The following is a 70728-nucleotide window of genomic DNA, read 5'->3' on the forward strand; positions in this document are numbered from 1 at the left end:
GCTCTGGTTTCTGGGTTTAGACTGGTTGGGTTTGAGGACAGAGGAGGTGACCAGCAGTGGAGGTGCCAAACGTTTCAGGAAAGCAGAGAGACTGAGGCACTGCTCAGAAGCCTTTGCCAGTCAGCAGCCCATCCTTAGTAAAACTAGCTGAAGCCAGGAGTGTGGGGGATGCCGCGATGGAGACCTTTGGGCACCTGACCACGTCTCGTGGGACAAGAGGAGAGGTTTTTGGACAGAAATGTGGACAGTTCCTGACATCAGGCTCAGTCTCCTCTGTGGGGTGGGCTGAAGGGCTTTCCAGGGAGCACCGGTGCCTGCCACGCACAGACATTTTAGGGAGCAAGACGTTGACCAGCATCTTCCAGCTGCTTCATAGGAGGACATGCCCATGGCCCCACCAGACCTGTTCCAGGGCAGGCCCGGGGCAGGTAAGCACGTGCGGGCAGGTGGAGGTGTAGCTCACCGCCTCTGCTGGGAGCCAGGTCAAATCAACCCACTCTGCTGCTGAGAGGTACAAATGCAGGGTGGGAAGAGATAATTAAAAAAAAAAAAAGGGAAAAACCTTGACTCATCTGAAGGCTGGAAAAATGTGTATCTGTTTTAGTGAGATTAAGCATCTTTTCATTTAAGAGCCATTTATATTTCCTTTCTTGGGAAGTGCTCATAAACTTTTTCTAATTTTTCTATTGGGCTATTAGTCTTTTTCTTGATTGATTTATATAAAGGAAATTATATAATGACTTTTTACGTGAAGGAAATTAGCCCTTTGTCATGAATTGCCACCACTTCTTCCCCAGTTTGCCATGTCTTCTAATTTTCCTTGATAGTAGTTTGTGATACACATAACTTTTTATTTTTATGTAATCAATACCAATTTTCATAATTATTTCAATTTCCAGATTCTCAATCTAGTACTCTCTATCCAAATGTATCCAAAACCCAACGTTGGTCTTAATCGTTGGGAAAGCTCAGGGGCTGCCCTGGGGGCTGAGCTCCTGGTGACTTCTCCAGGCAGCCCCGAGCAGGGAGAAGGGGCCTTGGCTGAGCCGTGCAGCCTCCCCCTCCCCGGGCTTCCTTGTGGGTGTCGGGAATCTGTTCTCGGTGTTACAAGGTGCCAAGGAGGGGCTCCCTGGCCTGGCGCCCGCAGCCAGGGCAGTAGCCTCACCAGCTGGCCTCTTGTTGGACTCTGATCGCTTCCCACTGAGTTTATGCTTTGTACCTCATAAATTGTCATCCTATAAAACAAAAAGGAGATTTCTGGTTGTTTTCTTCTCTGCAGTTTCCCGGTGCCGAGAAGAGCACCTGGCACACCGTCAGTGTTCAATAAATGCTTGTTGGTGAACGACTGCCCCATCCTCGGCCCTGCGCCTGCCCCTCGGCACCGGGTGAGGACGCTGAAGCAGGAGGCCGGGGCTGACGGGCGCCTCCTCTCGTGCCCCGACCCAGAAGGGTGGGTTCGTTTGAAAGCAGAGTGTGGAGACCCTCCTGGGCAGGGTGTCTGGGCACCCCATGAGAGCATCAGGCTAGCAGGGAATGTCCAGGCCCCAGGCCGGGTGCTGGCAGAACGTGGCGCTGCCCAGCTCCGATGGGAGGCTGCAGGGCACCCCACGGATGCCGGGGCCAGCGCGCCTGTTGCCCGGGCCAGGGCGCGCTCGCTTCCAGCAGAGGTGACTTTTATCGAGCACAGCCCCGATGTGCGTGCTCCAGGCTGGGACGACAGGGGACTTGCTCTTGGGTCCCTCTCTCAAGGGCCAGCATGTGGCCGTTGCCCTGGACCTCCCGTCTGCCTCCAGGCACTCAAGGGACCCGTCAGTGGGGCGCTGGGGAGCAGGGGAGCTGCCGGGAGCAGGGCTGCGTGGGAGCCTGCCTGGCAGCTAAAAGGAGGCCCCATGAGGGAGGAAGTGCTGGGGACAGGTATGGGGGTGTGTGTTCATTTGTGTGCAATTTATCAGATGTGCACACAGGCATTTCTGTGCTCATGTGTCCTGTATGTGCAAATGAGCATGGCCTGGTGTGAAGGTTACAGGCTGCGGTCACCAATGGGTGACACTAGGAATATGTAACACCCAGCCCTGCCCAGATGCCGGCTCATCAGAATGGACCCTGGAGGGGTGGGAGGCCCACAGGGTCCTATGGGAGGGGCTAGGACACCTGGGTGGGGGGAGGTGATTTGGGGAGCTTGGGGCAACATACCAATGGGGACAGATGCTTTTGATAGTTTAATAGCTGGGTTGGCCTTCCTTGTGCTAATGGGTGGGCATCAGTTCTGCTGTCACCAAAAATAAACATGGGCGAGTAATTAGGAAAATTCATTCTGAATAAGGTAGGTTCCATTTTCTTCAACAAAGGGATGACAGGACCATTTACAGGCTGGAAAGCACATTCTCTTGGCTCTAGACAAGTTACTTTAACCCCCTGGAAAATGGGGATGATTAGACCACCTTTATGTAAGGTTAGTGTCAAGATTAAGTAACCCAACAGAGCAGGCCTGGCATGTGGAAGTTATTATTATCATTTTTATTATAAAAAACGGCACTGTGTGTGTGTTTAGACATGGGTTTTGGAGATTGCACACATCTGGATTTTCAGCCCAGTTTGTTGTTTATAAATTGTAAAAGTGAAGCAACTTGACCCTTTGAGCCTCAGTTTCCCCAATAGTACATCACAACCGGTGTGTTGTAGCAACATCATGAACAGAGCCTTGCACAAAGTAAGTGATCAAGAGGTGAGTCCTATTATTACTGATGATGATGATGATGACAAAGATGATGGCATAAACAGAAGGGAACCCCCAGCAGTCTGTCAGAACCTGGTGATGATGATGATGAAGATGATGATGATGAAGGTAAACAGGAGGGGGCCCTAGGCAGTCGAAAGAACTGAAGGTCCAACTGCTTCATTGTCAGGTGGTCTGGAGAGGTACAGCTGGGGCTGAGCACATGCGTCCCTGGGGCTGTGGCCAGAGGGGCTCCCCGCAGCATGAACCCACTGCAGGGTCCACCTTGCCCACTGAGCCGAGGCCTAGCTCCGTGGCCACCTTCAGGACTGGGCGAGATGGGCTTGCTGGATGCGCCTTTCATTACCATGGACTAACTCGTACGTCATCGCCCTGCGCTGGTCACTTACTCCCCAGTCCTCGTCCATGCGTTTGAGCAGGCACCCTCCAGGGAGCCTGGGCACCTAGTGACTTGGGCGAGGGGAGGAGAGGAGAGGGCCTCGCTCGCTCCCTGCAGACGGAGCAGCGTCTCGGTGGGCCTGGTCCCGAGAACCCTCCTCTGCACAGGGCGAGGTCTGCCCTTTAGCTGGTGGCAGAGGCAGCAACCCAAACGAGCCCCACCGCAAGGAGCGAGCGTTCCAGACCCCTCTGCAACTGCTAGGGATGGTGAGGGAGAGGCGGGGCCAAGAGGGTCGCCGTGCTCAGAGAACGCAGGTTTCTGGGGCCCACCTTCAGATAATAAAAATAGCAAAGGCAGTATTGCTCCCGACACCACTCTAAGCGATGTGCGCATGTCATCTTCTGTAATCCTCACAGGAACCCCAGAGGAAGGTAAGATTATCCCATGTTACGCATGGGGAAACAGAGATCAGAGCGTCTCTGGCCTTGCCCGATGTCTCACCCCTTCCCCTGCAAGGGAGTGGACTTTCCTTCCTGGGTCCTCTCTTGGACGATGGGACCGAAAGATTAAACTGTTTCTTGCCCTTCACTAAGATTTGGGTGGAATTCTGGGAAATTGGAGACATGGAGCCAAGAGAGAAGCCCTGGAGTTCGCTGAGTTCCACCGTGGCGCGCAGCTGCCTGGAGAGCCTCTGGGGACCGTCCCGGCGTGGCCATCTATGCCTGGCCCCTCCGTGCTCTGCCTCTCCCAGAGAAGAATGGCAGGAAGGGACACCCCATCCAGGGTGCACTGCTGGACCCTGGAAGGTGTGTGCTTGGGACACTTCTGCGTCCACGCCGATCCCCCCAGTTCTGCTGAGCCCCTGCCCAGGGAAAAGATGAGTGTGCCCAGGCCTTGCCTGAGGGAGAGGGAGGTCCCTGCGGGTTTGGGGACTCTGGAAGCTTTATGGTGGGCACCCAAGACGGGCATGCCACCGGGAAAGGGGAGGGAGGTGGGGGCTGCGGGCAAAGCCCCCAAAGCCACATTTGCTGAGCCTTTCTCCCCAGGTGCCAGATGGGCTGGGTGCTGATGAGGGGCGGCTCTGCATCTCCTGCAGGGTTTGGCTCACTTATTTATGCCCGTGTGCTCGCCTCACCCCAGCCCCTCTGTGAGCCCCCCCCGGGTCAGGCCCCCCAAAGCCCATGCCAGGGACTTGAGGTAGAAGCATGAAGAGGACTTAACTGAGAACTGGAAACTGGTCGGCTCTTCGCTGCACTGTCCGGCCATGGTGGCCGCCCGGGGGCCCCCCGCAGCTCTTTGGATCCATGTCTGGGGGAAGCTCTTGGGGTGCAGGCGGCTGAGGGCCCAGTCAGAGCCCTGGGGGAGCCCGTGGCCCCCAGCACGATGGACCCTGGCTGCCCTCTCCCTCTCCAGCTCTCTTGATTTGGGGTCAATGGCATTTGATCTCACAGCAAACACCGTGGAATTTCCTGGGAGAAAGGACGGGAGGCGAACAGGTCCCACCTCCACCTTGCAACCCATCCCGTGCCCCTTTCCCCCTGGAGCCCCTGGGGGGGGCATCAGGTTTCGCCCCCCTGGAGGAATTTTGTGTTTGATTTTCTACCTGTGGGCCACTGGGCCAGGGGCTGGCTCTGGTCCCTGCTGGCCCTGAGCCTCTCACCTCTTTCAGGGCCACCGAGCAAACCCAAGCTGTGCCCACGGCCGGGTCCTAGGTGGGGGCGGCTGGATTCTAAGTGTCTTAACCTCTCCTGGGGCTGTTGTTTACATTTATTATTATTATTTTTTGACACATTTTTAAAAATTAAAGTTAATAGATCACACAGAACGTTACATTAAAAAAAAACATAAGAGGTTCCCATATAACCCACTCCCCACTCCCCCACCTTCATCAGTTTTGTAAATTGTATTTTTTTGAAGATACATACATCACAAGAAAAGGTTACATTAAAAAAACATAAAGAGGTTCCCGTATACCCCCCACTCCCCCAGCCCAGTCCTCCCACATCAACAACCTCCCCCATCATCGCGGCACACTCATCGCACTCGACGAACACATTCTGGAGCACTGCTGCACCACGTGGATAAAAGTTTACCCTGTAGTTCACACTCTCCCCCAGTCCATTCAGTGGGTTATGGCAGGACATATATTGTCCAGCATCTGTCCCTGCAATATCATTCAGGACAACGCCAAGTCCCCAAAATGCCCCCACCTCGCATCTCTTTATTTATTTTTTTAGAGAAGTTGCAGGTCTGCAGAAAAAGCAGGCAGAAAGCATGCGCTCCCCAGCCCCTGCCCCATCGCCAACACGGTGCGTTCCTGCAGCACCTGCGCTACGGTGGGCGAAAGAACAGCCTCACTGTGGCACCCCCGACGCCCGGAGTTTCTCGGCGGCTCCTGCCCAGGGCCTGTTTCCTTCTGGTCCCACCGCCAGCGTCCCCATGCGCTCAGAACCGCCGGCCCCGGGGCCGCGGGCAGCGCGCTCCTTGCCTCGGCTTTCTGACCTGGGCCTCTGGGGGTGCCGATTTCCCTGGCAATCGTTCCTCACCTGCAGGGCCCTGGGGTGCCAGCCTGCGCCCCCCTGCCCCTCCCTCCCTAATCCCAGCGCCTCCCCGGGCCCTCGCTCCCCGCGGGGACCCTTGGCCTCTGTGTGTAGACACGAATGTTGTTTCTCACACGTCCGCCGCGCCGCTTTGCCTTAATTTGGTGTCCCGCCGGGCGCCGGCGGGAGGCCACTCAAACATTATGTCAGTGATCTCAAAATTGAGCCCCGGGGCTTTCTTCTGCCAGCGGCCGGAGCAGATGTGTGGCACACTTTATTAACTCGGGGACCCACGAGTTGAAAATTTCATTAGTTGGAGGGGGGGGCTAAGTCCCATCAAGAGACCCGGTTTGGACAGATTCTTTGTGTCAACCTGACCCCTAGCAAAACGGATTATTGTTCTAAGTGAGACAAGTGACCTAATGTTCTGCCTATTATGCACACATGGTCTGTAACCTTTTAAAACGCGAGTGTGGGAAACAGCGCGCTCGGCCACATCCCTGACCACGGATTCCTGACAGGTGGCAGCCGGGCTCCTAGCAACGCCGCCGGGGGCCTGGAATGACGCGGGGGCACCGAGGCTCCCTCGGGCCAGGTAGGGGCTGGGGTCATAGGGTAGGGGGAGAAGGAACCCTAGAGGAGCGCCTCGGCCTCCAGTGCCCCCCTGTGACAGGCCGGGGGAGCGCCCTGGCCCGGGGGCCAGCAGCGAGGAGCCCAGGAGCAGCTCCCTCCCACGTCCTCTCGGTCCCCTGGCCTGCCACCAGGCCTGGGGGAGCTGCGCCCCTGACCCTGGACGCTGTTCAATTGCTACGAAGAAGTGACTAAGGCCCCGGGCGGGGCTTGCAGGGGTGTCACGGCCCCGGTTGCAGGTTGCATCTTCCACCTCTGTGTACTGGGACCCCCTGCACTCCCCTCCTTCCAGGTGAGACAAGAGTCCTGTGGCCTACCCGAGACGACTCAACGCCTGTGACTTCAAGCATGTGACTGTGGGAAGCAGTCCGTGCCGCCACACCCCTGCCCACGGATTCCTGCGGGGGCAGCCGGCTGCAGGGGAAGGGAAGGTGCGGTCAGTTGAGGTCAGCGCCTCCCGAGGCTGCCCGGGAAGGCCCTGAGCTGGGGGCTGGGGCGGAGACCACGGGGCCTGGCCACCAGTCGGGGGGCGAGAAGCTGGAGGGCAGGGAGACATTGCTCCCGGCCGAGGGGGCTGGATGGGGTTGGCTGGCTGGGGAGCCTGCGGCGGAGGAGAGCCTGCAGTGAGCCTGGGCACAGGCCACAGGGATGGAAAACGTGGGGTCTCGGCAGGAAGGGGGCAGGTGCGGGTCTTTGACAGGAGGTGCTGGGATGTGGCAGGTGGCTGTGACCATCCCCGGCATGCCGTGCCTTGCCCGTGTTGGATGATCCTCTGCCGAGAGGGACTCGAGTAGCGAGTGCTCGGGCAACGTTGCTGCCGGCACTGGGGTCTCCCGGGGGGTCTGTCGTGGCGCTCAGCCCTCGGTCAAATCCAGCTCTCGGGGGGTGGCCGAGCAGGCTGCGGGCCTGGGCTGGGCTCTCCCTGGAGCATCTGTGACCTGGCCTCCCAGGGAACGGAGGGGGCTACACTGGCCCCTGCCTTCTGACAGACACAAAGCAGAGCTGGTTGTAAAAACTTAATTAAACGAAATATTTTAACAAGAAATTCCAAGAACAGAATGCCCTGCTTGTAAGCAAGCCATCCCAGACATAAAAGCTGATGGGAAGCGTGTGTTCTGTCCAGCAAGGAAGGGGATAGTGCAGGGGGCGGTGAGCTCAGGGGGATGGCGGTCACCCCCTTGGGGCCAGGGAAAGCCTGGGGTCCTGACCACAGTTCAGGCTGAGCACCTACTCTGTACCGGGCCACGAGCTAGGCTCTGGGTACATGATGCGCTCGTCTTCCCCCATGGGTTCCTGGGATCTGGGAGGGGGGACGCCGGGGAAGGAGACGTGCTCCCCTCAGGTCATGGGGTACGACTGTGGCAGTGCCGGGACTGAACCGCAGGGCCAGGCTTCTTCTACTTCCCCACCACAGCTGCACTAGAAGAGACCCTGGCGAGCAAGCACGGCTGCCTGGGCAGTGGCCCTAGACTGCAGCCCCGTCCTACCCAAGGGCCCCCTGCAGGGCCAGGATGGGCCACTGCACTGCACCTCAGGGCAGCACAGCCGAATCCTGTCCTACGGCAGCCAGGGCCGAGGAGGGACAGGCGCTCCATTTCAGGCCTGCAGACCAGGGCGGTTGTGCAGGTCGACCAGCAAACCGGGCCGGCATGCCCAAGGAGCAGGTGCCCAGCCTCGGGCCCGAGGGAGCACAGGGCCCCTGGAGAGCCGTGATGGCTCTGGGTAGACCATTGAAACGCGTGGAGCTCGCACGAGGGCTGGATGGTCTGAGAGGCCTTCCTGGGGACCGTAGGACCTGAGGATTTCCGGGGGTGGGCGTTCCGGGCGGGGAGAAGGGGGTGAGCAGAGTGTGGAGGTGGGGGCAGGAGGGGCCTGCCTGGAGGGCAGGGTGGAGCCTGGGACACTCAGGGACACAGCCCTGGCCAGGTGACGGGAAGCATCTCCTTCTCCACGGCAGCCCACGACCCGGGTGGGGAAATGTTCTGCGCGCAGGAAGCAGCTCACCTCGTCTGTTTCTCTCGACTGCTTGTTTCTGGGACCAGAAGTATTTTTGTGGAGCAGAGGCGAGCCTTTCGGTCACCAGGTATACTTTTCTCGTGCTCTCTTTCAAGGGCCTCCCTGAGACTCAGTACCAACCTGATCTAAGAAAACCCACTGAAGAACCCTAAAATCCGCAAAAGCCATTAATTGAACAGAACTGTTCAGGACAGGAGGAAACTCTGCTTTCCCAGAATATTCACCATCCAGGTCCTTTGGAATAAGATTTCAAGCAGTTGATGATACAAATATAAAATGATTTATCATAGGGAATGCCCAAGTTTTCTGGGTCCCGGTGAGGATGTAAAGGGAGGCAGGGCTGTGAGAGGTTCGGAATCAGTAACTAACTCCTTTTGCAGCAGAAAAAAAAAAAAAATTTTAAATTTATTTATTTATTTATTTTATTTCTCTCCCCTTTCCCCCCCACCCTGGTTGTCTGCTCTTTGTGTCTATTTGCTGAGTCTTCTTCTTTGTCCACTTCTGTTGTCAGTGGCATGGGAATCTGTGTTTCCTTTTGTTGCATCATCTAGTTGTGTCAGCTCTCCGTGTGTGCGGCACCATTCCTGGGCAGACTGCACTTCGTTTCATGCTGGGCAGCTCTCCTTTCGGGGCACACTCCTTGCACGTGGGGCTCCCCTACGTGGGGGACACCCCTGCGTGGCACGGCACTCCTTGCGCACATCAGCACTGCGCATGGGCCAGCTCCACACGGGTCAAGGAGGCCCGGGGTTTGAACTGTGGACCTCCCATGTGGCAGACGGACGCCCTAACCACTGGGCCAAGTCTGCCGCCTGCAGCAGAAGAATTTGTTGCAAATTCTCCCGCCTGCACTGTCAGTTTTCTTCCACGAGGCCCAGGAAGGAGGCGGGCGGGGGCCGTGCCGTTAGGAATCTGCATGCCAGACCGTCGTCGCAGGGAACAAAATGAAGACGTTCACTGCCCTGGCCCCGCGCCGGTCCCACTGCGGACCACAGGAGTGTGTGGCTCGGGTGGGCCACACTGGAGGAGCCCTGCCTTGCCCCATGGGCCCGTGGGGAGGGCGAGCACCCCTGGGTGCCCCTTCACCCATACTGCCTTGTCCCAGGAAAATGGTGTGGCAAGAACCCGAACACAGATGTGAAGTCACAGATGTGGGTACGGCCCCGGGTGTATTTGTGACAGGGAGAAAAAAGGCCTGACAGGTGCCTGCAAGTGGCTCCTGCTGGCCTGAAAGGAAGGCAGCGCTTCTCCTGGTAAGAGGACTTCTTGTCCCTTCCGTCCGTGGAAAGCTCTCTCTGGCTTGGTTCGGTATAAAATGGGGGACCTCACCCCTTCACCAGACCCAACCTATAGAGAAGAGGTTTAGCTAAAGGGGGGTCCAACTGTCCTGCATTCCACGACAGCAGGAGTGCTCCTCTGTGGGGTGGGCCGTTCAGGGTCTAGGGGAGGGGGCTTGGTCCGGGAGCCCTGGAGAGATGGAGCAGGGGTTCACAGGAGGACAGCCGCGTGGGAGGGGCAGCCGAGGAGCTTGGGGGGCCGTGTGGGGTGGAGCTCAGACTGGTTTATCCAGATATTTAAAAGGAAGAAGGCCTGCGGCTGGAGAATGGGCGGCATCCAGGCAGCCGCCCTTGGGTACGTAGGAAATTCAGGCTTGTATTTCTGCATGCTGGGCCTGCTCAAAGTAGGATGTGCTGCTCTGCCCGGTCAAAATAGAGCCACGGGCTGTCTGTGCAGAGGGGCGGTGACCCCCCAAGCTCACAGCATTCCAGCCCATGGCCGAGATGGGGCTGGAGTCTAGGCCTCCGGTCATGTAGTGGCCCCCGCTGGACCCACCGGCTGCCCTGCTTGGCCCGAGGGAAGGTTCCTGAAGGCCAAGCTCCCACTGGCTGCCCTTGGAGAGGGACAGGGAAGTGGCAGGTGGCAGAGCTATTTATTCTCTGCCTCCCACCCCAGTGCCAAGGCTTCCCCCTCCGCACGGAGCTTGGGGGGGCAGGGAAGCCAGCGAAGGCTTTTGGCGTTCATACACCTGCCCAGAGGTCAGCTCATCAAGCAGGCAGAGCAAACCCTCTGAGCCCAGAGGAACTTCAGCCGCCGCCTTCCCGTCCACGTGGATGGCCAGTCAACCAATGGCGTATGCCAGTGCTGAGAGAGTGCTTCCCGAGGGAGCCCACAGAAGGGAGGGCCTGTTTCAGCAACCTCAGGAAAGCCACCCGGTGAAGAGGAAAAGGCCTAGGGGAGGCCCTGCCATGGCCTGGCATGGGGCAGCGTCATCAGGGCACGCCTGTGGATTGCCGGTGCCTCAGAGGTGACAGAGAAGCCTGCAAGGGCTTGGAGGCTTTTATTTCGCTCCTTGAAATATCTCCCTCGAGATGGGGAAGCGTCGTTCAGGCAGGAGGGAGACTGAGGCTGGCTCCATTTGCCTGGAGGCGACTGTCCTTCGGGTGCCAGGATCAGAGAAGTGAAGCGGCTCTCCCAGGGCCCCAGAGCTAGTGGGTGGCAACTGAATATGTGCCAGGCATGTAAAGATCTTTCTTGTCCCATTTTTGTTTTGCTTAGTTAATAATAGAATAGAAACCCACAACCGCGTAACCTGGCTGAGAACTAGGGCAGCGACAGCAACTTAATCGTTGTCCTCCTCACCCATCCTCTCCCAGCCTTTCTCTGCCAGACGTAACCTATCCCAATCTTGAGTTTATCATTCCCTTGCTTTAAGACTAGAATCCTGGAAAACAAAGGGCTTGGTTGTAGTTGATTTTAGTATTATTGCAAGGGTCAACTCTATTTTATTTACTCTTTGGTGCCTTATCTTTCTACTTGATATTGTATTGAGTCATCTATCTTGACACAACCACTTTATCCGTTCTCCATGTGCAGGACACTCAAGATCCATGACCTTGTTCAACTTTCACGAGAACCCAATAACAGGTGGAAACCACTTTTTTTGTCCTGCTCCGGGTGGCTCCACCAACTCTTCTTTCATTAGATGCATTTTAAAGATGAAATTGTAGGGTAGAGAAATCAAGTCACTTTTCTGAGGTTGCACAACTCATGGAGGACAAAACTAGAATTCGGTGCGGGAGCCTGGGCCACCTTTTGAGAAGAGCACGAGCTGGTGGGTCTTCCCGGCCTTAGATGGGTGGAGCTGCATCATCTCTCCATGCATCGTGGAATTCCAGGAATGTTCTAACAAGTCCAGCTCCAGTTCACCCAGCCCAGTCCCGGGTCATGGAGCTATCCCAGGACCCATCCTTCTACCTGGATCTTCTTCCAGCTTGAGAAGGAGAAGAGAGAGGCCCACGGAGGGCCTGCAGAGCCCTGGTGGAGATGGTTCTGTCCGCTGAGCTGCACTGTCCTCAGGCCACTGTCCTCTTAGAGCCTAAGCTCTGGATGCCTCTGCCCACTGTGCCCTGGTGTGCCTGCAGCACAACCGGTGTCCCAGTCGAAGCCTGATGACAGGGGCAGGGACACACGTCCGCAGTTCACATGGCAGGTGCCTCCAAGCCATCGCCCCAAATTGAGCCTCGCTGGTGAAATTGCCACAAGTGTCAGAGCTCACTGCTTCCAGCCCCGAGCACGGCTGACTTGAAGCTGCTCAGGCCTGAGGGAGGAGTGAGCCCGTGTGCGCAGGAGGAGGGCAGCGCCCTCTCCTTGCAGGAACATGTGTACCTACTCCACCAACTTTTATGAAGCCCTGGAATGTTATTTGTTGGTGACCACCCAACCACCCCCCCAGCAAATGGAGCACTCTGCAGGGAGCTGGGCTGACCTCTTAATGCGAAACAGCAAGAGAAGGCGATGAGCTAAGAGGTAGGGTCTGTTGCTGCACATTTATCTCTGGTTATTAGACACTTTTAGAGGGAACATCTGTTTGTCCACCCTTAATTCCTACTGCAGGCCCTGTTAGAGGGCCAGCTTGTCCCTCTCCTGACTGAAAGGGGACTGGAATCATAAATTGTTAGAAGGGGGACCAAGAAGAAGAGTTCAGAGAGGATTTTGCTCATCTCCCAAAAAAGGGGATTTGGGCTCCTCACCTGGCTAGCTTTCAAGTGACAAGCAAAAGGAAATGGAGGCTTTTCCAAGGGCACTGTGTGGTGTCCCACTTACCATGGACCCACTGATGGCAAAGGTTTAGCCTGGGATAGCACTGCCAGTCTAGGTGGGACCTGGGAGTCAAACCAAAGCACGCAACTCAATCCCACGTCAGAGGTTCCGGGGACCTGGACTGGGCTCCATTATTTCAATTCTTCTTTGGTTTTACACTTTGGGTATTTGCTTTACAGGAAGAATATCTGTGTTTCTAGCAGCACTTTCTATGGCATCTCACAGTACGTTCTTTGAGATGTACAAGTTGGCTCACTCTCAAGACAACAGGCTGATGAATTATACAAGAGGAAAAATTCTTTGTTTTCTTGTTAAGTTTCTAGAGATACTTAAAAGGGCATAAAATCAACACAACAATTGACTACAATTCCCCGTGTCCCTATTCCTCTGGATGTTGTTTTTCTCTCCCACACTTCCAGTTGGTCTCCCTCCTCTGGGATACGCCTCTGTGACTTGACATTCACAGGGGATCCCCTAGACCCTTCCCTGGTCTGGTAGGTGATGAGCCATGGCTCTCACTTAAAATCTCCCCTTTAGCCCCGTCCTCCCGTTTCTATTGATAACCTAGAGCGCTTCAAGTCACCCAGGTTTAGAATTCTATAATTCTGGAAATTATTCCTTTCTACTCATTGCTCTTCCCGTCCTCCCACCCCCACCACAGGTGGTGCTTATGAAGGCAGCTCCACTTCCAATAGTGCTTTCTCCCATTTCTTCTGCCCTAAATGATCAGGTACCCGGTTCTGTCAATTCTCCTCTTGTGACTCCGTGCGTGGCCTGCCTCTCCTCACGAGTCCCACGGATCCTCACAATCTCAGCTGGGCTCTGATACAGCGTCATGTCCATGCCGATCCCTTTACAGTGCCTCCTGCACACGCTGCCATATCCAGTTCCCTGATTCACGCCTCATCCCACCCTCCTGCTCAGGGGCTTTCTTTGGATGGCCCTGTCCAGCAAGGCGGACCAGTTCTCCACTCTGGCAGTAAAGCCCTCCACAGCCCTGCCAAACGTGCCTTTCCAGTCCTGCTTTCCTCTCGCTTTCCCTGTGCACTGAAAAAGGTCAGTCTGTGTCTCTTGAACTTAGCCACCTTTCTTTCTTGCATGTGTTTCCCCCCTTATCTGCTTGTCAAAATGCCGTGTATCTTCAATACCCAAGCCGACCTTCTCTGTGAGCACTTTCCTAGCACACACCCTTTCCTGTTTTAAGCATCACAATACTTTGTTTATACCTGTCATGAGACACCAAGGGCATTCCACCTCCGACAGACAGATGGACAGACAGACATCCAGCAGCTGCGTCTTACTGATCTCAGTCTCCTCTCCAGAGGCTTTGCCCACACTGAATGAATGCTCCTTAAATTTGCTTGATCTCCCACCTCTTCTCTCTGTCCTTGCCATAAACTCATTCAGATGATCATTGACTACTAGTGGCTCTGTTTCCACAAAAGACTATAGGTGACAACACACTGTCACAGCTATCATTTCAACTGATTTTCATGGAGAGCAGTGCAAGGCAGGCAGGACTGATATTCTCTCCAGTGTATGGAGAAGAAACCTGAGGCTCACAGAGGGGAAATAATTTGCCTGAAGACACAGGTATAAGTCAGGAATGCAGCCCGGATGGAACCCAAAGAAGTATCCTGATACACAGTAGAAGACCCAAGTAGAGAGAAAGCAACCCTCTGAGCCCATCAAAGGTTCCCTTCCTCCAAACTTCTTGAGCAGAGGGAAGACGTGCTGAGCCAGCCAGGGGCACCTCCCCTGAGGAACACCACCTGGGAGCTGGCAGGGGCACGGTGGTGGTCCCATGAGCAGTTTGGATCTGTGACTGTTGCTCCTCCTTTCAGCCCCAGATAACGACATCTTCAGGTGAGCACAAGGAGCCATGGACTGCCTCCTCCCCAACCAATTAGGTCCACCTTCCAGCTGAACACTCATTAGCCTCTTGCTTCTCCTACCTCATCAGGGCACTTGCAGAGCGATGCCTGGAGCCACTCATATGTGGTATCCAGGGCTTGGGGTCTAATTCTGCCCCTTCTTCACCCTCAAAACTGACTGCTCATTGACCCAGTCCTTCCCTTCCTCTGTCCCTCCTTCCATCCACCCACCAACTCACTAGACTGTCACTAGACATCCACCAGACTGTCCTCGAGTCCCTGATCCACACACCGCTGTGTTCCCCACTGCCCTAGGCCTCTTCCTGGCTCCTCGGTTCCAGCAGAAAAACCCTTCTAAGATGCCAAATGGCTAATAGGTTTCCTTTTCCTGCAACGCTTGCACATTTGAACAGTAGGGTCACCAAGAGAATGTGAAGCTTTCACCAAAAAAATGTTGCAGCTTGAAGGCAACTTTGGATAAAAAGGGTTTTTTCCAAACAGACATCATACAGGAAGGGGTGGGATGGGGTGGGCGAGGGCAGTAACCTCCCCCCGGGTCTTATTCCCCAGAGGTAACTCTCTTTGTTCTTCAGAGCCATTGAAAGGAAAGTGCCACTTTATATCCAGCCTTCCCAGGGAAGCTAGGAAACGAGTGACAGTTGAGCTGCACAGGTCCCTGAAGCTTTCCCTCACTATTGCTAAGCTCAGGCGCTCTGCTTGGAGGCTGCCAAGATTTAAACTCGGACATTGAGATGAGTGAATGTGGCAGGGGAAGATGCTCGGGCTTAGATTACCTTGGGAGTGAAATGTTAGGTTTGGGAAAATCAGGGAATTGACGAGCATAAATGTATGCTTGGTTCCAGAAACGTTAGGAAGCCATGCCCCATCCCTCCTTTCTCATCCTCACTGCCTTTGGCCCAAATGGACCCTGGTTGAGCTGCAGGAAGACTTCTGAGGTCCCCGTTAGCAGGAAGCCCTTGCGGGGAGGATTCCCTGGCCACCCCTCTCCTCTCCTAGCAGACCAGGTAACAAAAGGGCCTGTTGGCTCATCTCGGGCTGAGAGCCCCCCCTGGCCGGGGCAGGCTAGCTGTCCAGGGACACCGTGTGGGACATAAAGGAAAGTGAGGCATTGCTGGGGATCAAATTATGTGAAAGCCCTTAGGAACACTTTTTCCTTCTCATTTGGCAAATGCAATTCCTGAGACCACTCAGTTACCTCTTTTTTTTTTTTAGGAGGAAAAGTATTTCCCCTAAGAATTCTTCTTTACTCTCACTCAAGCCACAGTGTGTATTTTGCTAGAGGGTGTGAAGTGCCAGAACGTTTGAGTCAACACCCTGATTTTGCTTCTCTTCCCATACGAACCAACCACTCCAAGTGGTACAATACACAATCCAGAGCTCCTTTATTTGGTTCTCCCCACCTCAAGTCAAGCAAAATAACTCAGCTCCTGATTTGCTTTAACTTGTAAAAATACAGTTCCCTAGAGTCCAAGTGCCAGCTTCAGGGCAGGTATGGCTCACCCGTAATCCTGCTTGTACTCAGCGGCCTCCTGCAGGGCTGCTCATGGCCCAGCTGTGACCTAAGTGTTGGTCAAGTGACTCTTTGCAAGCCACCCATTTCACAAGGCCTTGTTCAATGCATTGTGTCAGTATCTGCAGTGTGAATTTCTTATCCAACTCTGTGAACATTTAATTGGGCCAGAAGAATAAATGAGAATTGTTTCAGAAAACATTAGAAGTTGATAGTAAGTTCTCCCGAGGCGACCTTGATGTAAGGGTTCATGTCATAGGCTTGGGTTGATTGCAGCATTTCCAGTAACTCAGTGATAAATCTCAGAAACATGAGGTAGTTTTGAATGGACAGGTCAATCAATCTTGTGGAGCTGGCAATGAATTTTTCATAGCAATCAGAGAGTAGGTCTGAAAAATCCTGCAGTTTATATCTGAACTGCTGCTGGTAATCAGAAATCATTTCCTTCATTGCAGTGGCCCAGCTCTTAATTATTTCCTGAGCAGTGGCAGAAAGTTCTGCAATCTTCTCTTTCCCTTTTCCATCTGCATCAATAAGGATGCTGAGATATTCCTGGAGATTTTTGTGCACAGATTCTTCAGTGTTATTCAAAAGCTGGGAAGCAAAGTCAGCAGCCTGGCTCCTGTATTTAGAATAGAGGTCTTTAAGGCCTGCTAGTAGGTTCTGGATCTGGATAATTATCTTTTCTTCAAGTTCATAATATTTCACTGTCCAGCCAATCATACTTGGATCAAAATATTCTTCCCGAAGAGCCTTTATGTACTGATGGAGCTGCTGTAGCTCTTGAGAAGCATCCTGAAATATGGTTTGAATAAATTCATTAAATTTGCCAAGGATATTATAGAGGTTTTCTTTCAGTAATCTAAAAACAAATGGAATATGTACATTGAAGACTGTCATGACCTCAGACTGGGTTTCATTAATGAGATAAAGAAATGTCTTCTCCTTTAAGTATTTAATTCCACGGTCCGCATCTAGGAAAAGGCTTTGTATAGATCTCCGAAGATTAGTTAGCATCTTCGTACTATTGATAGACTGGAGGTCGTTCAAATTCTTTTGGACCTCTTGTGATAAAAATTTCAACAGGTTCACATCCTCCAGGAATATATCAATTAGTTTTTGGGTTCTTGAATCAAAAAGACTTTTGACTTTTAGGTCCTTGATAAAATCAGATTTCTCTTCTAGGTCTTGGAAATAGGAAAAGAGTATTTCTAACCCTTCATGGATTTTAGAATTGACCTGGGACAGGACCTTCCCTACCTCCCTTAAGACCATATTGCAGAGTTCATCTCCAGTGTATGCCCTAGCTGCTCCTGGGAGCTGGAATCTGGAGACCCTCAGGAAATGAATGAGTTAGTCAATCAGTTGCAGGACTGTCCCACGGAGTTCTTGAAGAAATCGTGCTAAGTGGCCATACATCTCATCCTTGTATCTCTGGAAACTGGTTTGGCCCTCCTGAGCCCATAGTTCCCAGTAAAGATTCTGAGCCTTGTCCTTCCACTGCTCATAGGTTCCAGCGGTGCTGTCGGCTGCCCTCTGCAGCTCCACACCCACCTCGTCTATCCGCCTCTGCAGACTTCTTCTCAGTCGGGAAGACGCGTCTTGCAGGTCCAGTCCCGTGTATTCCTGGTGGTACTTGTTGACAAAGTCATAGAGCGCCCCCGTGGCCTTGGGCACGTTGTCTTTCAGCGAGCTTAGCAACCTGGAAGCTGCCTCTTCTTCCCAATTAACGTCGATCAGAATTTCATCATTAGATTCCTGGTAATTCAGTTCAGTTTCGAATATGCTGAGCTTTTTAACTGGAGGGGACTGAAAGCAGCAAAAAAAAAAAAAAAGAGAGATTGAAAGATCATGTTTTCAGTTGACCTTGATTACATAATATAATACACAGAAAACTTCATTTGCAATTAAAGGTAAAGCTCAGAGGCATTTTCATATTCTGAAGGAGAATTATCTTTCATGTATCCGTTTCTGGGTTTGTTTTTACACAAGTCCACCATTAATTCCTCTTTATCACATGTCCCAGAAAGGATGAAGATAAATGTGTGTGGCATTTACATACCGCCACTTACAGTAAGGCCTTTCTAGGCGTCAAAATCAGAAGAAGTTGGGAAGGAGAAGGAGGAGAAAGAGGAGGAGGAGGGGGAGGGGAGGCAGAGGAGGAGGGGGAGAAGGGGGAGGGAAGGCAGAGGAGGAGGGGGAGAAGGGGGAGGGAAGGCAGAGGAGGAGGAGGAGGAGGGGGAGGGGAAGCGGAGGGGGAGGGGGAGAAGGGGGAGGGGAGGCAGAGGGGGAGGAGAAGGAGGATGAGGAGGAAGGGACAGAAAAAGATAAATTCAGGGAAGGAAGTAGAGGTGAAAAAGAAAACACCAGAGCCAATCGAGCAGAAACCTAGAAAATGAATTATCAGGAGCCAACCATCCTCCAAGCCCATGACCAACTTTAGGAAAAGAACCTGCTAAATCTTCTCTGCTAATGACATCTTTCATTTGGCTGTGGTAGAGCTAGTAAACTATGGGAGGGAAATCTTGCAAAGCTCATCTACCAGGTCTATTGGGAGGAAGATTTTTGAAGCTAAATACTGCAGAAACCACTCTCTGAAAAAGGTACTCTGCAGAAGGTAGAGACTGCCCATGGTTTAGTTGTTGAGGCATAGCCCTCACCACTCTAGATTTGTCCAAAAGTAATAAAGTCAGAGGGATAATAAGGTGGAATATGTGTATCTAATCATCAAAATCAGTAAGAGGCTCATTGTAAGAATTTCTGGAGAAGAGTCCCTCAGAGAAGAAGGTCAACCACTCATTGTTTGCCTCTCACTAGTTTTGTACAGAGTTAAATGTATCCACCCCAATTCTCTATTAGCTCTTGAAGTATATAACCCATTCAGAGGGACTCACCCGAGGGAGGTAGTAGAAGTTCCATTTTAAAACATCATCATTTTCCTCCAAGTCCAAGCCCACAGTGCCCACGGCAGGTGAGTCTGCTGAGGAGGAGAGGTGAGTGGCATTTGTTTGGTAGTGCACGAAGACATCCGTGAACAGTGGACTGGTGATGTTAAGGCGAATACCTGTTTCCCAGACCCTGGAAGCAGACAAGCAGGTGAGTTATCTGGAAAGGGTAGAGAGAGGGCAAAAATCACAATGAGTTTTGAAAAGGTATGACGTTTCAATAAAGGTTCCATACTGAAGTCCGTGATACTTGTCATCTTCTTTATAGTTTACATTGAAGTCATGGTGTGAAAATACTCCATTGGTCTCACACACTAACATGCCATCTTCAATTTTGTGTGTTGTCACAACTGTTAGGAGAGATTTTATATTTTGTTAGATTCACAACTCTAAGACACAGACATTTTCATTGTGAAAACTAGAATTCTGTCTTAACCAAGTGTCCTCACTTATATGTTTGAAGCAGGCAATGTGCCAGCCACATTTTATATATATATATATAAGGATATATTGTTTGTCCTAAAATCATTACAGAAAATCGAATTTCTTTGAACTGGTTCCTCTTGAATATGAACAGCAGACATGATCCATCTTAAAATCATTACAGTAAAATCTGTTCCTCTTGCATGTGAGTAGGGTTTGTACCACAGGGTTTTGACATGTGGGGTGTATAAGTTATCCCCCTCCCTCTTTTTAAAATTTTGCTATAGAGAGTAATTGTGCCTCTAATCATAGCTAAATACATAATTACTTACTCAGCACTCACAATAAAAACACATAGTATCTAAGAGAGAAGTCAGAACATTTCCTTACCATTTAGACCATACTCCAGGAAATCTATGGTTGAGCCACATGTGGATTTCAAGAATGTTTCAATATAGTCTGCTTTGTTTTTCAAGCCAGCACTCCAAGTGGCATTGTACAGGGGAGAGTCCACCTCAAAATGTGCAGTCAGTGCTCCGAAGAAAGGAATGAAAATCCCAGCAGGTACAGATAACTTAATGGAAGGGAGCTCAAATGTCTGCTCAGGAATGCTGATGGTTGGCAAATCGAAGTCTGCAATCATGTTGGCCAACTTATTTAGATTCAAGACAGTACTGCCAACTGAAATTCTTTTTGGAAGGTTGAACTGTGACATAGTTAACTGATATTCAGGCACACTTATCTCAAAAAAGGCAACTGTGGAGCCTTCTGGTTCAGAATATTTTGTTAACACATCAACTCTGGGAAACTTGACTTCAGGTAGTGTTGGAATGTTGAGGGCAAATGATGGAGTACTTAGCTTCTTGGAGATTTTTATTTCACCAAAGTCAAGTGTGTATGATGGAATCTGAAGATCTGTAAATGGGACTTGGAATGTGGGAGTGACAAGAACTGAATTCGGATCACTTAGTTTTAGTCCAGGGATAATGAATTCATTGGCCAGTTCTTGTACAGGGACAGAGAAAGTATAGCCATTGGGGTTTTTGGTGTACACGAGGGCAGTTGAAGCACGAAGGTACTGTCTTCTGTCAATGCTGGTGGTTTTATCCAGCTTTAGGAGGTCCCATAAGCTCTTGTCATAAACTGGTAGGATTATTTCTTTAAGGAATAACAAATATCCTTCTAAGGATCCTGCAGTGTCAAGGCGTACCTCATCTTGGTCATTGGAAAGCTGCACATTATTCTGGAGGGACCCAGAATCAACCTGGACTTTACTTTTCCAGCTGACTTTCTGTTTCCCAGTGTTAGCATTCAGGGCCAATTCTTGGCTCAGGGAAGGTATATTAAGGAGGGAATTGGATTGGTTTGCATGCACCTGAACAAGAGCTGACATTTCCCATGGGGAGAATTCCAGGGTGGCTTTGCTTGTGTGCTCTCCGTGTGTTAAGAAGAGGCCTTTCAGCGATAAACGGTTTATCATATTGCGTTCCCAGATGGCATATATGCGTTGGAGAGTGGCTTCACCAGCAAAATTGTCTTCTATTTTAAAATTCCAGATACCATTGACTTTGGAAGCCCCTTGCAGCTTCACTGAAGACCGAGTGCCCTTGGAATTCAAATAAGTGCTGGTCTCACTGGCAATGATGCCAGAATATTCCCGTGAAAGGACTGTACCCTTGATGTTGCCTTTGGTAGATGACTCAATGGAAAAGTAAGAGGTAAGGGTTTCCAAGCTGAGCTTGTGCTCAACTGCCCCTGCAGCAGTAGAGTGCAGCTTGGTAGAGTTGAAGTCATACTTCAATTCAACAGATGAAGAGACTGTAGGTTTTGACTTGGTATTTCCATTAAGATCTTGCTTGAAATTCATTCTCAGAATTGGGCTTTGGACTTTTGCTGTGGTTGTCACTGATGCTTCCATGTTTTTCTTATTTAAGCTAATGGTACTGTCATGACTGCCTTCCAGAAATTTGTTACTCAGAGACAACGCTGTGGCTAACTTCAGCCCTCGCTTTCTGGTCAAACTTGAGGTGCCCTCTAATTTGTACTGCAGCTCCTCAAAGACAGAAGAGGAGGAGGAAAGGAAATGAGCCACAATATCTGTCTGGTTATAAAGTCCAGCATTGGTATTTAGGGTGATAACAGTTGACTTAAAGGAAAAATCACAGGTAATATTGCCCATGGCTGGAATAAAAATGTTGTTCAAGGTACTAAGTACCTTGAAATCTGGAAGGGAAATCTTGTGGAGATTCCTAGGGACATGAAGGGATGGCAGCTCCAGGGGTGGCAGGGCTAAGGTGTATGAAGGCATGTAGAAGTCAGAACCTGGGATGGTGAGGCTCGGAGTGCTGATCTCTTTCGGGATCACATAGCCGAATGCCAACATCTCTACTGTGAATGGAGACACTTCAACGTTGAGGATTGGAATGGTGTATCCAGGAATTCGAAAGGTCCTGGGGAGTGCATTGAGAGATGTTTCAGCTTTGTACTTTTCAAATTTAATTTTTACTTCATCATAAGATTTGGAAAGAAAATCCAATGCATTGTCTCTGGTTTTCTCAAGATGCTGGTTGAAGGGACTGATGCTCTGGCTGATAAACTCATAGATAACATCCAAAGGAATTGGGATGGAATGCTTCTCTTTGTTTTTCTTATACTGAGCCTTGACACTGAAATCAAATGATTGCCTTGTTGTTTTCAAGAATTCCTTCAAGCCTGTTTTTTCCCATATGGAGAAATTTTGCAGTGGCGGAGTAGTGAATGATGTGTAAGGCATAGTCATTTCAGGAATCGTTAAAGGAATGTTTAAGAAATCCAGGTTGGCTTCTCCATTCATTCCTATGTGAGCTTCCACACTGTTCTCATTATTTCCAGCAGAGAAATTTTGATTGTAATTATACTGATTGTACCTGCCCCTGGCTTGCCAACTTGTTTGCTGGACATGAGGACTAAGAAACAGTGCATAGTTATTCAGAAAGTCTATCTTCCCTGACAACTTTAATGGAAAACCCACTTTCAAGTTCCCTTCATTGTTTGTGGATGCGGTAATCTCATATGGCTGTGCTGAAAAGAAAAGAGAATTTTTCAAAGTTCCAATAACTTTTCCATTTAAATGTGCATCATGGCTGCCGGTGACCTCTGCCCTCACATCTCTAAGCAATGCTGTACCTTTCGCAGTTAGATCGCTGCGGCCCATATGCTGGGATTCAACTTGCGACTGGATTTCAAATTTAGAAAAATTGAGGAAGCGAGATTCAAAAACCAAGTTTTGGTTTACTCTTAGGTGTTTGCTGTTGATCTTATTGGACCATCCAAAGGAAGCAGTGGGTCCTTGCACAGTGAAGCTCATTTGTGATTCATGCGTTCCCTCATCTGAGAATTCAGGGTAGGCCCATTTCCATGATCCTGTTCCAGAAGAAGCCCATGCTATATGTCCAGCTTCTAGCAGTGTCTTGATCTCATTGCGCAGGTCAGCCTGACTGGAGAAGTCCAGGGTGGGGATGGTCAGTGTGTGGACATACTTTGTGCTGCTGTCCAGGGTAAACTGTTTGTTGGTCTTGACAAGCACACTGTTACTGAGCTCCAGTGTATTTTTTTCTGTGCGCAGACTTGCCACCGTGTGTGATTTTCCCGTGAGAGTGCTTCCAACCACCAGTGCTTCACTGCCATGCTCTGCCCTAAGGTACTTGCTGGAGAACGTCACAGATTCCTTCACAACCAGCGGGTTAACCTCAGGGGTTGAAAGTTGTGCATTTGCTTGAAAATCAAAAGTAAGGACTTCAAATTTGGATTCTCCTATGGCAGTGAGGGAAGCCACGATCTCTGCCTTGCTCTCTGAAGTGGTTACATTCTGAATGCCGGCGTTTGTGTCCAACGTAAAAAGGGGAGACTGGATTTTCAAAGTGCCAGATAGCTTGCCAAAGGTAGGTACTTCGAGTGTGTGTGAGATGTGGGGAAACTGGAATTCTGGTATGTGAAGATCGGGAACCTGGAAATCTGTAAGGATGAGATTTGGTATTATGATTTCTGGAATCATGATTTCCGGTAGAGAGAAGTTTGGCAGAGTGATTCTACCAAGGAGGGTGTCATCCACCTTCAGATCCCTTAGATACACTTCCGGAAGGGGCCACTGCAGCTCACTGTGGAGCAGTTGGTCAATGATTCGGATGATCTTTAACTTCATTTCTACCAAGTCAATTGTCAACGGAGGAACGTGGAAGGTACCAAGGATGGTAAATTCTGGTATGGTGAACTTGAGTGGGATATTTTTATCTTTCAGTTTTTTGAAATTTATCTGAACTGATGGAATTCTCAAATCTGTCAGGGGGACTATGAAGTCAGGAGTCTGAAAAGTGGCTTCCTGAAGAGCACGGAGGCTGACTTCCAAGGCGGGCATGGTCCCGAAGATGGTCTGGACCTCAGGGACAGTGAACCCCTGTTCGACCAGGGCTTTCAGGTGCTCAGCCCAGTCTTGGATGGAATACTGTTGTGCAAAGTCAGCTAGGTTCTTAGCAGCAAGCGCCCACCAGTCAGAAATGTAAGTGACAAGTGTGTGGTAAGCCTGGCTTACCAGGGCCAAGTATCGCTGAAGTTCCTGCTGAACGTCCATTTGATACAGTCGATCTCGTGCATCTTCTAGGGTCTCTTGGAATTTGGCTGTCACGTAAGTGAAAGATGCCGAACTTAGAGCATCGTGTGACCAATCGATGAGTGAGGTTATTTTGGTGTCCTTGAGGTTTTCCAGACAGACTGAGATGATTGCTTTGACCTCCTCTGCAAACAGTCTTATGGCTTCAGCTTTCTGTGGTAGTTCCAGAGCCCAGATTTCACCGTTGATTCTCTGAGTCACCTCATGGATTTTGTTATTGGTCTCCTCCACGAACTGGTTGTAATCAAATGACCTTAATTTCTTTACCAAGATGTCAAGGAATCTGTGTACTTCTTCGATAAATTTTCCAAAATTCATTGCTTTAAGCTTCTCAAGAGCATCATCAATAAACCCAACCAATTTCTTAAAGTAATCTTTTATGTCAACTTGTTTTATGACATCGCTGAGCTTCTCAACAGTCTCCTTCAACTTGTATTGATGGAACAATTGTACTGATTTATCCATTAGAACCTGGATTTGCTGGTCTACTTCATACTTCTTAATTAACTCATGGACTTTAGCACTAAAAGCATTGATTTTCTCAGTTATTTCAAAATCTTCGATTATAGTTACAACAACATATTTCAGTTGCTCAATAAAGTCCTGTATTCTTTCAGTTGGAATTGCAGTTCTTAACTGATATAAAAGCATTTTCAGATCAGCAGCCTCAGCCTGTTTTTTTAACTTTTCAGCAAGGTGCTGGATGTCTACATTCTGAACCTGTGTCTGAATCTGTTGCAATTTTTCTTGTATCTGTATTCTGATTTGATACTTAGTATCCACATTTTGAATCCAAGATGCAGAACTACTTCCAGTTTGGTTAAAATCAAGCTTTTCAATAAGCACATCTAAATCAAGGATTTCTTTTATTAAAGTTTCATGGATATGATAATGTTTGTCAAGAATTTTCAATTTTTCAATGATTTGATCAATAATTTTAGCAATAGTGGCTTTAAAATCATGTAGATCATAATTTTCTTTAACATACTGATCAAATTGTATCATATATGTCTGTAGTTGAGACAGTTTTTCATTAAAGCTGATTTTAGCATCATCCAACATAATCTGCAGATCATCATTTGTAATTCTATAATGTTTTGTGAAAGCAGCTAGTTTCTCCTTGGCATTTGTAACTTGTCCCTCCCAATTTAATGTGTTCAGATAGTCACTGATTTGCTGTGGGAGTTTGTCCAGGGCAGCTCTGTATTTCCTCACAAACTGATCGATCTTGATGCGTTTCAGTTCTTTCTGTAGGCTTTCTAGCAGAGCTACCATTGCCTTTTGATTCCTCTTAAAATATTCTGGCAGGACTTTCAAGAATGGGAGGTTGATGGTGTGCACATCTTGGTTCTTATCATATTTTACAGAAGCAAAAACAGTGAATTCTTGGGGCTGATCCACAACATCCCGCATCAGCAGAAGGTCAATTACGTTGACCGGCTCACTGAGTACAAATGGCACTTTAATCGGTACGTCTAGCACCGTGAGGTCGGCCAGGGCTCGTCCTCTGAGCTCCACACCTATCTTGTCTTTAGTGTTGTAAGCATCCAAGTCCTGACTGTACTCATTTTTGTTCAGTTGAGTCTTGAGCTTCCAGGTTCCTGCCTGCTCGCCTGGCATAAGCAGGGCACTGACTTTGTGATCGAGAGCGGTACTGAGGCTCTTTCTGGACATGAGATGGTGGCTGGTGGCTCCCTTGTAATCATGAGAGAAGGTCAGGGCTAGAGGTTCTGCTTTCAGCAGGAACTTACTGTAGAGCTGCCCCGTGTGCTCCCCCCAGAGAACCAGTTTCCCATTGGCATTTGTATGTACATCGACGGTCACTGTGAAGGGGGCCATCGCCGAGCGGAAAACACTGCTGAAATGCAGTGAGTCTGAATTGTAGTTGGTACTGACGTCCACGGCTGAGGCCAGGCCCGCGATGTCTGTGCTGAGCCGGTGGCTGACCTCCACACCCTGGATCTTCGCCACCGTGTCCGCTTTGTAACTGGCCGACCAGCCGGCGTAAGAAGCGGTGTAGATGTGCTTTATTTCATCATTTTGGTAGGCTCCTTTTATGTTGCCACCCACACTCAGTTTCAGGGGCTCCAGCCGTAATTTCCCACTGTTGGTCACGTCCAGAGAGCTGTACTTCAGGTCATTGTTTACCATAGCGACAAGAGAATAGGGCTGTAGCAATAAATTAAGATTTTGCTTATAAAACTTGTCCGAGCTATAAATGTGGTCGAGTTTGGAAGAGAAGTCTAGCGATAACCCTGCGATGGTCAGACTGTTGGCATAGTCAAGTTGCATGTCCGCATACGAGCCCATCATGTCATCCGAAAGCTTAAGGCCCTCTTTGCCGAGTTTGAAGTTGAAGATGTTTCTGCTGTCGACCCCCAGAACCATGCCCTGGTAAGTGCTGCCCAGGGACACCTCGGTGAGGGTGGCTTTCCCATCTAGACTGAACTTTGCGTTGTGCTCCTGGAAGCGGCCATTCATTGTCAACTTCACCAAAGCCCCCAACGGGCCGAGCCCCGCGTTCAGTTCGTTTTCCAGCACCAGCCGACTGTACTTCAAGTTAGTAGTCGAGCTGGTTGACAGTCCATCTTGGCCAATCCTCAGGGTGGACTTGTGGGCACCGCTATTAACCCTGTCCGTGCCCAAGACGTCGGCGTTCAGTTCCAGGCCCTGGGAATTTAGCGATCCAGAGAGCATGGTGAAGAACCTCAGGGACTTGTAGTTGGCCTGATTCTCGGAACGCAGCAATGCGTTCTGCCTGGAGAAGGTCAGATCCACCTTGCTGGAAGTGGCAAAGTCCTCGTACTTTCCACTGGTGTCGGAGTTCAGAGTCAGCTCGTAGTTCTCATATTTCAAGGATGCCGCATTTTTCACGATGCCATCCTGCAGATCAGAGGTGGAGGTGAGGAAGAGGCTGCCATCTTGGTATCTGCCCGTTATCTGGTTGGTGCCGTGGACATAGGAGGAGTTGACGCTCAGGTGGGACTCTGCGCCTAGCTGACCTGTGCTGGCATCCCTCTGGTAAGACAGGCCGTAGGCGCCTTTGGCATAGAACGAGGAGACTCGCAACTGCCCATCCACCTTTACTTCCTTGACGTACAAATGCTTTTTCTTTTTTGAGTCCAAATGGACCGAAGCAGACATCTGTGGTCCCCAGGCACTGGATGTATCGAATGTTAGAAAACCTTTTGAGGCTGGATTATTTCCTCCTGTTTCTACATGACTGAACTTGATATTTGAATCCAGAAATTTGTGGTGAAGAGTTCCATCACATGATAATGTGAAGACATTCTTGTGGTCATACGTTGTTTCTCCGGATCCTGACATAAAAACGAAAAGCCACTGATTAAACTAAATAATACATTTCCAGAACAATCTCTATGTTGCAAGTCTTTCAATAATAACATCTGGTCAGCCAGGCGATTGTCTCCTTTCATAACTTAAGAATACAATCTGATAGTGCAAGGCATTCTTCCAGGAAGTTGTCCCTCTTGACCACAAACCAGGTTGGGCTAGTTTCCTTAATCAAGTGCTTCCATTGCACCATATACTTTTACCTACACCCTATCCTAGCATGTCCCACAATGAATTATGCTTGCCAAATTATCTATCTTCTTTCTTGGCCACTGCCTAGTAGAATACTTGATTCATATTATGTGCCCAGTAAATATATCTATTGACTGACTGATTGAATGAAGGAACAACTGAATGAAAAGGCATCCAAGTAGCAAGAAAAATATCTGTAAGAATGTCCAAGTCCCTTCCTTCCTGCAGGGGGCCCTCCTAGCAGAGCTTGCGCTGGATTAGCCCTATGTGCCCTTTGCTTGATCGTCATCCTACAGGATGGGGTCCCACAACCTGGTTCTCCTTTCCCTCTCTAGGCTCATCTCCCACCGCAGCCCTCACATCTCAGCCCTTTGACCTCTGCCTCCTTTAACACTTTCCTGCCTGGAACGCCCACCACCCAAGGTGGTCACGCCACTACCCTGAGACTCAGGTTTCCTACCTACAAAGGGCAGCAAATAACGCCTCCATTACAGTGGTAATACGATCCCGCACGCAAACTGTGATTTCAAGTTAAAAGAAATATACAAACGGATGGTATGATTTCTATTAAATGATCACCGAACATCCTGAAGTCTTTACTTTTAACAGGCTGTGTGACTCTGAGCACACAATTTCAATTTCATAATCTATATAAAGGGGATGCTGTATATTCCACCTACTTCCATCCCCCCAAGTTGTCATAAGATCAAATTAGAGAATATGTATAAAGCATTTCCCTCCCAAGCCCATCTATTTCTAAATTCCAAACATGGAAATCTTGTAGATGAAACTGATTATGTATAACGAATCTTTTTGTTCTTTAACAAAGTCACTGAATCTGAAAAAAGAGCTAACAGCAAGCATTACCTATTGTTGTTTTTAAAAATATTTTCTTGAATTTCCATTTTGTTTAAATTTTAAAAAAACAAAACAACAACCCACAGGTGTTTGGACATTTTAGTGGAAATTTTACATGTCTATATCTAGGTGGCACCAGAACAGTTGTTCTCAGAATAGACCAACTAAATAAGTTGAAGGGAAGGATCCGTCCAATCTGTTATTTGCTGACCTCAAAGTAAAGAGTCTACTGGATTATCTTTTTTCCCCCTATCTAACTGTCTGATGCGGAACAACTTAAATGTAGGGATGGGCCAATTCCCACTGGTAAAATAAAAATTGCAAAAATCTGAACTCATCTCCAGCAGGGAATTCGATCAATGTAAATGAGGGTCCTACAGAACTCAGAATCTCTCAAACGCTTTTCCTTGAATTCTATGGAAAATGGACCCAAACCATTGCTTTTTTCCATGAAAAAATAGTAGTTAGAATGTTAAGTATGCATAGGTGCAAAGCTACAGGTATCTCTGAAAATACCTGGAGAGTTCATATTAATAATCAATCAGGAATGTTCCGCTGAACATTTAAAATGTGCCTGCACAGAGCCAGGCAGGAGTAGGACAGAGAAGAGGAAGGAGCTCCAGTCTGGGCTGCGTGCTGCGCCCTCCGAGCCCAGCTCACCTTGCACACTGTATGAGAGCAGGTCCACCACAGAGTCCGCCTTCACGTGGTACCGAGCCTGAAGGCTGAAGTGGTTGGTGCTGGTGTTGCCCCCCATGTAGGAGGCAGACCAGTTGTACACATTGCTGTAGACATTTGTGGAGAGGTCCAGGACACCCAAGAGAGGCACGTGCAGCTGATACACCTCAGGGATGGTAAAAGTGGGGATGTGGAACTCTCGAGATGGCAGGTGGAATCCCACAGACTCGAAGTTGAGTGCCGGTGTCCGAACACTTTCTAAGATCTTTAGATCTTTGGAAGATTTGCCACCCAAAGGCAAAGGAATCTCAACTTTCACACTGTTCTTGTTTAAGGTGTATTTGATTCGGCCATCACTGGAATGAACAACAAAGACAATGTCCCCACGTTCGAACATCAAGAACTCAAAGTTTTCTGCCATCTGGCCTTCCAAGCAACACTCACTATGCGCTATGCCCCATTCCCAAATCCACACTGTGCCTTTCCTCACGCTACTCTCTATGCTTAGACTCCTCTGCTCTTAATGCTACCTGCCAAATGTTCAATGCCATTCCCAAACCTTCCAAGAGCTGTTCCTTATCACTGCCGACCCACCTAAGTCTTAGTCAATGGCTCTCGTTCTTAGAGTCACGTAGTCCCTTGTACCTGTCTCAGAGAGCATGCCATGATTCTGCTTATTGAATTAATAAGTATTTGCTCATTCATTCATGTCCAAGAAGGTGATTTATCTGGGAGGAAGGACTACACAGTATCTTGCACACAGAGGACACTTGACAAATATTTGCTACACTGAATGGAGGGAGCTTGCTCTGTGGAAACACCCAGGTGTGGAGTCAGTAAACTTGGGTATTGAGCTTCCACTAGTTGGTCCTATTGTCTTAGTGCACTAGGCTTTCTGAATCTCACTGATGTTACATGTATAGCAGGGATGAGAAGGCCTTGTCTGCTCTCCTCACAGAGCGAAGGTTGGATAGCAAATGAGAACAAGAACCTGGAAGTGCTCTGCAATCTTCTCAGTACTATGCACACGCAAAGGACGACGGTGCTAACTAAGAAGAAGGCAGGAGAGCAGGGTTTAAAGACCATGAGTAAATAAACTCCTGTTTACTGCTCTGCTCCAGCAGGGGCTGGATGCTGCCTCTTTAGGAAGAGGATGTACTGATCACCCCCAAGGCCCTGTCCAATTCCAAGGCCCAGAGGTCCTGGCTTTATAGCCAGCACAGAGGGGACTGTTGCCCAGAAACACGTAGCAGCAAAGGAGGGTTCCTGGGGCCTCTGATGCTGCCACCTCTCCACCTCCTCTCCAGTGGGCTTTGTCCACATGAGTGCTCTGGCATACTCCAGCCTTTCCATGTTCACTTTGCTGCTCGGCTACAGAATACCGAAAGCCGCCACTGACACATGCCACTGGTTTCCTCAGCCCTGAGGCTAATACAGAGAACTATCACTCTAGAAAAGAGTCTAGTCTTTTCTGCTTCTGCTCTGACATTTTCGTTGCCATGAAATAAAGCAATCAAAGCATGATACTTTTTTTTTTTTTTTTTTTTGCAAGTTTAAACATGGACTGAGCAGTTTGGAGCCTGACTTCCCCATAAGGATTAAGATGAATTGAAACATCCTCCCAGATTTTGGCCTTCATTCAATGCTCAACGGCTGCTGTGACCCTCTACAGCTCAGCAATAATTCCTCTAGCCGCTCTTCAAGTCTCAAAGTTAAGAGTTACGAGTATATCCTGAACAAGGGGGAGATATATTCTTTGAAAACTAAAAGGCTGTCAAATTCAGGTGGAACAGTTGAAAATTATGGGTGCTGCAAATCAAACATCTTAGGGTGAAGACCCCTTAACTCCCAGATTACATTCTTAGGCTCTTCCTATCTGGGCTAGCCTTTACTTTCTGACCTCCTGGTAAATATTGCAGAAATGCCACAGTGCTTATGTTTCAGTATGAATCTCCTTAAAATGCTAAAATGATTTCACCTAAAATGCAGCAATTAAAAGAAAAGAGTCAAAAGCATGCCAAAGCAAAACCTTCCATTTACTTTGCATGGTTCAAGAAACTTCTCTGGTTTTTTTCTTTTACCTTTTCAGGAATAGGTTTTGTGGGATGTGGAAGTCTGGCAATTCCATTTTCTGTAGGTTCAACTCCTCTAAGCCTTTGAGGTGGTCTTGCAAAATCTGGGCATAAGGAAGATGCTCAGATACCTTCTGAAGCCATGTGTTTGTTGCCTATGAAATGGGAGAAGTTTTTCAAGGTAATGACATGGATGGGCCTCAAGGTAAAATGAACATTAGATAATAATCCAGTTTTGACAGATCAGTTAGTAGGCAGGATAATCCACTGAAACTTGAAATATGTCACAGAAAATTATGAATTTTGGTTCTCAGTCCCTGGTCTCTTCTACAATGTTATAAAAGGAATATATAACCTAGACTTCTAGCTGGTGCCCCAAAACTTCCCCTGATATCTTTAGGCACAGCAAACTCTCCCCTTGGTCATGTCCGTTTGGTTTCTATCACATGCATGCATGAACATTTCTTTCGTTCCCCAGGAATTGTCTGGGTGCAGGAAGCAGCTTCACACATCTTTGGATACACTTCTGCACCCAACTTAGTGTTGCGTATGTAATTAGTACTTATAATCATTTATTGACTGGCCGACTTATACTTACAGCTATTAATTTGGAGCCCATGTGCCAGAAAGTCACATTTGTGTGAGGAACCCTGCGATCCAGGAGACTCTTGGTATACACAGGCAAGCTTGGATAATCAGAGAGATCCACCGGGAGGTTGGAAGCCACTTTTTTGGTGTCCACGTTGGTGCCTGTCTTCCATTCGAATTCAACCTTCTCCTCATCTGAAAATGCACATGCGAAAAGGGCTGTGAATGGTACCATGTCACCCCCTAACTACTGGCTCTCAGCACCCTGCACTCCAGCACACAGTGGACCAGGGGAGAAGGCACCCACCATAGCTCCATGCCACCTTCTTGGAAATGGTTGAGCCACACACTGTGGCAGATGAGTCCATCTGGAGGATGAGCTTTGTGGGGGACCAGTGCACGAGGCTCTCGCTTCTGGCTTCTGCTTGCAGATGGGGTATGGAGATCACCCCTTTGATTCTGCCTTCTTTTTTACCGTCATAACTGGGGAAAAGAGAATCAGCAACATCAGCAAGCAGGCTTTGGGCATTCCAAGGAGATGTGCAGGATTAAATGTGTCGAAGTTCTATTTGTGGTCACAAAAACTAGGTAAGAGGAAAGCTCTGAGAAATTACCATGGGGCAGGCACGTTAATTTCTAAAGCCAACACTGAACCCAAATTGAGGACTTTCCAGGGAGGTATAGGGGAGGTATAGGGGGGAAGGTTTTTGGAAGTGGTTTGAATCCTGCTTTACCATTTATTAGCTCTAGCTGTTGCCTTGGCCAAATTATTTAATCCCTCATCTACTAGTAGGCAAAGTTCCCACCTCCCTTGCAGTGTACTGTGGGAACTGGATAATTTCTCCAAGCACTCAGGATAATGGCTGGTGAATAGCAAGGGCCCAATAAATGATAGAAGGATGCATCGGGGCAGGCGTGGAGGGGCAAGGTGTGAGGGGCTATAGCTGCCACTCGACTGCAGACCTGGTTACAGGGACGCGCCTGGCTCGGGCACTTTACAGCTGAAGAGGAAGGAAGGAAAGAGCCGGCAGGGCCTGCAGCTCAGCACACATCCCCCTGAGGCTTCCTCACCTCACGAGGCCGGTGAGAGCGACCTCAGTGATTTTCTTGCTCTGCATGTCCAAGGTGAGCTTGTAAGACTTCTTTTCCTTAGCAGATTCACCACTAACTCTGAGGATCGTGCCAAGGTCAACGTCGAAATCGGGAATTTGCATTTCACTGGACAAGGTCATACGCTGCCGGTTATACCTGAACGTCAGAGAAGCCTCGGTCTGTTTCACACCTGCACGAGTGGACAAGAGCATTAGGAAGTTGTGAGGGAAGAAGCCAGGAGAGGAAAGAAGCCAGGGCAGGAGAAGGCAGGGGAACCTCAAGTCCCTGATGTGCTGAAATGAGGACGCAGCTCAGGATTTTACCTCAAATTTCAACTCCATGGTGCTCACACGTTCATCCAATGTACACGAATTTGTTGACTGCCTATTGCATGCTAGCTACTGCTCCTGGCACTGGGGAGACCTTGCCCACATGAGGTGCACATTCTGGTGGGCCTATACTGACAGTCAATGAGCATTTGTGTCAGAGGGTGATCAATATCATGAAGAAAAGCAAAACTGGAAAAGAGGATAGAGGAAAGAAGGCGATGCAGAGCAGCAGGGCTCCAACACGTGTTCCTCAGTTGCAACGAGCGTATCACCCTAATGAAAGAAGTCGTTGGTGTGGGCAAAGCAGGGGTGAGAGGAGTGGGGCAGACGGGAACCTCCTGTATTTTTCAAGGTAACATTTTGTGTGATCTAGGTTTTTGTTCTTTTTAAGTGATGATGGAAGAGGGGGCCGCTCATCTGCAGCACGGAGAAACTTGTCTGTTATGGGACATGGGGACCTGAGTGAAGAGTGACGGAGCCACGCAGCTCTTGGGAGGGACAGCGCTTCAGGAAACCGGGAAGCCCGAGGGCCAGACGGGGAAACACGCGGCCTGCTCAGGGCACAGGAAGGGCCAGCGGTTGTTCTGGGCAAGGCAGGCGTGGCCCCTACCTGTACTTTACCACCCATCGGGGGTGCCCCTCCTGGCTCCTTGCCATCCTGCCCGGCTGCCCCCACTCTTCCTGTCTTTGTAACAAGATTCCGTAGACCTGTCGGTTTCACATCTTCTGTAAAACTTTCACATCGGTGTTCTTGCCGCATGCCCTCCCCGCTTTTACCTGTGGGATCGGTTTTGCTCTTTTAATTTTATGGGATACTGTCCCTCCTTAAACATTTTCCAAAGTGAACACCTGAGCTTGCCCTGTCCCCCACGCCCTGCTCCCCCAGGAGCCTTCTCCATCTCAGCAAACGGCAGCTCCATTCTTCAGCCGCTCAGGACAAAAGCCCATGGGGTCATCCTGAGGCTGGTGTTTCTCTTATGCTCAACGTCCAACAGGGCAGCAAGTCTTTCGGCCTGACCTTCAAACTGTGCCCCGAATCAGACCTTGCCTCCGACCTCCCCTGCCGCCGCTCTAATCCAAACCACCACCGTCTCTTACTGCATTAACACACGCACTAGTTTCTCTGTCCTTGTTCCCCTATAGCCTTTTCTCAACATAAATATAAATTAAAGCATGAAAACCCTATAGTGGCTTATTCCATTCACACCCAGAGTTCTTACCACACAGACCCCTCTCCTTATCTCTGATCCCCTCTTCTTCCACTTTCTTCTCTGCTTCAGCCATACTGGCCTCCCTCCCTCCCTCCTCCTCCTCGAATATGATGCTTACATGCCAGCCGCAGGGCCTTTGTACATGCTGGCCTCTCAGTCTAGCTCTGTTTCCCACATGACTTATTCTCTTACTTCCTTCAAGTCTCTTTTTCATGCTCACCTGGCCAGCAAAACTTTCCCTTATCATCCTAAATGGCCCTGCCTTCTCCCCTCCCATCAACTCTCTGTACCCCTAGCCTACTCTCTGCTCTATTTTTCTCCCCAGCACTGATCTGACGTTATAAAAATTTACTTGTTTGGTTGAACTGTTAGCTCCATGAGGGCAGAGGCTTTATCTTTGTTGTTTGCTGTCCTAGCTCCAGTCTTAGAACAAGCCTGGCCCTTAGGCCTTCAGTGAATGTTTGCTGAATGCATTCAATTAGATCTGTTCTCTCTGTGAGTTCTGAATCTGGGGCTGAGGGCAGAGCTGGAGGAGCCCTTTCTGGAGACATACCTTCTGCCTGAGCAATGAACCTCAGCATGTCCACTAAGGCTCTGCCTTCCTTCTGGAGGTCGTAGGTGGCGCTGGCAGTGTACTGCTCCACCTCTCCTGTGGGCTGCAGCTCCAGTTCCAGTCTAAAGATGTTACAGAACAGCTGCAGCGTTAGAGCTCGTCGATGATGGGATAAAGTCCCCCCCAAAAATCAGTTGCAAAACATTAATGTGGTCCTGATTTTAACCCTGTCCCTTGTCCTCATGGCCCCTATGAGGCAGGGACAGACCCCACGATTCCCAGAGATTTCTGGACACGTGGAGCAGGTCTTGGGCAAGCCAAGAACAAGCAGCAGACGTGGATGAGTGAGAAGACAACAAGGGGCTCTCAGGGCTGGCGAAGGCTTTGAGCACACTGGTGGGTCCAGGAAAGCCACCCCAGCATGTCTGGAGGCTCAGAAACAGGTACTGAATTAGGAGCAAAGAGGCATCTGTGATAGGACCTCTTCCTCTAGGGTTAATGGATAAAGAGGGGACACTGTCTACAAACGAGGGCTTTTAAAGGACTGATTGTCAGCAATCAAGGGCATGGCTACTTTGAGGGCTAGAAGAGAATCACCTTGGGCTATTTCTTTTAGCTATAGAGCTCCTGTAGGGGTTACGACTCCCCTCCTTCCACCCCTGCCTCCTTCCCCCACCCCAACCTGTAGGGACACCCCAGCCTGGAGCCAAAGTCTGGGTAGGGCACAACCTCCCAAGCTGGTGGCCCTGGCCTACAACACACAGCAGTTTTTCTTTCACCCCCCCGGGGGGTCCCAACACGACAGCGAGTAGCTGCCGGGCTGGCGCGGAGCACCCCGACCTGCTGTCCCCGGTCAGCGGATAGTAGGAGGAGGCGTCTGTGGAGCTGGTGTTGGAGTAGGCGCCCGTGGTGCAGTAGCTCAGGCCAGGAAAGACAGGCTTGCAAGCGGACCAGGACTGCCTGTTCTCCACCGGGGGTGGGATCGCTTCCGTTTTGGTGGTGGAGACCAAATGCAACGTGTTGCTGGTGGAGAGAGAAAGAAAAGGAGTTTTCTTCAAGTCACAACGGAACGAATGCCGCCGCAGCTCCCAGCGCAGACGTCTTCTCTTCTTATCCCCCCAGCTAGCTCCCCTCTGCCCACCTCCCTCTCCAATCGTTTGGTTTATTGAAGGTTATTGATCACACGAACAATTGCAGTGGCTCATTTTCAGATGCTGGACCACGTGCTCAATATCTATTATCCCCAATCTTCACAGCAACCCCAACAAGTAGCCGCTGGATTCCCAGTTTATGGAGGAACCTAGACTTAGAGACATTAAGTCACCGATGGCTAGACGTTTCTAATTGGCTGTCACGCAGCACGTCCATTGCGGCATACCCTGAACTCAGAGGGGCGTCTTCCTTCCTCACCAGCGACGCTCCCTCGGTGGTCCCTATTTCAGCGAAGGGCCTCATCCACCTCTTTCCTTTTCCTCGCCCCCATGTCCAGACAATCACCGAGGACCCATGATCTTCCCCGCTAACAGCTTCGAGAGTCGGCCCTCCTGCTCTACCCTTGGCCCTTGACTGGGGCAGGCCATTATCATTTCTCACCCAAACTCCTGCAAGTCTCCCAGCTGCTCTCCCTCATCTCCAGGCGTGCCTCCCTCCCATCCATTTTGCAGCCTGGAATCAGTATTTATTCAACATCACCAAGCTTATCTTATTTCTGCTCCTCTTTTCAAGTCTTTTGCCTTCACACCAGTCCAAACTCCTTAGGGGGGCTTCCAAGGCTCGGCCAGCCCCTGCCAAGCGCCCCACGGCCATCTAGCTCTCATTTTCCCTGTGCACTTTCCCCTACTAACTTCTTTCAGTTCCTTGAACTTTTTCCTCCAGGCTTTACACAGGCTTTTCCCATTGCCTGGAACACGCTTTTCTTTCTTGTATGCCTGGATAACTCAGGCTCGGGCATCAGATATCAGCTGAGGTATCACTTTCTTTAGAAAGCGTTCCCTCGCTGCCACGGGCCATATGGAACATGATTTCCTGGGACCCTAATACTTCCCCTGGCCGAGCCCTCGCAGGATTGTTATCGCTTACTTGAATTGTATGCCTTTCCAGTTAACTGTAAACTCTAAAAAGTCAGGGATCTCATGTATCTCAGCCAACATGCCTGGTACATATTAGGCAATTCATCACGGCTTTTAAATGAGTAAATAAATGTATCCGAAAGAAGGAAACTAAGGTAAATCGATGTTTGGCGATATTGAGAATGGAACTCTCAGGATGAGGCTACATCTCAAAATCATGAGATTAAGAATTTCATGCTTTACCCACTGAACTGGTTACCACAAATCAGTACAACCATTGCTTTTTTTTTTTTTCCGGGAAAAATGCTCATTTCCCAAGGTTGATTTCTCTAGAGTCAGCATTTCTTCCTTCTCAAAAACAACCTGAAAACAACTAAATAACCAGGAAGGGTTAAATCTCAATGCAGAGAGATACAGGACAATTTAGTAAAACGTGGACAGCAGAGTAATTATTTAGTGAGTCTAGGCTAGGTCAAGTACAGGTGATCCACCCCACCCCCAGGTCCACCAGGGACTGAGTCATTTTCAGCAGCTGCCTAGCTTGGACAAAGCCTGAGGCTCCATCCTCAAGTCTCTCCTTTGAGTCAGCTCGTCAGCCCTGGCTGAAAGAATTACCTGACGCTGAACAGCTTGACCGGCCTCTTGGGCGAAGGAACGGTGAACTTCAGCTGCCCAGCTTCTAGGGCCACACGTGCCTCCAGGCCTGACTCATGGAAGAGATTGATGTTCATTTGGACTCCGCTCCTAGCAAACTCTGGAATGGTGATGCCCATATTTGTCACAAACTCCAGTGACACAGAAGGCTTTACCACCAGTTCTGCCTGCATCTGTAAATCAGAAAAACAACTTATTTAGCGCTGCAGAATAGTCGGTAGTCAGATAAGCCACCCTCATCCATCCCTGGGCAAACAGCTCTGGTTGCCTCATACGGTAGGAGGCATGATTTGATTGGTTTGCAGGAAGAAAAGCCAAGTTCTGAATTCCCCAGAGCCAGAAATAACCAAGTTAACTTTAAGTGTAACAGGATAAAAGATGACAGGGCTCTTCATTCACTGGGAGAGCAGCTGAGTTCTCAGTCGTACTTCCCTTCCCCAGCTGGAGCTGTTGAGATGAAGCACCCTGTGGAACCCTAAAATGTTCAAAATGTTCAATGCAAATTAACATGAACATTACAGGGATGATGCACTCTGTCTTGAACTAGAAATACTTTTGAAAACTGCACAAGAAATGCATCTTGACGGAAAAGAACAATACAAGGAATCAAAAAGTGAACAGGGTCTTACAGGGGCCATTTCAAGTTTCACTGCAGCCTTGGTCCCAGGAGTGATGACTCCAGCTGATGACATGTGCAATTGTAATCCCGCTCCGGTGGGGAGCTCGAAGGCGTTGTCCATGAAGATGTAGTGGAGAAATAAGTCACTGTTCGAACCTTTCCTTATGGCCTCTCCAATCTGTTGACCCACAGGGAAAAGTGACTAGAAGTAAGCCTTATTAGGTGGATTTTGTTAAATGCAAACTCCTGTACGATGGACAGTAATTCTTTTTTTTGAAAAAATCTTTATTTTTAAAGTAGTTTTAGATGACAGCAAAGTTACATAGAAAATATAGGGGATTCACACATCAGTATTTGCTTTTTTTTAAATGAAATGAAATTTTTAAATTATCTTTTTTCAAGTTAATGGATCATACAAAATGTTACATTAAAAAACATAAGAGGGTCATGGCAGATGGCTCTGGAGTTCAGTGCCATGTCAGTTGGCCCTACTTTAGAGTTTGTGCTCCTGAGTGTGATGGAGTTGGACTCAGATGTGACCTTTCTACACATGCCTCTTCTGTCACTTTTACTGAACCTGTGGTTGGTGCTGGGGTTGGTGTATACTCAGGAGATCTGAATCTCTGGACTCTCCATATGATAGCCAGGCCCTGACTCTCAGCAGACTTGCAACTGCTACCCTCTGGTTTATTGGACATACCCCGGCCAGCTAACAGGAGGTGAAGAAGGTCAACCACCACACCAAGGAGCCGAGAGTGCCTACATTTGCAAGCAGGAGAATTGCATCCATCATCCAGGTGGAATCTAAGCCCCCTCTTGATATAGAGGGGGAGTGACATAACCATCCCAGGATCCACAGGATGGAGGAATAGAGTATGGATTAGAGTGGATTTACTGATATTCTACTATGGAACTTTTGTGATTAGTAATGGAAGACACTGTAGCATTGATGTGGAGAAAGTGGCCACGGTAGTTGGTAGGGAAGAAGAGATATGTGTGGGGGCACTTTCAGGACTTGGAGTTGTCCTGGTGGTGCTGCAGGGACAGATGCTAGACATTGTATGTCCTGCCATGGCCCACTGAGTGGACTGGGGGAGAGCATAAACTACAATGTAAACCACTATCCATGTGGTGCAGCAATGCTCCAAAATGTATTCACCAAATGCAATGAATGTGCCATGATGATGTAAGAGGTTGTTGATGTGGGAGGACTGGGGTGAGGGTGGTGGGGGGTAAATGGGGACCTCTCATATTTTTTGAATGTAACATTAAAAAAAAAAGAGAAAAAAACAAAACAAAACAAAAACATAAGAGGTTCCCATATATTTTTTTAATTGTATTTTTTTGAAGATACATAGATTACAAAAAATGTTACATTAAAAAATATAAGAGGTTCCCTTCCCATATACCCCTCACACACACACCCCACTCCTCCGACATCAACAACCTCTTTCACCATTGTGGCACATTCATTGCATTTGGTCAATACATTTTGGAGCACTGCTGCACCACACAAATAATAGGACTACTATATTTTGATAAGCTGAATAATTTTACACACAATTCAACAATTGTTTATTGTTACTGATTTCAATAAACTGGAATATGCGAAAAATGCTCAGGATAGATTAATAATAATTACATGATTATTAGTAATGATATTATTAATCATTATTATTAATTGGCAACTCAGAAGGCACTTAAGTCTATGGCTGCAGTTCAGAGCTTTTGTGAACTTTAAGTATCACTGCATGACCTAGTTTAATTCTTCTGGTGGTTTATGGTCTGAATGTAAATGAGGGTTTACTTGGAGCATATTACATTTGGGTAAAACCAATGTTTCAAAACCAAGTAGCTATTGAGCTGATGTACATATTTGTACACATTGTATTTTGTTTTTTTAAATAACATATCCATAAAATAATTTGAGATCTGTTTTCTTAAAGCCAACTTTTTTATTTATCAAATCACCCATCGTATGTTTGGATATTTTCTCCCTTAGTAGAATAAAAATTATAGTTAATATTTTGATGGAAGATTACAGTTTACCAAATATTTTCCTTCATAGTCATTGTCTTATGTCAATATTAAAAGGAAACTACAGCATAAGTAGGGGAAGGTACACTTAATATTGTTTTTCAGCTAAACAAACCAATGATCTTAAAAGATACATTTAACATTATGAATAGCTTAGTTCTTAAATGCCACCAATTTACTATGACCAAAAGATCTCTGAAATTCAAGGCAACTTACCTCAGTGAAAGAGGTTCTAGGACTATCTCTGGTTTGGGTTTCTGGGGTCTTACAGGAGTCTGGCAAATTCCCAAGGGCACTGGCTAATCTCAATGGACCTCTGCTGGATCTGGTCCACTTACCATCTGGGGGATCCCCTGCAGAGTGTGAGCAGCATTCAGCAGCAGCCTTCCCAGGAGCTGGAGGTCATGGAGCCTGACGAAGCCAAGCTCCTCACCCAAGATGCGGAGGTAGGCTCTAGCTTCTGGGACTTCACTGGATTTCAAATCTTTGATCAGCTTCTCCACATTGACCATAATTCCATTCATCATGTCCTAGGAATTAGAAAAATAGTGCCCAGTAAGAGGTCAGCACTCTCCAACAACTTTAGACTCCTGATGTAGGGACTGTCTCCTGCAGTCACATTGAACCTAAGTCCAAACATTCAGGCTGGGAGACAGGGCAGATGCTGCAATCAGGCTCCCACTTTTCACTGAAAGATAAATCCTCCAAACTGAGATGAAACCATGAGGTCTTGCCAGGGATGGGGTGCCTGCAAAGCTGTCCTTAACTTGAAATAATGTAGGCCTACTAAGGGGGCTCTCTGCCCTCCCAGAGTCCAGGGTCCACAGGGCTCTTCAAGATCAGAAGATCCTCTGTCCGTGCCACTGTGTAGTCTTCTCTCCTTTAACTATGAGAAAATGTAGCTTCAATATAAATTGGCCAAAGCATAGTAAAAAACACCCAAGCGTAGACAAGGGCCGAGACATAAGAATTCCGCAGACTGAAGCCTAGGCGTTGAGAGGGAAGAGAGAGACAGGCAAACTCCAGACAGAGCAGACTCTCAGCCTAAGGGCAAGGTAAGTAATTTAGAAATGGAGGTGGGGCCACATTTGAGGATCGCTTCTTAAACTTGAACGTGCATAACATACACAGTCACCTGGGGCTCTTATTAAAATGCAAATTCTGATCCAGTTGGTCTGGGTTGGGACCTTAGAGCCTGCATGTCTAACCAGCTCCCAGTGTGATGCCAATGACCAGACCACACTTGGGTATTAAGGTATAAGGAGCTCCAGATGACATAACCTATTTTCTGCTTGTAAAGAGGGGACTCCAGCTAGCTTCAAAGTGGATTTAGCCAATGCACTTTTGCGATGAGAAGTACAGAAAGCAGTTAATAATGAAAATATTAATTTAAAAATCATTTTAGTATCTGCTTATTGAGCCATCAATGCCTATTAGGCACTGTGCTTATTATTGTACCTTTCTTCTGTTATTATTATCACTTTGGGGATGAGGAAATGATGTGCGTAGTATCAAGTAACTTGCCCAGGTGTGCCCCAGAGCTCAGGCTCTAGTCGTGATGCTAGAGTGCCTCTCATGGATGGCCCAGTGCACAGTGACTCCTCAACTCCAACTGAAAAGTTCACTGGCCCTCACCCCCAAAGGACTGGTTAACAACCACAGCTCTCACTTCAGTTAGATGGCACCTTGATGTCTTACAAGCTTAGGTAAGAATGCTTTGGCATTGAGACTCAAAGCTTTCCTTGAGAGGATAAGTGACAAATACATACCTGCTCACGTTTATCACCTTTGGTGTAGCCAAAGTGGTCCACCAAGACCTTAGAGACATGATCAGGAACTTGACCATCAACCCAGTACAAAGCCTTGTTGACACTGTCTGGGAAAAAGCCTTTCTTGCCAAAGAGAGCTTCCAGGGTTGGCTCAAAGCTTTTTCCTTCCAAGCCAATCTGTGAACAGAGTTGAAAACATGCCAGAAAATGCTATCAGGTTTCTTTGTTGTATGTCAACCTCCCGTTCCTCTCTCTATGTCCATTTAATTAATTAAGTATTTGATGAATATTACAGGGCAGGAGATGAGCTTAACTTCGCCCTTCTCAGAAATTGTCTTATTTCAATCTCTCTAGAATCTTGAAAGGTAGAACCTAGCATTATTTTATTTTATTTTTTTAACAGTAGAAGAAGCTGGGTTTCATAAAGTATAAATAATTAAACCAATATGATATGGAGTTGGGAGTGGGTTTGAGATCTGAACCAGGACTGTCCAAGTCTGCAGCTCACAAATTTACTTGGGTTTGGGGTTTCAGGGCTGCAGAGCTCTGAGACCTCTGCATTTCCATGAGTACGACAGAGCCATGCTCTAGATGAGCCCTGGGGTTGGAGGGGAGGAGGGATAATGGTGAAGGGGAAGAAGACTGTCTCAAAGTGAAGGTACAAGCTGCCTGATGAGTCTCCAGGACTGGTTCACAGCTCCCTGGCTTTCTAGTCATGCTGTTGCATGGAATGGGCTAGAGGATTCAGGACTCTTTTTTATCACACACATACCTCAAAGAGATCAGCTGGAGCAAATCCAAGGACAGTGAGGGTCATTTTTAGCATGCTATCTTTAGGAAGGTAATTATTTGGATCAAATATAAGATTCCCTTCAATTTTGGCTGAGACAGGGGCAAGCGATGGAAGAGAAACAGATTTGGAAAGGTGATAGTTCCGGGAAAATTTTTTGAAATCCATGACCGTTGGAAGTTGAGATCCTTTCAGAGCTTCCTCCACTGATTTCTTCAGACTAGATGACAAGAAAGGGGCACATCATGTCATTAGGCATTGTCTCCTATTTGGAGTAAATATGGATTTCTACTAGCTATGAAACCACTTAGGGCTCATTGCCCCAAAACTGGCTCAAGGTGTGCCGCACACCTGCGCAAATGTTTGTTAAAGAAGAAAGCACACTCCACAAAGGGCAGGCAGTGGCTATATCAGAACTGAGCTTTGGGATTCCAACCCAGACACCTCTGTGGCAGATGTGAGAAAAGTACTCTTACTCATGGATGGACAATTCTTCTGAATTTAAGATGTTGGCAATGTGGGAAGCCACAAAGTTCTTCACTTGTTCACTCTGTTCCTGTAGGAGAAGCTGGGCTATCTTGTTCATCTCTAACTGGGAAGGCTCCCTCATCAGCATGAGATAGGCAGCCAGTCGCTTATCCACTGGAGCTGCGCCATTGAGGAAGGCCTGAAGGAGGACTCCCCGGACCTGTAGCCAAAAGAGGAGACTCCATCACCGTCCTTCAGTTAGAACACAGAACATGCCTGGCAAACCCTGCCATGATCTGCTAGCTCTTTCTTATGTGCAAGTCTAATTTCTCCAAGTGAAATCATTCTTCACATGTTGGTACTGAATTCTCTTGGCAGTGTTCCTCAGAGCAACAGCCTCAAAGCAGGGCTCCCAAAGATTCTTACCAAATATGTGTTGAATTCAATGACATGAAAATACACGAATTATGACCAAGTTATAACTTGTTTGGAGACCTATGACTAAGTGAAGATAAGATTGTTGTAGTACAAATTATTTCATTTTGAGGGTAAAACAGGACAGGGATGGGGAGAGTTTGGGACTATTAAGGTAATTTCCAAAGCTCTAGGGTCATGAACACTTAAAAGGGGGCCAGGCTGACCACCCTAGTTTGGGGGAGATTGGGAAAAGTCAGGTGTGTTCTCCCAGGATGAGCCTGAGGGTTGCTCTGATAGGAGGAGAGCATGCAGGTAAAATCTCATCTTCTCCATGCTGAAGAAGCAGTAAGGTCAACTATTTCTCTCATGTCCACATACTGGTAGGCAGTCAAGTCAAAAGACTTGTAGAATTTTGCAATTAGGTAACAGTAGAATAACAGTCAGTAGAATGACGAGATTTGCAACCCTGTGTCCCAGGTACTTTCCAGGTCTTTGGCAATCTGAATAAACTTCACTTTCAGAGCTCCCATTTCCATGGACTTTACCTCCTCTTTAAGTGCCATTTTCCGCAGGGCCTGGATAGCAGCTTTCTGAACCAGCAGCGATGGTTCCATACTTCTGATACATTTCAGGACTGAAGATTTTAGTCTGGGGTTCACCTGCTCCATGGTTCTGCCCATATTTCCAATGACCTGCATAGAAGAAAAGAGACAAGAGGATACCAGAATGCAGAAGGTGATGGAAAGGGTGTTCAGGGCAGGTGTTTCTGAAATGAAGCATATCACACAAAAGGCCACCCGTACCCTCAGAATCAAGTAGGTGTGCTCTTCGTCCCCTGTGCAGTCATTGCGAATCTCTTCCAACAGGTAATTCGCAATGTCCAACAGGTCCTGGGTCACCTCCTGGAAGGTTGCATAATAGCTACAAAAATAAGGGAAGAGAGATAGGACTCAGCAGCTTGTGTTTGCTGATTTCTTACATCGAGCTGGTGTTCTCAAAACGATCAGCAGTCAAACAAAAGAGAAAGCACCAGGGTTTGAAAGTGGAGGCAGAGGAAGAATTTTAATACAGAGATGTGGGTTTCCTCAGCTCCAAAGAGGAGAAATACAGGGGAAACCAACTCACTTGTTGGCCACGTGGCTCAGGGCGTAGTAGGTGGCCCGGCTCCGCTGTTCTTTCGCCATGTTGAAGACCTCCCGCAGCCTCTGTGCCGAGGGCTCTGGGATCAGGGCCACCAGGTAGGTCACCACGTCCATCAGGAGAGGGTTGGCCTTCTCATTTCTCAGCCACTGCAGGATCTGAGTGTAACACTGCGGCTGCCCGCACTGGATCAGAGCTTGTAAGGTGATGGGGCTGGGAAGAAAGGGCACAGCCAGTTACATGGACCACTGTCAAAGCGGATGGAATATGCCCCTGGTGTCCCCTCCACCAGGAGGGCCCTCATTTTCCTTATTAACTACCCAAATCCAGCCACTTTCAAAACCCAACTCAGCTCCTATGAACCGTGATGCCTTCACTGAAAGAGTCCCAGTCCTCGGCTGCTTCTTTGACCCCACAGAGCTCAGGGCCAGCGCAGAGACATGTGTAGACAAATCATATTACTTTTGCTGGTCTGAGTTCTCTCAAACTTCCCAGAATCCCACAATAGAGCTAGGAATTAGGAGAGACTGATGAAAACATGGGCCCTGTGGTTCCAGTTGTCAGACCCTTCTCCTGTGTTCTGCCTCTTTTAACGTGCAAATCCGTATACCCCTTGATTATGGGTGTGCACATGCATGTGCGTTGCCTGTGGAATGGGAACCTTCCCAAGGAAGACAAAAGGCACCTTGCCTGAGATTTCTCTATCCAGCAAGCGCTAACTTACAGGCTGATTGATGTTTAATGATGCCTGAGTCTCTCTTTGGCCAAGGTCTAAAAGTTTGGCCAGCCGCCGTAGGTTAAATGACAGACTGCGCTGCAACACGAAAGAAATACCTGGACACCTCGGTCAGCCTCGGCAAGAGGGATTTGACTGCCTCATGGCTGAGGCCTCTCAGCTCAGTAACCAGTTTACTGAAGAGCTTAGCTCTCTGGGCATTCTGCTCAGAGATGGACAGTTTTTGCAGCTCCTGGAGGGTCTTCAGAACAGCCTCTGCCTGCTTTGGAGGTGACGTGGATCTGGTGTTCTCAAAGGCAAGACCTACTTCTTTGGCTCCTGGAAGAAGGAAGATTGTCAAAGGAATGTTTGCCTACCTTTACATCTCAATCACTTTAAAAATATATATATATTTTTTGTTCATTTTTAAAGATACTTAGATTATACAAAAAGTTACATAAAAAAACATAAGGGATTCCCATATGTCCCACTCCCCACACCTCCTGCCCTTCTCCACATTAACAACTTCCTTCATTAGTGTGGTACATTCATTGCAATTTATGATCACATTTTGAGACATTGCCACTAATCATGGATTATAGTTTACGTTGTAGTTTATACTCTCTCCCACCCAAGTCTGTAGGTTATGGCAGGATAAATAACAGCTTGTATCTGTCATTGCAATGTCACCCAGGACAATTCCAAGTCCTGCAATTGCCCCCATATTACACCTCTTTGTCCCTCTCCCTGACTTCAGCACTTTCAGTGACCACTGTCTCCATATCAATGATATAATTTCTTAAATTGCTAGAATCACCATAAGTCTATAGTAGAATACCAATAAGTCCACTCTAGTCCATATTTTATTCCCCAATCCTGAGGATTCTGGCATGGTGATGCCCACTCCACTTTTAATTGAGAGGGGGATTCAGTCCCATATTCAACCACATTTTTGTGGACTAGAATCTGGAAATTGAGGTGATATCGGCAAAGGGGAAGACAGCAGAAAACTGCCGTACTCAGTCTCTAATAGGCACCTGGCTCTATGCTAGGTGCTTGACTTACATTTCTTTTCACTGAATCATCAGAATACACCTAAGGACCAGAGATGAGCAACTAACTTGCCCAAGAACACTCTGAGACTAAGCTGGGATTAAATTCAGGCTGGTCTGAATCTGTTGTCAGGTTATCTCTGCTAGAAAGAATTGATGAGAGGAACTGCTTCTTATACTGCTTCTCAATCTCCATGCCTTCTAGTTGGATCTACCAGCAGCCTGTGGGGAGGGAAGATGCTCTTGTGTCCCTGCCATCACCCTGCTCTGACCTATGCCAGGGTGGATGTCAGTACGGAAAGCCTCCTGGACTCATCAGACCTAATATTCTGTGACCTGAACAAATCATTGGCTTCTCTGTGTGTCATTATTCCTTCTGGCCAAATGGGTAGAAAGGCACATGTTCCTGCCATCTGACATCACAGGCTGCTAGGAACAAAGAGAACAATGAGGTGATGTATAGGAAAGACGGTTGACAGTTTAAACACAATGGAGGAACCGCCAAACAGTACTGCAGGGGCAGATGCTGGACTTTATACATCCTGCGATAACCCACTGAATGGACTGGGAGCAAGTGTGAACTACAGGGTACACTATTATCCATGTGGTGCAGCAGGGCTCCGAAATGTGTTCACCAAGTGTGGTGAGTGTGCCACAATGATGGGGGAGGTTGTTGATGTGGGAGGAGAGGGGTGGAGGGGTATACGGGAACCTCTTATATTTTTTAATGTTAACATTTTTTTGTGATGTGTGTACCTTCAAAAAAAATACAGTTTAAAAAAACGATGTGGTGGGGGTGGAGAGTGGGGTATATGAGAACCTCATGTTTTTTTTTAATGTTTTTTAATGTAATGTTCTTGTGACCGATTAACTTTAAAAAATATATAATTAAAAATATATATAATTAAAAAATATATAATTTATATATATAAATTTAAAAATGTAAAAATATGTATATGATTTAAAAAATGATATTGCAGTGGAAAAAAATAAATAAATACAATGGAAATGCAGGGTGCTGGGGTTGGATTAGAGATCTCCCAGATCCCCTCCAACTCCAAAGCCTGTTTCCTGGGATTATAATCTGGACTGACCCTGAAGACTTCTCCCACTTGCCCCATAAGATTGAGCACCCAGGCTGCTGCCCAGGGGTGCCCTGCAACCTGATTGTAGGAGTATGACATCATGGTAGATTTAGGACATTGTTTCTGCTACATTTATGAAAACCTCGGCAGCTTTGGGAAGCTCCTCCATTACCCCATTGCCACTCGACAGTCTGAAATGAAGATGCTTTCTCATGAGAGGTAGCTCCGCAGCCAGGACGTCAGAGCAACTTAACATCAGAGCGTCCAGCAATGTAAGGCACTCGTGTGCAGGGATTTAGCAGGGCTGAGCAAAGAGCTAAGTCCTGATCGGCGTGTGTCGGGCAGACCTTCCAGGCCTGGTACCCATGTGGACGTAGAGACCTACCTCCCTCAAAGAAGCGGCTGTTGATCTTAGGCGTGTCTTCCAGTTTCAGGGACTGTGTAACATGCACCATCATGCCATACTGGTTCCTGGAAACCAAGGAGGCACACTGCAGGGCTGGTGGCCAACCCGAGTGCACACGATGTTTCCAAGTTGACTATTTCCCCCTTCTGCTGCTTCTACCCAAATCCTGCCCATGTCTCAGAGCATGGTTAAGTCCAGCCATCCTAGACCCTCTTGGTCACACTAATTGTCCTTCCATTAAAAGGACATGTGTGCCTTATACCCTCCACCTGCGGGTAAGGACTAACGCTATGCCCTGAAATTCTTGTGTGTCTCCCACAGCACAGTGCCAAGAATACAGCAGTTAATAAATATTACTGATGGGTCAATTTCCAAAATGGGTTTGGAGTCACAAGTCTCCAGCCAAAATCGCAAATGCTCCAAGAAGTCTTTTTCAGACAGGGAAGGCTGCTAGGAAGCCCAGGTCTTCCTGATCTACAGCCCTTAGACTTTTGTTGGTCTCGAATTGTTTTGCACACCTGAGACTTTTCTGCCAAATTGTCTGTGTGCTTGGGCAGGGCAACACAGAGGGGCTCTGCCCAGTGCGTCTCCATAACCCCCTCCCGGGCACTGCATAGCCTGGAACAGGGCCCGTGAGAGGCAATCAGCTTGCACCACCCATTCCACTGTGAACCACGGGTGCAGAAGGCGACTTACTTGTACGAGAAAGGCAGGAAGAGGTGCCGCTCCTTGCAGATAGCTTCTGACACATGCTTCTTCCGAGAGTCCAGGGTGTACTGGCAGGACTGGCTGCTGCCTATCATAGTGGACAGGGGGCGGACCTGTGAAGATTGGGGAAAGGCAATCTGATCAGTCTCTGGCTTGACACTGAGTCTTCAGTCACACGAATTGACTTTTGGGAATGGAGAAGAGACGAGAGCTTGGCATTTAGGCAAGGGGATGCAACAATGCAGCATCCCCAAAGCTGAGTCCAGCTATGGACCCTCTTTGCAACCTTAACTGACTTCTCAACCTGCACAAAATATCCACCACATTAATATGTACTCTAGGCATACCCATCTGTAGCAGTTTGATATTACTGATGAATTCCAGAAAGAAATATTGGATTATGTTTGTAAACTGATTTTTTCCTCTGGACATATTAGATTATATTGGATTCATAGAGATTTACTTGATTAAGTAATTATGTAAACCTCTTGTGCCAGTAGGGCGTGACATGGCATGTAGGCATAGCAAAGGACAGAGTTAAGGGTTTTCAATGTTGGAGTTTTGATGTTGGAGTTTGACACTGAAGTCTTAAGCTGGAGTCCTGGGGAGAGAGACAGAGCCGATCACCTCATAGTCTACAGCTGACCTTGTGGAGAGAGGCAAAGCCTAGAGAGCGTCATAGTCTACAGCTGACTTTGTGGAGAAAACAGAGGAGTTGAGCCCAGAGGAGCCCTGGAAACCTGAACCCTCATAGACATTAGCAGCCATCTTGCTCCAACACGTGAAAATAGACTTTGGTGAGGGAAGTAACTTATGCTTTAAGGCCTGGTATCTGTAAGCTCCTACCCCAAACAAATACACTTTATTGAAACCAACCAATTTCTGGTATTTTGCATCAGCACCCCTTTGGCTGACTAATACAGCATCCCACAGAATATGTCATGCTTACTCGTTTTTACTTTGCCTAGAAGCTCTCCCTGACATCTCCCTTCCATCTACACATTCTTTGTATTTTTCTGGTTCAAGTTCCACATCCTCCATGATCCTCTGCCCAAAGAGCCACACGGAGCACTTTCTCCCTCTGCCAGCCCTAGAACTGCTTATCTGCCTTGCTCGTGGACCACTTTACTTGGTATGCCACATTTGTCCTCTACTGCCAAGATGCGTCCTTGGGAAGAGGTGAGCACCCTGACGGGAGGGTCCGTGGTTCACCTGCCACTGCCCCTCCCTCGTGCTGCCAAGCAGGGGACTGAGCAGACAGCAGGTGCTCAGAAAAGTCACATCTGTCAACAGATCGGCTTCTGCCCGTGACCCTTGTGGTCATCCTACCCCCCATTTTTAGCCCCAAGGACAATGTCCAGGAACATTGCTGGAGATGGCAGAGGTTGTTCTTCCCATTTGCTGAGACAGCCTGTGACTCGTGTCCCCGCAGATATGACGGGGGCAGAGGGGTCAGCGAGCTCTAGGACCCAGAGGAAGTGGGTGCCCAGGGGATGGCATGGGTGGGAGGACAGGGGCCAGGCTAGCTGGGGTTTTCTCAGGGTGGGGGCGAGGGCAGGACGCTGGGTTCAATCCTTGTAACTTCACAGGCAGCAGCGAGGGGAGAACACAGGTCTGGGGCCATCCTCAGGCCAGGGGCGTGGGGCCGTGTCTTGCACAGGAGGGAACACGAGTGGGTTTGCCATTCTGTGTCGAGCCCCAGAGCCTTCCCCAGGGAGGGCTTCCCTCCACGCGAGGGCAGCGGCACAGCGTTTAGCATCCGGCCCGAGGGACTGAGCACGGGCTGGCCCGTTTCACGACAGGCCACGCGGCTGCGGGCCGTCCTTGGCTGCCTGGTGCTCCGTTCCCTGTTTATGTAAAGAAGGAGCGGCGCACCTGCCACTCTCACGTTTCAGAACGTCACTGCTAAAGAGGAGCCGACGCGAGACGTACCATGCCCCTGACAAGGGCGAGCGGGCTCACGCCGGACCCGGTGGCCTTGAAGCCGTCACACTTCTCCAGGTTCCTGGCAATGGCGATTTCTGTGGCCGCATTTCCCTTCTTTGATTTCACCGTGAAGTCACTGGAGCAGTTTCCATACACAGTGTCCTGTGGGGGCAGAAGATGGGGCCGCGGCGCTCAGCACGAGGAAAACGCCTTTGTGCTTCCGCGGACCCCGGGCAGAAGGCTGGGAGCATGGGCTGGAGCACCGGGAACCCGAGAGGGCGCGGCTCGGCTGGGTGCGGGCCCCGTGGGTGCCTGGGCGGCCAAGCTGGGCGAGGGGAAGCTGCCCGGGACTCGGGGCCGCGGCTGGGGCCTCCCCCAGGGCTCCAGGACGCGCGTGCCCACTTTGATTTGTGTTCCCTGGGTCTCAGCTCCCCCCAGGTCCCCAGAACCCCGGAGCATGGACCTCTGCAGGCTGAATCCCGCAGCTGCAGGTGCAACAGGCCTCAGCGCATCCTAAGGCCTCCAGGATGCATCGGGACCGAAGGCAGCAGAACGCTCTCTAAGAGCAAACCTGGGGAAGCGGACATGGCTCAAGTGGTAGAGCTTCTGCCTACCATATGGGAGGACCTGGGTTCGAACGCTGGGGCCTTCTGGTGAAAAAGAAGATGAGAAAGTGTGCCTGCGCAGCGAGCCAGTGCCCGTGTGGTGAGCGTGAGTGCCTGCACAGGGATCCAGTGCCCATACAAGTGCCCGCGTGGTGAGCCAGTGCTCAGGCAAGTGCCCGCGTGGTGAGCCAGTGCCTGCGCAAGCAGCAAGATGATGACACAACAAAAGAGAGACAAGGGGAGAGTCAAGGTGAAGTGCAGCAGAAACCAGGAACTGAGGTGGCACAATTGACAGGGAACCTCTCTCCCCATCAGGGGTCCCCAGGATTGAATCCCAGTGAATCCTAGAGGAGAGAAAATGAGAAGAGAAGACAACACAGACAGCAAAAACAGCTGGGCAGGAGGAAGGGAAGGGGGAAAAAATTAGTAAATAAATAAATCTTTTTCTAAAAAGAAGAGCAAGCCTGAAATTCTTCAACAGGCCTGGCAACATGGCCCGTTACTTTATATCTCGAGTGGGTGTGAAGACGTGTGTGTGCTCTGGGGGCCCTGCCGCCAGCTTTCCAGAACCTCACCGTGAACAGCTGCCGCCGGGTCATTTCCGTCTCCGGGGGCAGCAGGAGGGCGGACACGATGCCCCTCTTGATGTTCAGGATGTGTCTGGGCTCGTCCTTCTCTGGGTAAAGCGACACGCGCTTCCCTCGGGGCATGGTCAGCCTGAGCTCGTACCTGTGCGGGGAGAGCACGCGTCCCTGAGCTGGCTGGGCCCACGCCCGCCCCTTCCAGCCACCGCTCCTCTCTTGACACCGCTGCGTAAGGAAGTTCTCCATGCTCACCCGTGTATTTTGAACGGGTGCAGATACGAGCACGCGCTTGGCGTCCTCTTCCACCTTCTCTTTTCCTGGCTTGGCTCCTCTGCCCCCCTCCTCTGCCCACACCAGGTTTGTTCCCAAACGCCCCGACTCTAACCCGGGCGAGCAACCTGGGGGGCCGGGGGGGGGGTCCACACGCACCCCCCATCCTCACGCCAGCCTGTCTAGGTGTGCGAGGCTGTCCCTGTTCACACAAATGGGATTGTGTCAGTCACACTTTTCCTCATCCTGCTTTTCTTAATTATACACCAGGACAATCCTTCCTCATCACTTGCTAGCGCTCTAACGTGCTCTTTTTAGAAAGCAGCAGAGGATTCCAGCCATAGTTTCATACAGCTTACTCAGACACCCCTCTATTTGGTGGCGTTTGCTTCCCTTTGTATTTTCTCCTGGCCACATGAACAATACTGAAACAAACATCCTTCTACAGGAGTCTTCGTTTTTATTTTTATGGGCCAGAGGCCTAGAGATTAAAATTGCTTTATCAGAGGGTCTAAGTATTTTCCATTATAACAGAGACTGCTTCACGATTCTCATTCCCACCAACAACACACGAGAGCACGCTTCCCCCCGTGGTCCTGCCAGCAATAGATGCTACAGCTATTTAACATTTTGCCACTGATGGGTATAAAGACCTAAACACATTTTGTTGTGACATTAATGCGCATTTCCTGACCACGTGTGTATTTGGGCTTCTCTTCCGACGTTGACTGGACCCTCTCCCGTGGTCTCAGGCCCTGTCTGAAGCTGGTGAGGATTTGCCGGTAGGGCAAGGAGAACGGGGCTGTCGTTTTGGGGACTGTTAATGGGCCTGTCTGTCCCCGCTCTAGTGAAGTCAGAAGGAGGAAAAGGAGGCCGGGCGTGCCACCCCCGGGTCCACAGCCCCCGGACGTTCCAGCCCCTGGCGAAAGCCTCGCGGTGGTAAAGAGCGGGGTCCATTGCGTTTGGAGAAGAGTAAGGGCCAAAAATAAGCAGCTACTCTTTCCCCTGCTGCACGGCCTCATGCCCACAGACGTCTAAGGCTCAGATAAAAGAAGATGAATTGGCAAAGGACACAGGAGAACAAGGCATATTTTGCCGAGGAAGGACCTGGGGTCCAAGTCTAATACTCGAAAACCCAAAGATGTACAGGCATGACAAATTAAGAAATCTAAAATTTGCCCGCACTTAGGACATCAAAAACTATGTTTTGGGGATGACGCAGAGGTGATGTTCAAAATACTCAACAACCAATACATGGTGGACATTGGTCAGTGAGCACGGATGCCAGCTGTCAACAACAGGCCCTGGCCTCAGTGGCGTGTCCTGGCCACATGCCAGCTCCGGATAGGGCAGTGGCTAAGGCCTTGGCGCCCTCCCCGACTCCAGGCAAGGCACCCACGCGAAGACCAGGCCATGAGCCAGTCTCCTTTAATTTCCTAAAAAGAATTCCCTTTTTCTACCAGCCATCTTGGCCTCCTTGTCTCAAGGAGGTCGAAGCATGTGATCTTTTGGAAACTTGTGGAAATGATAATCAAGAGCACTTAGGAAAGTGGATTTGGCTCAATGGATAGAACTTCCACCTACCACATGGGAGGTCCGCAGTTCAAACCCTGGGCCTCCTTGACCCATGTGCAGCTGGCCCATGCGCAGTGCTGATGCTGTACCCCGTAAGGAGAGCCGCCCAGTGCGAAAGAAAGTGCAGCCTGCCTGGGAGTGGCACTGCACACACGGAGAGCTGACACAACAAGAGGACGCAACAAAACGAGACACAGATTCCGGGTTCCGCTGACAAGAACACAAGCAGACACAAAAGAACACAGCGAATGGACACAGAGAGCAGACAACTGGGGAAAGGGGAGAAAAATAAATAAAAATAAATAAATCTTAAAAAAGAGCACTTAGCTAGGAAGGTCAGCAAGGCTTCCCTTTTTCTGATAGTTTCTAGAAATTCGGACAGAGGAGGCCATTCCCTGATCCGCGGTGAAGACAGAAGACAGACGCTTCTGTACTTAGTTAGGCTCATGCCCTGCAAGCTCAGGCCTCAGTGAGCACACACGCTCAGGCACAGCGCACCCCGGGACGCGGAGCTCAGGGACACTGCAGAGCTCGGGGACACTGCAGAGCTCGGGGACGTGGAGCTCGGGGACACTGAGCTCGGGGACACTGCAGAGCTCAGGGACGTGGAGCTCGGGGACACTGAGCTCGGGGACACTGCAGAGCTCAGGGACACTGCAGAACTCAGGGACATGGAGCTCAGGGACACAGAGCTCAGGGACGCGGAGCTCGGGGACACTGCAGAGCTCAGGGATGCGGAGTTCGGGGACGTGGAGCTCAGGGACATTGCAGAGACTTGGGACACTGCAGAGCTCAGGGACATGGAGCTCAGGGACACTGCAGAGCTCGGGGACACTGCAGAGCTCAGGGACACTGCAGAGCTCGGGGACACTGCAGAGCTCGGGGACACTGCAGAGCTCAGGGACATGGAGCTCAGGGACACTGAAGAGCTAAGGGACACTGCAGAACTCGGGGATGCAGAGCTCAGGGACACTGCAGAGCTCGGTGACACTGCAGAGCTCGGGGACACAGAGCTTAGGGGAGCAGAGCTCAGGGACATAGAGCTCAGGGACACAGAGTTCAGGGACACTGCAGAGCTCGGGGACGCAGAGCTCGGGGACGCAGACGCGCCTTCCAGCCGCACCTGGACATGGCCGCCGAGAACTCCTCCGAGTCCCTGGCCCTCTTCAGCAGGGCCCTGCCCTCGGGGCTGACGCCGGAGGCCTCTCTCAGGCTGCACTGGCTGGTCCTCAGGACGAAGCTGCAGAGCTGCGGGACCTCTAGCTCGACCTGGGAACAGAGGGCAGCAGCGGCCTGAGCCTCTCCCCGGAACGCGAGGCGCCCCTCGCCGCCCAGAGCCCCGGCCCGGGCACCCCCCGCCACTGCGCGGCTCCTGGGCGCACCCCGCTGCCTCGGTTCTCCGCGAGACGTGTCCTGTTCTGTCCTTTTCTACGCCCCGGGTACCAAGTCTGTCCCTATCGTGTGAAGGATGCCCTTTCGTTGCTTCCAGGTTTGCTCACTTTAGTGATAAAGAGTATTGGCTTTGAAGAAACAGGGACTAGAAGCAGGAGGGATAGCCTCGATTCCAAGAGCCAATCAACGTCTTCCCAAAGTCACACGCACAGAAACAACAAAAGACGGTTTGTGCCTAACAGGATGTTTCCAGAGCTTTGTGTCGAGCAGGAGTTTAAACAGAGCTCTGTTCCCCAAGGCTGCTCAGAGAACTTTCAGGGATGAGGGAACTGCTCTGCCTCGATGCTGTCCAATGTGGCACCCAGCTATTGGGCACCTGAAAAGTGGCTAGTGTGACTAAGAAACTGATTTCTAACTTTTGTTTCATTTAAATAGCCACATGCACACTGCAGACAAGGGAACCCCATGAAGAGGGGACAACCTCTCGGCATATCCTTCTCCACACCAGTCCCGAGAGCAGCCTTGAGGTCTGCTCCACGTGTCCTTGGACAAGGGACCAGCCAGGCTCTGTAGCAAGAAGACAGTTACTGGGAAAAAACTGCACTTTTCCCATTTTCCTTTGTTCTGTTGAGTTTTCAGCACCTGATTCTGTTTCACCTAGATTATAAAAACCACACACCGCAGTGCTTTCCTGAGACACTCCCTTCCTCAGCCCACCCCCTTGGCTCTCTCCTCATGTTCAAATCTGCTGTCCACCTCGGACACCTCCAATTACACCTTTGACCCTAATTGGAAAATAAACTTGACCGGCAAGGTTTCCTGTGCAAACAACTTCTCGGTCCCTGCCCATCGCCGCCTGAGCAGGGCTAGGGGAGAGCTGCGGCCGCCAGGTGCTGGAGACCCCTCTTGTACCTTGCAGCTGATCTTGGTGACGCTTCTGGAATCAGCAGTCCCAGTGACCCCACTGGAAGTCTCAGCCTCATAGCTGTACACGTACTTCCTGAGGTGCTTGAACCGTGTTGCATCTTCTAAAATGAGAGATAAGCCAGTCATGGAGCTGAAACAAACCTCCCAAGGAGAGTCAATTCTGAGCAGAGAGGGGCAGTGACATTGATCATCAAAACTGGTAATCAAGCTCAAATTATTTTTTTAACTGACTTTCATGAGACTTAATTTTCCTTTATAGATATACTCTATGATCATTTTGTGGTTTTTTTTGCTGAGGCTGGTGTTTAACTGGCATTCTTTGAATGTATCATCTGAGGTTCAGGGAGAAAAACGGAAAGCATTGGGGCTTAGAACATCTACAGAAGAGACTTTGCAAAATCAAAAGTCGAAAGCCTTTCGCAAAAGGGTGGCGCTGTCTCGACTGCTTTTTCAGCTTGAAAATAGTATCATTCTGTGGCTTGTTTTTGATTCTACCAAATATGTGAGGCAGAGTTCACTAAGGGTTATCTGGGTGGCTTACAAAAGCCCCCAGAAGGAATTTCTGGATGTTTCTCTGGGAGGGATTTTCTGAACAAGGTGGAGAAAAAGGTACAGCAAAGAACATCGGAGACTAGAGCCCAGATGCAGTGACATGAGAAGCCCACCAGATGGCAGTGCTGCCCCACTGGAGCTGCTGCTGCCGCTCAGAACAGGGTCCCCAGAGCCCTTGACCCTCAGGAGTCAGGTAAATACCAGGGGATTGGGTATCTGCACCAAGGGTAAAGTCAGCATTTCCTCACCCCCCAGGCCTTCAAATCAATGATTAACCACTGATAAAGAGGACAGCAATGTTCCCGTAAGGTGTCCACGGGCCAGCAGGGTGACCGTCCTTCCCACCCCTGCCCCAGGCTGTCCTGGGGTCCGGAGGGAAGGTGGGAGGAGAGGGTCTGGGACCGGCAGGGAGAGGCTCAAGGCGCTTGCTGGGGGCGGGCCAGGTGCCTGGGCGCCTGTCCCAGCCACAGCATCACAGCGCAGTGAGGGGTCCGCCCGGGGGCACGGAAGGAGGGGCCGGTGGGTGCAGGGCGCCCTCCACCCCCCGGGGCAACGCCTTACTTGGGCAGCTCGGGCTGGCCTGTTCCAGCACTTCATCGTCTGCAAGAAAAGGAGAAAGAAGGCTAGGTTTTCCCGGTCTCTCCCAGGTGCCTCCCGCGTCTCCCCGGTGGGTCCTCTGCGGGGGTCTGCTGCCTTCCAGGGGAGAAGCAGGAGGACCGGGACCCCATCCGCGGGGGTCTGCAGGGGCCACCCCGCTGTGCCTGCACCCTGGCAGCCGGGCCCTGAGGCTGCCGCCCCCTGACCCGGCCCAGCCGCCCAGGCAGCCCACGCCCCAATGCGCTAACCCCCCCGGACCCCCGCCCCAGCCCTGGCGGCCCGGCAGCCGAGCCCACCCGCACTCACCGGCCCAGGCCCCGCTGCCCAGGAGCAGCAGCAGCAGCAGCGCGGGCCTCGGGGGGCCCATGGCCGACCCGGGCGGCGGCTCCTCCCTGCTGCCTCCTCCGGGCCCGCTAGGCCGCTGGCTCTCGGGGACCGGTGCCCGGGGCAGGCAGGCTCTCCGCCCCGCTGGGAATGCGCTGCTGGGGCCCGCACCCTACTTATAGGAGGGCCGCTCCAGGGCCTGGCTTAGGGAGCTCACGGGATTGCAAAAGGTCCAAAGGGCGGCCTCCGGCCTGTTTGCTTTTCCGCACAAGGCCCTTCTCTGGGGGACGAAGAGGGGCCCAGGGGAGGGGGCTCACCTGGGTGGGTGGGGGCTATCTGTGCCCTGGCCTCCCCTCCTCTGCCCCAGGAGGGTCTCAGAAAGTGGGGCGTGGGGCAGTGGGCTCTGCCCCTGAGAAGCCGGCCCTGCGGCAGGTGTGTCTTCCAGAGATGACAAACCACTTGGGAACCTGAATCCAGCCTGCCTGCTTCACTGCTCTGATTCTCTGGCTGTTTGGAAAGCCAGTCCTTTCCAACTCCTTCGTTGGGATGTTGTCCTGCCCTCTTTTCCATTTTGGTGGACGTCGGTTTGCTTGGAAACCCCTAATCCTGACCAGAGCCATGAGGCTGAGAGTCCCATGCCCTGGGTTCAGCCAATCAGGAGATGGAGAGAGAAAGGGGAAGCAGGATGGTCTGGCCAGTGACTGGCCCCCTTCATCCAGGGGCATGACCACCCCAGTTACTGCATAGGTCCAGATGGCCATGGACTCAGGACCCTCCAGTGAGGTGGGGCCCCTGGAGAGGAACAGGCTTCCAAGGTTCACCCCCTTGGGCAGGGACTTCTCGGGAAATTGAGAAGTGAACTAGTGCCTCGGTTTCCTTCAGCGGTGCGGGGATGGGTGAGGAGAACCGGCAGCTGGTCTGGGCACAGTGTGTTCCTCATACATGTCCCAGAGCCTTCTCCATGATGCATTTGTTTCTCTCCTAGGTACTGTCCGTTTCCCCATGGGAAACATTCCAACTCTGTCTCCCTCTCTCCAGCTGTGGGAAGCCGGGAATAGTTAGAGAGATCTCAGCAACACTGATTTTACTGACCCAGAATCTATTATCAAGTGTTCCTGGTGGGACGGTACCGTGGTGGGATGGGCAAACGTCTTCAGCCTGGACGTGCGCTGCAAAGCTCCTCTGATCTGGTGGGGAGGGCAAGATGCAGGGTCAGGAAGCCCTTGGTGAACAATTAAGGCAAGACGGAAACAAGTGCTGGGTGGGTCCTAACTGAAAAGAAAGGCATGGGACCTGCCGAGGAAGGAGGCGACCAAGTGGGGCTGACGGCGGCTGTGATACAGGAAGGAGTCGGTGGATGTGTCTGTTTTTTAGTTTTGCTTTATTCTTAAGGTATGTCCAGGTGTAATAAAGCAATTGTGGAACCACATCAGGCCCCTGATGGCATGACTGATGGGTCTGAAAGAGTCCTGTTCTGAAATAAGGAGGAGATGAAGACTCCCTGCTCCTTCCTGGAGAGTCCTGAGGTGACCTCGGTCTGGTTCTCATACTTAGGCCTCCACCCCTCTCTTTGTTCATGTCTCGTTGTCTTTAGCCGTGAGTCTCCTGTAGGCGGCTAAGCACGCCCTTCAGTGATGAGCTGCTCTGTCTCCGTGATGTACTAATATTGTTAAAGATGGATTTTATGGGACTGCCAAATCAAGGCTGGTCATTCCAGGATGTAATTCAACTCTGCACCACTGAACTGCAAAGGGTTCTGGAAAAAGCAGTGTCTGAAACCCCATTTCTCTGAGCATTTTATTTGAAATTCATGTGGACTGGCTTTTCAGGGGTCCAGAGACTGCTGGAATTTGAGGGAATGATTCTGCTTCCATGTGTATTCACTTTAAGGAGAAGGGGTGAGACTATTCAGGTATAAAGACACCAAAAGGAGCTGGCTGGGCACAATTTACAGGCACACGTGGCTTTCTCTGTTGGATGACCCATGAAGCCAGGGTCGTAAAGTCAGTGCCAGGGGAGAACATCATTTTGACACTTTGGGTATCAAAAAATGAATCTGGTTACTTGGCGGCAGGGGAAAACTGGGGGAACTTGGGATGTCCCTGATTTGACTTTCACCATCTCTTAAGGAGAAAGCCTAAGCCTGGGAAGCACTGGGCTTAGCTTCCCTTTCTTTCCTGGATTTGCTTTGTCCAGTGGCCCCTGCCCTGACAGTACCCAGTACCCCAGCAGCATGGAGCAGGTGCTGACCTGAGCACACCTGTAGAAACATTGTAAGGACGAACTCTGAGATTTTTCTGAAATTACAAAATCCTTTTAGATACTTGTTGAAAGCTATTTGGAGACATAGTATTACTTGTGATCACAGAGATCACCCCATACCCCTACCCCTTTAAGCAGAACATTTCTCAGTTCTCTCTCCTCATCAAGTTCTAAGTTTCAAAGGTTATGACCAGTTTTCAGAGACTTCAAATACAGTCAGGACTCAGGGATGTTTCTAGTACAAGCTCCTCACTGAACAGTAGAAAAAGTTGGTCCAGGGAGGGCAGGGGACACAAGGAGACCAGCGTGGATATCAGCAGATGCAAGAAGAGCTGTGATGGAACCCGGATGGCTTTCTTATGAAGTGCACGGCTTGGGCAGGTGGCGTCCCCTTCCTGGGCCTTTATCATCCCCAATGCAGAGTTAATAATATTGACCTCATAGGAAATTTGTGAGAATAAAGCAAGTATGTAAAACACCCGGCATGATGCCTGGCAAATAAAGGACACCCACTCGACGGTAAGCGCTGTTGGTTATTAAGAGTGTTAGAGTGGAAGTGTGTCTGTAGGGACCTATTCGAGTTGGCCGGCCACCACAACTGTATGAAGAGAGGCTAGTGGAACCCAGCTAGGAAATGAGGACTGAGGGAGGGGAACTTGAGGGCTGCATGGAGCTGTGACTGAGCATCTGTGGTGCTTTGAAGCTGTGTGACCCCCAAAAAGCATGTTCTTAAAGTTAATCCATTCCGTGGGTGCAGATGCCCTGTGAGGAGGATATTTGATGAGGCTCCTTCAGTTAAAGAGTGACCCACCTAACTGAGGCTGGGTCTTAGTCCTCTTGCTGGAGTCCTTTATAAATGGGGTGAACAGAGAGGGAGAAAAAGCTACGGAAGCAAGAAGCTGAAAGCAAGGAAAGTGTGGAAGAGCAGGGAGAAACCGGCAGGTGCCACAGGTGCCTGGCCATGTGACAGAGGTGTCTGGGGCTGCCAGCAGCTGGTCTTCAGGGGGAAAGCTTTGCCGGATGATGCCTTGATTTGGACATTCTCACAGCCTCAGGACCGTGAGCTAATGAATTCCCACTGTTAAGCTAACCCGTGTCATGGTATCTGCTCTCAGCAGCCTAGGAAACTCAAACAGCATCCATTTGGCCCTGATGGCTCCTCAAGTTTCTATGCACTTGAAGTCACCATCCTTTCTGAGGCCAATGGAGGCCTTCCTGAAACAAGCAGGCTGGTGACTCTCTGGCTGATTCACATTCTGACATCACGTAGATAAATCTCAGGCAGCCACTATGATTTATCGGCTCAGCAGTGCGAAGTCCTGTTGGGTGAACCATCCACGTGAGTAACTGCAGAGCTCTGGGTACCCATGAAAGCCCGCTGACCAGAGGGATCTGCAGGAATTAGATAACCCTGAATATTATAGAGTCTCCAGAAGAGAAACTCTCCATCCTGTGTATCTGGAGGCAGCCAGAAGGGTCCGAGCCAAGTTCAGGCAAATATGGGAGCTCAGAAGGCTCCCAGGAGCGCAACACTCTGAGTTCTGTGCAGGTCCCGTTCTGAAGTGCATGCTCAGCGCATAATTTGCCGAATATGAATGAATGTCTCCATGCCACTCAGCTGCATCTCCTGGCATTCAGGATATTTATGTATAGCTGCCATAATGCACAATAAATCTTTCCAGTGGCATAAAGCAAGGAAATAAAACCTGATGCGAATCATTCCTGGCCTTGCTGTTCAAAAACCTCACCTGGTAAATAGGGACAAGTATCGACACTGATTAACGAGCCTCTCTCTTTTCTGTCTACGGCAGCGATGTAATTGCAAATAATGCCCAGAAGCTGAAAGTAAACTTTAGAAACTGGAGATGGAATCATGCCCAGGGTGGTCCATGAATGCCAGGGACAAAGCACGCACACAATAAAGAGTGAGAGGAATGTCATGCTACCAGAAGGGAAAAAATAGGTCAACAGCACAGGTGGATGATGGCCAGCAGGCCAGTGTCAGCCAGATGAAGTTTTTACTGATGGGTGAGTAACCTCCCATGAGGAAGCAAAACACTTCCCCACTCATCATTCTGCTGCCCAAGAGAGAAAGAAGGTCAGGAGGCCGAGCAGCCGTTCCTCCCGAGGGCGAGTCGGAAGTCGGCACAGTCCCTTGTACGTGTATGGAGGACGGCTTCCTTGACGATGCACATCTCCTCCGTCCATCCTTCAAGGGTCTGCTCCAGTCCCCCCAGTGGTGAGGAGGCTCCCTCTGGAACCAGCCCAGAGGCACTGGCTTCCAACCCTGACCTCCTGTGGCCATCAGAATCCACAGAACTGGACAAACCAGCCACGAAGGGCCTTACTACAAACCTTCTATGGAGGCTCTGAACGTACGTTTTCCTCTGATCATGTCTATTTTTCATGTGTTTACATATAATTTGCCAGCTAGAGAGATAAGCCTAAGCAGAAATGGTGTCCATTCACCACTGGATTCCCCATCCCTCTTCTCACTGACACCCACGCCACGCGCGGAGCTAATGCTGGGACTGGAACATGATATGGCCTGTGAGAGATGGGGCTGTGCTAGTGTGTTAGGCTGCCAAAATGAAGATACCACGTGATGGGCTGGCTTCTAACAGTGGAAATGTACTCGCTTACAAGCTTGCAGTCTTGAGGCTGAGGACAATGTCCAAATCAGGGTATCCTCCGGCAATGCTTTCTTCCCGGAGACCAGCTGCTGGTGATCCTGGATGCCTCTGTCACATGGCAAAGCACATGGGGATATCGGCTGGTCTCTCCCTTCTCTTTCTGGTTTCATTGCTTACAGCTTCTTGCTTTCATTGCTTTCTCTCCCTCTGTCTGAACTGCATTCTCTAGTAAAGGACTCTGGTAAGAGGATTAAGACCAATACTGAATAAAGTGGGTCACTTTTAAATTAGGGTCCTACTCACCAAAAGGTCCCCCTTACAATGGGCCCACACCCACAGGAATGGATTAACCTTAAGAACATACTTTTCTTTGGACCATACGCTTCAAACCATCACAGGTGTTTTCATATGTGCACTTCAGTTTTACTTTTTGGTGCTGTGTATGGTTGTATCTTAAGTTAGAGTGTCCAGTGGACTTGAGATGACATGGTATGAGAGGGGGGCAGGACCCATGAACTGGGATCATGGGACAGTCCCCAGGCCCATTCCAGCTCTCACTATTTTGAGTCTATGGAAAATCTGGGATTTAAAATACAAATGCATAAATTATACTGGGTTCAAGCCCCAGGGTTAACTGGTTAGGAGCTATGGCTGAGCAGAAGGTAGGTTCTGGGAGACCACCTAGCTCTACAGCCCCACAGAAGTACTGCCTAAGAAATAGGACCTTTACCCATTTTAACAGATTTCGGATAAGGAGAGGGCCTGTACTCCTCAAGTATGCAGGGCAGAAAAATCACAACTTTCGGGAAGTTCTTTCTCATGTCTAGCTTCATCCTTGCCTTGACCTCAGATAAGTGTCCTTCCCTATACCTCAGCTTTTCCTTTCCGAGGCCCCTGTTGGCTGCTCCTTATTGATTTCCCGTAATCTTCTCACAGGACTACCCTCGAAACACTAGGACCAGTTTTGCTACTAGATAACCAGATGGGTGGGTGGAAAAATGAGCTCCCCCATTCCATTCCCATAGGAACGCTGAGTGTCGCCGGGCGTTCAGGGGTAAGTGCACATCAGGCTAATGGCGAGACCAGGCAGGTTGGCGGGGTCTCAACAGTCGGTCTGCAGAAGTCCAGGGTGTGCCAGGGGCCAGGGAAGGGAGGCCTGCGCTGATCTAGGGTGAGGGTGGGATTTGGGTCATTAGCCTGGGGCTGCATGGAGAGAGCAGTGGCAGGAGGACGTGAACACACTGGCTGTTTTCAGCCCGTGCTGCGCTGGCCAGCTGGAGTTGGTGGAGAAGAGAGCCCAGCACCCAGAGGGCCGGGCACAGAGCTCTCTGGCTAGTGCCATCTTTGACTTCCCTGGGGTTACTCTACAAATGGCACATAACCTACCAGTGAAGTAGCTGGGCGGACCAGCTCGAGACATGCAGAAGGCCAGGGTCTGGGGCTGGATTCTTGTCCGGGCTGTGAAGGGAGATGTGGGAATCAGGCCTCAGAGACCCGCGGTCAGAGAGGAATGGGCCAGCATCCTCCCCATAGAGGCCAGCGGAGGCCTGTGCAGCCGAGGGTGCTTGTTTTTGTTTTAGTAACAAGGGCAGAAGAAGGGCAAGAACTTGCCACACCTTTTGGCAGCCTAGACGATTCGCTAACTCTCATCTGACTGCATAACCGTGCTTGCAGTTTGCTTTATAAAGATGAATTTTTCTTAAAAGTATATTTCTTTGTAATCTATTAAATGTGAAAAACCTTTGGTTGTGGGGTTGGATTCAGAATAAATATTACTCCTATTAATTTAGAGAACTGCAGAGGCTCGGGGCCTCAAAGGGTCACGACGACCTTGGAGTCCGACCCTCTCCCAGCAGGCGGGATGCGGGGCCCGTTAGGGGGCCGCCTGGCTGGTGGGGTTTGGGGAAAGCTGCTGGAGCTCCAGGCAGCGGCGCAGTGGGCACCCCCGCAGGAAGCTCGCCCAGCCGTCTGCCTGCACAGGGCCGCGCCGTGGTCCTTGCTTGGCGTCCAGCGTGGTTCCTCACCCAGGCCCAGCCGGCTTTCAGAGGGCGAGGGGGAGAGGAGTCGGGGGAAGGCAGAGTTCTCAGACACCCTCCTTCCCTGCATCCTGAGGTAAAAGCACGTAGTTACCAGGATGCCTGACCTTGGTTCATTTGTCCCTCTTCCCTCTCTGTCAGCACTGGGGGGCAGAGGTGGGAAGGCAGCCCCCAGATGCTACTCGGTCTCCAGAGCAGAAAGAAGGTGGAAACAGGCACCCTTTAGTAGCACTTCTTTCCGCCTTTTCCTTCTTTTTTTTTGATGGGGGTGCAATGTTTTTCACAACGTTGTTTGAAAGAATGAGCCACCTTCAGCCATTCGAAGGCCTACGCTGCAGAGGGATTTCTTTTTTTAACAGATTTATTAAGATGTAATTCAAATGCCATAAAATACAACCATTTAAATTGTACACTTCATTGGTGTTTAGTGAAGTGACTGACAGAACATTTTCATAACTCCAAAAAGAAACCTGTTAGCCCTCAACCTCCAATCCTCTCAGTTCCCCAAGCATTAGCAATTGCTAATCAACGTTCTAGTTGCGTGTATTTGCCTATTCTGGACATTTCGTATAAACGCAAACATAGAATATGGGTCTTTAGTGGCTTCTTTCACTTAGCATGTTTCCAGGATTCCTCTGTGTTCTAGCATGCACCAGTACTTTGTTCCTTCTCATGGCTGAGTAATATTCCCTTGTATGGGTAGACCATATTTTATGAGTCTATTTAGCAATTGATGGGTAGTTGGGTTGTTTCCACTTTGGGGCTGTGAACAATTGTATCGAAGTTTTTGTTGGATGTATGTTTTCATTTCTCTTGGGTATGACTGGAATTGCTGGGCCACATGGTTACTCTGTGTTTAACTTATTCAGTGTGTTTTCCATAGTGGCTGTACCCTTTTACAGTCCCACCAACAGTGTATGAGGATTTCAATTTCCCCACATTCTTATCAATACTTATCTGACTTTTTAATTCTAGCCATCCTAGAGGGTATAAAGTGGTAATGAGGCAGGCTAGTTTAGGGACTAAAAAAGACAAATGTGGAACCTGGCAGGAAAACACAGCTGTGAAACACATGACCATGGAACCCACCTGGAAATCCTGAGGGAAAGACTCCCCACTAATCAGAAAGTGGCTGGAAGAACCCATTAGAATTTTCCTTGATGTCCAGGATCAAGGAAAAGCCCTGGATATTCCCAAGGGGCCTTATCATTGGTTTCACCCCCCCCACCAGAGAATTCATAGGTGGGTAATCAATTAAAATGGCAAATAACTGGGACCCCTCCCCAAAATTAGCAAGCATGAAGAACAATTAATGGACTAAAAAGCCATCACAGAAGCCAAATCGGCCCTTCTTACCTTTTTCTCTGCCTGGACTAACACGCAAATACATCTGGGAACGTGTAATCTGTAAATTGACCCCTTTTTTCGCCCTTTTTCCTCTCTCTGCCCAGACCAGCCCACCAGTATATCTGGGATCCATGATCTGTTATTTTCTTTCTCTTCTCTCATTTTCTTAATAAACTTCTGACCTAACTAAACTGCATGTTCTTAGATTCTTTTTTGTAACATAGCCAAGAACCTAGAGAAAATCCGGCAACAGCATTTCCTTGTGGTTTTGATTTGCATTTCCATTCTGGTTAATGATGTTGGGCATCTTTTCACAGGCTTATTGGCAATTTGTATATTTTGTTTGGAGAAATGTCTATTCAAATCCTTTGAGTTTTGAATTTTTTTATTGGCTCATTTAATTTTTCAGTATTGATTTATAGGAGTTTATGAGTTTATATATGTATATGTATATACATATATATATATATTCTAGGTACAAGTCCCATATCAGAGGTATAATTTGCAAATATTTTCTCCCATTATGTATTTTCTCTCATTATGTGTTCTTTTTTCCACTTTCTTGATGGTGTCTTTGAAGCTCGAAGTATTAAAATTTGATGAAGTCCAACTTGTCTGAATTTTCTTTTGTGGGTTGAGCTTTGAGTTTCATTTCTAAGAAACTCTTGCTTAATCTAAGACCAAGAAGAATTGGATTTTATAGTCTTAGTTCTTAGATGTAGGACCATGATCCATTTTCGAGTAAATTTTTGCACAGAGGGGATTCCTTTTGAGCTTAACTTTTAGAAATTTCTAGGTTCTTTGTGCCTGGAAATGGCCCCAGGGAGCCTCTTCTGCTGCCCACTGAGAGGGCACGCCCTGTTCCTGGTGACGATGACATCAGTCCCATTGCCCAATGGGGGGGGGGGCCGCTTTATCAGGAGCTGCTCCTCCCTGGTGTTTTCCAAAGCAGTGTCCCTACTGCCCCAATAACCATTCTTCCCTTTCCCTTCATTGTATCAAGTGGTCAGAGAAATAAAGTTTTCTCCGCACCCAAAACAGCTGAACAGGTTTTCCAAGGAAACATATGAAACTAGTAGTAAAATAAATGAATGAATTAATCCATCAAGCAAGTAAGCAACATCAGCATCTTAGAAGGGTGGCTCTTGGGGTGACGCAGAGCAGGAGCCGGGAGAGGCACTGGAGAGTGGGGAAAGAGGACAAACAACCAATAAACCAACAAAATGAGATGGGGCCTTCGCAGACCACTGCCAGCAGGTCAGGTGCTGCCGGGAGGAGCATGTAGTTTGTCTCTTTGCTCCCAAGCAGCAACAGAAAAATAATCAGGTCATTATAAATATAAAACACTTAATATTTATCTAGCACCAGAAACGTACCAATCACTCAGATAATTACTTTCCCATAAATTACCTTATTTAAAACTCAAAAGAAAAAAAACACTTGCCAAGTAGGTATTTTTTACCCCCTTTTTTGCAAATGAGGAAGCCGAGGCTAAGTTTTACATCACTAATCAAATTCTACTGCTTTCATTATTCAGTACCTGGAAGGGTAATCGTGAATGTGGAGGAGGACAGCAGAATGGATAAGATTGCCTCTCGGTGGCTCTGGGCACACACACCAGCTGCCCTCTACCTGGAGGAATAAGGGAGCGTCTTATTAACAATAACCCTATTGCCCAGTGCTTTGAGGCTTATAAAGGGCTTCAGTGTCCATTATTCTTCTAGGCCTTGGAATAACTCTGTGAGTTGTATGTTGTTATTATTTCACAGGTGAGGCACCTGAGGCTCCCTCTAGTTGCCTGGCTTCCCATGATCACCTGGCATATAACGAACCAGTTGAGCTGGACCTCGACTTGAGCGTTCTGACTTCTGTCCCACACGGTTTGTATTCCACCACCCTGAGTCTCAATTCCAGGATTAAGAACCCCAGGACTGTGGTGTCTGGTGGTTAGTAAGGCATGGGTTCTGAGCTTGAGCTGGCTCCCAGAGAGGAAGCTCAGAGAGGCAAGGTGAAGGTCCTACAGAGGACAACTGCCAGAAGAGGACACGAGGCTTAGAAGCGTTGGCTAGCAGGCGCCTTTGATGATGTCCAGGATTCTGATGAAATGTTCTTCGGGAAGAAGCACAAACTTGTGACACACACGTGCTTCTTCTCTCTCTCCATCCCTCTCTCTCTTTTTGGTCCAATCGTTTTTCCCCTATAAGGACACTCATCATACTGGACTAGAACCTGCCCTGATCCATTTTGGCCTCAACTCAAGTATCTTCAAAGATCCTCTCTATAAACATGATCACCTTCTTGGGACCTGGGATTGGGTTTGAGCCTGTCTTGTGGGGAACACAATTCAATCGCTAACATGCCCTGCTGCTTCCTCCCCCTCCCCCGCCAGGATTCCTGCCTGGACAGGAGGCACTGCTGGGTGTGCTGCCTTCTCTCTCCACCCCTCACTCCTCCTCACTCTCTTGTAGCGCCTTGCCCTCCTGCCCCAGGCTCGCCTTTTCTTTCAAGTTGTCTGTCCTATTCCCACTTCTGCTCACATTCTCTTTCTCTCTCTCTCTCTTTTTAAAATATATTTTAAATTTATTTTTAAAAGATACAGAGATCAGACAAAATGTTACATTAAAAAAATATAGGGGATTCCCATATGCCCCACTCCCCACACCCCCCACTTTTCCCATGTCAACAACTTCTTTCATTAGTGTGGTACATTCATTGCATTTGATGAGGACATTTTGGAGCACTGCTACACAGCATGGATTATAGTTTATGTTGTAGTTTATACTCTCCCAGTCTATTCATTGGGTTATGGAAGGATATATAGTGTCCTGCATCTGTCCCTGCAATGTCATTCAGGACAATTCTAAGTCCCGAAAATGCCCCTATATCACACTTCTTTTTCCTTCTCCCTGCCTTCAGCAACTCCCGTGGCCACTGTCTCCACATCAATCATATAATTTCTTCCATTGCTAGAATCACAATAAGTCTATAGTAGAATACCAGTAAGTCCACCCTAGTCTATATTTTATTCCCTAGTCCTGAGGACTCTGGGATGGTGATGCCCACTCCACCTCTCAATTTAGAGGGGGCTTCAATCCCACATGGCTGATGGGTGGGACTCTCCTGTTTGCAGTTGTAGACTCTCTTGGTTCCTTGGTGTGGTAGTTGTCCATCCTTACCTCCTTGTTAGTTGTCCTGGGTGAGACCAATGAACTGGAGAGCAGGTGTTGCAACTCTGCTGAGGCTCAGGGCCCAGCTGGCACATGGACAGCCCAGAGATTCAAGTCTCCTGGACATATACCCACCAACCCCAGGTTCAATAAAAGGGACAGAAGAGGCCTGTGTAGAGAAATCACATCTGAGTCTAACACCATCACACTCGGGAGCACAAACTCTGAAGTAGGGCCCACTGGTGGCACTGAACCCCGGAGCCATCTGCCATGGTGGACCTGGGTGTCTCTGCGGTCCCAGGAGTCTCACTACCCAGGGCAGTATCCATTCTCTTTGTCACCAGCATTTTGGTGCCCCACGGTGGCTGAAGGGATTTCTGCTTTAGGAGTGGCTTCCTGGGCTGGCACCATGGAATGGGCCACGATGACCAACAGCACAAGGCTCCTTTCCAGTGCACAGGGACACAAACCCACACCTCCTGAATTTCCTGAGGGGCTTTTAAAGGTTTGGGAGGACCTCATCAGTTGAGGAGCAGGCTGGGACAATGGCCCAAATGTTTGAGGACGCCTCACAGAGTTCAGCGTGGCTTCCTGAAAGGGACTTGCTGCAGGGGTGGATGCCTCCTGGCATGCCAGGAAAGCCTGTGGCATTCATTCTGCGGAAAACAAGTGCCCTGGGACATCCAGACAGCTTGTCAACAGCAACAAAACCCGGGAAGGAGAATGATATAGCTTGCTGACTTCTGCTCTTTATGGCCTATTTTTCTCCTAGCAGAGGAAACTCATCCCTAGGGGACAGAGAGTCGAGGACTGCCCTGTGCCTGCAGACCAGCACTCCCTTTAGCTTCAAAATCAAAGCAGCCAGTGCCCTTGGCCTCATCAGGAATGGCAGGTTAATGCTTGGGTTCTGGGAATGCTTTCGGTGGGGGGGAGGGGGCAAAGAAATAAAGACGCTTGCAAAAGAAGAACAGGCACAAAAATCAATAAATTAGAAAACACACACTAATAGATAAGAACCGGGCTTCTGTAAGGAAGGGCTGGAAGGCGTATTTTTAGGTATTTATTTATGAGATTTCTGAAGTGACATCATTGACATTAACTAGTCTCTGAAGAAAGGCACAGTAAAAAGCATATTTGGTGAAAATAATATCAAAATAGACAAAAATAACCTATTACTTGACTGAAGAGTTTGACTGAAGCTAACCATCATTTAAGTCCATTATGGTCAGAAAATGGACTCTGTGCAATTTCAATTCTTTCCAATTTTTTTGAGGTTTGTTTATGACCTATCTTAGTGAATGCTCCATGGGCATGTGAAAAAAAAAAAAGTGCATTCTGCTGTGCTGTGCGGAGCTTCCTATAAATGTCAATTAGATCCTGTTGGTTGATGTTCCTGCCCGTTTTCTATCCCTGATGGTTTTCTACCCATTGGTTCTCTTAATTGCAGAATGGGGTGTTGAAGTCAGTGAACCTGGGGCCCCAACACAACAACAAAAAGGCTCCTAGAATCAAGCAGTTCATCAGCAAAAGAAGTTTTTATAGATTACTGGGTAGAGAAAGAAGGAGATGCGGGCTTTGTTAAGAAGACTGGGTGTTTATATCATATATGAAATCCATGTGTACAGGCTGATGCTCAGCTGAACTACTTATAGCTCTACTTTCAAGATTTTTATATGTGTTCAGTGAACTCCCCCGAGTAGCCAGACCTGGTTCTAGATGACCACAGGGAGCAGGAAGAAGGAAGGCAGAGCTTCCAGATGTGGGGTGGTCCATTTAGAATGTCCTCCTGCTTTACAGCCAGCTGGTCCCAGGAGACCCGTAAATCCAGCCATCTTTCCAGAACTGGGTGCTGAT

At 49.3% G+C, this 70728-nt stretch overlaps 2 protein-coding genes across 2 annotated transcripts; both read right to left on the reverse strand.

Annotated features, from left to right (window-relative positions):
- Positions 1-15656: 15656 nt before the first annotated feature.
- Positions 15657-57578, reverse strand: APOB (apolipoprotein B). The gene is made up of 29 exons (XM_058287672.2): positions 57412-57578; positions 57070-57108; positions 55942-56057; positions 54761-54906; positions 51784-51937; positions 50610-50765; positions 48666-48790; positions 47949-48034; positions 45546-45765; positions 44697-44924; positions 44375-44492; positions 44117-44263; positions 43163-43374; positions 42669-42906; positions 41897-42073; positions 40466-40657; positions 38101-38268; positions 37433-37644; positions 35589-35771; positions 34749-34870; positions 32635-32845; positions 31871-32046; positions 31574-31758; positions 30985-31130; positions 28886-29259; positions 19567-27141; positions 18989-19103; positions 18703-18886; positions 15657-17617 (listed from the first exon to the last, which is right to left on the reverse strand). Exons 1-29 carry the CDS (start codon positions 57470-57472, stop codon positions 17162-17164), a joined length of 12522 nt encoding a protein of 4173 aa, XP_058143655.1. The 5' UTR covers positions 57473-57578; the 3' UTR covers positions 15657-17161.
- On the reverse strand, positions 16010-16825 carry LOC131275940 (apolipoprotein B-100-like). The gene has a single exon (XM_058287673.2). It carries the CDS (start codon positions 16823-16825, stop codon positions 16010-16012), a length of 816 nt encoding a protein of 271 aa, XP_058143656.2.
- Positions 57579-70728: the final 13150 nt, after the last annotated feature.

Source organism: Dasypus novemcinctus, chromosome 25, assembly GCF_030445035.2.
Source record: "Dasypus novemcinctus isolate mDasNov1 chromosome 25, mDasNov1.1.hap2, whole genome shotgun sequence".
Taxonomy (NCBI): Eukaryota; Metazoa; Chordata; class Mammalia; order Cingulata; family Dasypodidae; genus Dasypus; species Dasypus novemcinctus.

What these genes read in the sequence shown, in the direction of transcription:
- LOC131275940 (XM_058287673.2), bottom strand. Translation starts at nt 16,825, where the DNA reads ATGCTAACTAATCTTCGGAGATCTATACAAAGCCTTTTCCTAGATGCG.
- APOB (XM_058287672.2), bottom strand. Translation starts at nt 57,472, where the DNA reads ATGGGCCCCCCGAGGCCCGCGCTGCTGCTGCTGCTGCTCCTGGGCAGC. An exon ending in TGCAGGGGATCCCCCAGATG is followed by an intron (nt 38,269 to 40,465) that starts GTAAGTGGACCA and finishes GTGGGTCAACAG; the next exon opens with ATTGGAGAGGCCATAAGGAA. An exon ending in CCGCTGACCGGGGACAGCAG is followed by an intron (nt 34,871 to 35,588) that starts GTCGGGGTGCTC and finishes TAACATCTTTAG; the next exon opens with ACTGGAACTGGAGCTGCAGC.